We start from the raw sequence: 55,757 nt of genomic DNA on the forward strand, positions 1-55,757 counted from the left end.
ATGTGCGTCTAAAAACTTCTGAAGTCGGTTGTAGGTGTGCCTCTTTAGGGTGCTGTGAAACATTGCTTTGAGTTTTACCCATCTTAAGACCATAGAATCATAGAATCATAGAATCATAGAGTTGGAAGAGACCACAAGGGCCATCCAGTCCAACCCCCTGCCAAGCAGGAAACACCATCAAAGCATTCCTGACAGATGGCTGTCAAGCCTCTGCTTAAAGACCTCCAAAGAAGGAGACTCCACCACACTCCTTGGCAGCAAATTCCACTGCCGAACAGCTCTTACTGTCAGGAAGTTCTTCCTAATGTTTAGGTGGAATTTTCTTTCTTGTAGTTTGAATCCGTTGCTCCGTGTCCGCTTCTCTGGAGCAGCAGAAAACAATCTTTCTCCCTCCTCTATATGACATCCTTTTATATATTTGAACATGGCTATCGTATCACCCCTTAACCTTCTCTTCTCCAGGCTAAACATACCCAGCTCCCTAAGCCGTTCCTCATAAGGCATCGTTTCCAGGCCTTTGACCATTTTGGTTGCCCTCTTCTGGACACGTTCCAGCTTGTCAATATCCTTCTTGAACTGTGGTGCCCAGAACTGGACACAGTACTCCAGGTGAGGTCTGACCAGAGCAGAATACAGTGGTACTATTACTTCCCTTGATCTAGATGCTATACTCCTATTGATGCAGCCCAGAATTGCAAGTAAGACCACTTACTAGTGATTTGTGATTTAAATGTACTCCGTCTTTATTTATTGTTTTCTTTCGTTTCAGTGCTGAAGCCATACCAGACGCAAACTGGCAATCTGAAATTCTGTACTAAATTGCCCTCGTTAGAGAAAAACGAAAAACCAGGGCCGTCTTAAGCCTATCCAGCGCCGTGGTTCAAAGATCCCTCCAGCGCCGCCCCGCCCCGTTCCCCAGAGTTGCTGACCTTTTACACCTCTGCCAGCAGTTTTGTGGGGCTGGAGGAGGCAGGCAGGGGCTGAAGGGCAGCTCCTCCAGCAGGGAAGAGGCGGAGGCGTGGCGCCGCTTCAGCACGGCAGGCGAGGGCGCCGTGTCCAGCCTCCACCTCTTCCCTGGCGCCCATGCTTTGGTGGCCACGGCAGGCGGAGGCTCAGGACGCGGCGCTGCTTCATCGTGGCGGGCGAGGGCACCACGTCCAGCCTCTGCCTCTTCCCATGTTCCCTCCAGAACTTGGCGCGAACTTGGCGCCCTGGTTCCCCGCGCCACTTGTCTCTATGGGCAAGACGTCCCTGCGAAAAACAGAAGCTTGAACACAATTTTTCAGTTGCACTGCTGTCTTAAATTGGATAGAATGTGTCAGAGGTTCTTGCGACTACTCTAGAGTAACGACGCTCCGCATGCTTGTCTTTAAGCAGTTTTTATTAGTGCAGGCTATTTACAGTGAGCTGGGTATGTACAACATGTCCGCTCAGTCCGATGCAGAATCCGGCTCTGCCCCACCATGTGATCTTCTCCAACATAGTAGCCTCGGGACAGTGAATCTCCTCCCTCTCTTTCTCCTGCGTAATTCCGGAACCAGAGGAAGGGGTCTACACTCCAGGCTTTCACTTTCTCCCTTCTCCCCCTCCCTTTCCTCACTCCTGTGTGACCGGGGCTCTCTCATGTTGCTGGAGCCCTGGCCCTCTCTCTCCATTCCCTCACTAGCCTCCTCAGAGCCCTCGCTTCCATCACTACTTGGGGAGGAGCTACTTCTGATGCAAGGGGCAGGTTCTCTGTACTTTCCCCCCCTTACAGAATGGAACAGCAAACTAATTTTCAGCTTTTTGCAGAGCATGCTATACAAGGAAATGATTGGTTAAAATAAATAAATAAATAAATAAATAAATAAATAAATAAATAAATCTAAATAGCACAACCATATGCCAGTGGAAAGTCTGGTACTTCACTGTGGCTGGGATGTATCTGTGAAAATGTGTTTGGAGTAGCCAAAGCAACCCACATCTCTCCAGAGTTTTGATAACACTTTTGAGTGGCCTGCTGGTTAATTCAATGGCTTGTGGTAAAAAGCTAGCACAAATGTTACCACAAAAACTAGCACAAATAAAGTGAAATAACTTTATTGATTGACAACGAAGGAGGGTAATTGGGGAAAGGTACACGCTCTGATAAAATGCTTCAGAGAATAGAAAAACAGAAGGGCCATTTAAGACTGACCCCCCTTGAAAAAGGCTTTTGCAGCAGGTTCCCATGAGGGGGTGAGACAGATCTGAATGATTCTACTTGTCATGATAAGTATGGCAAATCCACACCATGATCAGCTCCCTCCCATCTCCACTGTGGAAGGAAGTGTGGATCCAGAATTGGCCTCCACAGTCACTTACGGACTCATTGTTAAAACCGTGTTTATGGAAGACAATCTTACTCGGCTACGAGTGATCGCCAAAGAAGAAGCAAAACCAGCAATTAAAGCCACTTCCTGATACTTTGAACAAACTGGCAACAGACAATAGCTTTCAAGACAGATGAAAAGCATTATTGCCCTAGGTGTACACACTAATTTTGTTTGTCCAGCTGCCATTTCTGGTGAAACAGGATTTTGGAATTTGTTTACTAATATTAGGATGAATGTTTCCATCAAAGATCATGATGCTGCTCTTACACGGCCTTCAGCAACCTGAAAATACTATTGTTAGTTGCCCATCACCATGTCTCTATAGGGAACCATTTCACTACTATTAAGAAGCCAAAAAAGACATTATTGGGTCAGTTCAGTGTTGCAACAACATACCTTGGTTTGCTATTTCAAGGATCAGTCTGTGTGAGCCTCCTTCACACCTGTACTTCTATATTTTGCCTTTGAACAAAGCACAGTTCTTTGTTACACCCAAATACAGGGGACTGTGGTTTGCCCTAACTGCAGTTCAGATCAATCTGTGGTTTCAGAACTAAGCACAGTTCCATGGGCGTACCCAGGATCAAAACTAGGGGGGGGCAAGGGGAGGGGCCAAGGCACGGAAGGGGAGGGGCCACAAAGTGGGCGGGAACGACGAACTCGCGCTCCGCCGGGCTGTGCCCCTCCCTAGAAGCAGGGCTGGTGGGCGGAGGCGGAGCCCAGCCCAGCGGAGCGCGAGTTCAGCGTTCCCGCCTGCCGCGCCGCGCTCTCTGGTTCCCTGCCACGCTTGGCCTTGCCAGAGGGCGCGACGGGGAGCTGGAGGGAGGGCGCAGCGCGGCGGGTGGGAACGGCGAACTCGCGCTCCGCCGGGCTGTGCCCCTCCCTAGAAGCAGGGCTGGTGGGCGGAGGCAGAGCCCAGCCCAGCGGAGCGCGAGTTCGGCGTTCCCGCCCACCGCGCCACGCTCCCTGGTTCCCCGCCGCGCTTGGCCTTGCCTGAGGGCGCGCCGGGGAGCTGGAGGGAGGGTGCGGCGCGGCGCAGCGGGAATGGCGAACTCGCGCTCCGCCGGGCTGTGCTCCGCCTCTGCCCACCAGCCCTGCTTCTAGAGTAGGGCAGCTGCCCTAACTTGCCCCGTGGTGGGTACGCCCTTGCACAGTTCTCTTAGGTCTGAGCTGGCCCATGGTTTTAACTGACCACTTTAGATTAAAAGCACGATAGAAGCAACAAATTAGAGTAAGCAGTAGCTGCATTCATAAAATTAGTTAATTTCTTTAGTAAGCGAGCACACCATTTGCCACATTTGTATGTTTGCCCTTCCTCTGAGGAATTCAGGACAGCATATATGGGGATATCCTATTTTATACACGCAATAGTTCAGTGAAGTAAAAGACAGCAAACAGCTTGCCCAAGAGGCTACCAATGAACTTTATTTTTTAATTTCTGTACCGCTTCATATATTTAAAATATCTCTAAGCGGTGCCCCCCCAAAAAAAACCCTGAAGCAACAACAGACAACTTAAACAATATGTATTACAAAAATACAGAGTTACATATTAAAATGTTACATTTTTTGGCATGAGAGGGAAAACTTTCTGGTCCAAGTCCAACACCGTATTGTCTACTAGACACTGACTATCATCCCTCAGTTCGCTCAATACAATGAATAAGCTTGGAAAAACATCCATCCATGTATTATTGAATAGAATCGTAGAGTTGGAAGGGACCCTGAGGATCAAACCCCCTGCAATGATGGACTGTGCAGCTGTCACATAATGTAAAGGGATTGAACTTGCAACCTTGGCATTATCAGTGCCAAGCTCTAGTCAACTGAGCTCCCTAGGCTAGTCTGAAGTAAATACGGAGCTCAGTACAGGGGTGTGTGTGTGTGTGACTCTATTAATTCTCCTGGATCTTTTACCCCCATTGACCCATGATCTCTCTCTGCATAGGCTGTCAAGTTGGATGTTTAAAGGCACTGATTTGCAATGGCGTTGCTCCTATTTGGATAGTAAATCCCCCAAACTGGTGCTGGGTGAACTTGTTCTTGGCCCTTGATAGTTTTGCTTTGACACCAACATGAAACCGCTTGGAGACACCATCCATATAGTGTACTGTATTTGACATTCATTTTGCCAGAGGCAGGTAAGGCTGTAGGTGCCCCAATGGACTGGATGAAGGCGAATGAACTGAGACACAATCCAAGCAGCACGTAGTTCTGGATGCGGGTGCATTCCCCCTAAAGGATCTGGTCTGGGTCTGCCTCTTGATCCAGCGCCATCATTAGTGGTTCAAGTGCCCTCTGTGGCTCAAAGCACATTTCACCAGCATCTGCTGATGCACCAGCTGAGACTGTACTTGGGTGGAGGTAAGCTTGGCCACCGTTATTCTTATGCATCTTTCGTAGCCTCTTGCTTAAACCGCTGCAATGCACTGTATGCGGAGTTCCCTTTAAAATGGTCTGGAAACTGTACCTGGTCCAGAACAGGGTGGCGAGACTATTAACTAGAACTGGGCATTTTGCTCATATTAAAAGGTAAAGGTGAAGGGACCCCTGACCATTAGGTCCAGTCATGACCGACTCTGGGGTTGCGCGCTCATCTCGCATTATTGGCCGAGGGAGCCGGCATATAGCTTCCAGGTCATGTGGCCAGCATGACTAAGCCGCTTCTGGCAAACCAGAGCAGCACATGGAAACGCCGTTTACCTTCCCGCTGTAGCAGTTCCTATTTATCTACTTGCATTTTGACGTGCTTTCAAACTGCTAGGTTGGCAGGAGCTGGGACCAAGCAACGGGAGCTCACCCCGTCACAGGGATTCGAACCGCCGACCTTCTGATAAGCAAGCCCTAGGCTCAGTGGTTTAACCCGCAGCGCCACCTGGGTCCCTCCCTTTGCTCACATTATGCCACTGCTTTACCAGCTGGGTCCCTCCCTTTGCTCACATTATGCCACTGCTTTACCAGCTGCTCCCAGTCAGTTTCTAACTTAAGGTTCTGGTTTAAAACAATAAAGTCCCGAATTCCTTGGAACCAACTGCCTTCTCCCATACTTACCTTCTTGAGCCTTACAATCCTCATCAAGGGCCCTGATCCTAGTGCTGCTGCCAGATGAGGCTGTTGGCTTTTAGAGAGAGGTCCTTCACAGTGGTGGCACCCTGGTTGTGGGAGGAGACCGCCTGGGACAATTCTTGCGGTCTTTTTGGCACCAGAGGAAGGCCTTTTTATTTGCTCAGAATGTCTCAATTTATTTTATTTTTTATATACGGCCTGCCATCTGAGGATCACAGGGCAGTTTACAATATAAAAACACAAAAATACATAGCACACAGTAACAAACAAAAGCAATATCCCTGCCCCCTCCAAGTTTAAAAGGCCATAGATGGTTTAATTAGCCAAAGAGTTAGGACACAATTCTTTACATTCACATAAGTGAATTTTCATATAGGTAGCGGGCAGATAGCAGCACTTGCATGGCTTGTTTTTTTTACATTGTATTGTTAAGATTGTATCTTGTCCTTTTCATCTTTGTGAGCTTTCTAGAGAACATGAGTTACTGGGCGGCCAGACAAATGAAGCTAATATTAAACAATAAAATAAAAACAGAACAGACAGCCAAGCCAATTCATTTCCCAAATGTGTCCTTCAGTTGCCTGAAGAATTCATCTAGATTCTGGTTCAAGTGTGCATCTTCACAGGGCCCAATTCATATCCCTTTCAGACCTAACTCAAACCTGAGATGTTCTGGGGCCTGCTTTGAAATAATTATATGTGGCGGGAAGGGAGTTCCCCAAATCATTCCTAGCTTTATCCCAACTACAAGTCCGCTCAGAATTATTGCACCGTAGTAGTAGCTGCTGTAGTTCCGCTCTGTGTAATATATATGGATGCTTCCAGACGGTCACTATTTCGGGGTGGGGTTCAGTCACATGCCAGCAAATTCAGGATGTGCGATGAAAGTGGACTTGGCATTCCTGAACAACAAACCTTCTCCCCCATACCCACCCAAACTGGACTTTTTGCAGTTAGTTGAAATATATTTTTAAAAAATTAAAAATTGTCCAGTAGCACCTTACGAGGAGTGCCTGGTGTGCTCTGGTCCATGGGGTCACGAAGAGTCGGACACGACTAAACAACAACAAGCACCTTAGAGACCAACTAAGTTTGTTCTTGGTATAAGCTTTCGTGTATGTGCACACTTCATCAGATACACTCAGATACATCAGATACTGAGTGTATCTGATGAAGTGTGCATGCACACGAAAGCTTATGCCACGAACAAACTTAGTTGGTTTCTAAGGTGCTACTGGACATTTATTTTTTATTTTTGAATACATTTTGACTGCGTCAGACCAACACGGCTACCTACATGAATCTTTTTGCAGTTAGGAAAGTGATGAGAAAATGCACTGTAAAATGTGGGATAACACTTGCTTGAAAAACTTGCTTGAAAAACGACTCTGCCCCTGTGGAATCGGCAACACGGAAACAGTGGCTCACATCCTTCTGTCATGTCCTTTTTATAAAGACTTGCGGCTCGATCTCATTACACCACCTCTCATAGCTATTGAACAACACAAGTTGCCAGATTCATTGAGGGTGCAATGAGACTAAGGGCTATCTTTTAAACGATCATCATAGTCATAGGACTGATCCTTTTATCCATGTTGTTTTTAATTGTATATTACATGTATTCTGTTGCTATGGCTGTCAACTATGCAAATAAAGCTGATTGATTGATTGATTGATTGACTGACTTGCTTGATGCAAGTGTGCACAACCTCCCTGAAAACCAGGGAAATGGGATGGTTAGCTAACACGGACTAACCTCCCCACAAACTTTGTGGGAACAAATCAGGATGAATGAGAAATAAACTGGTCATCTGGAACCGGCCATATATGTTGGCGTTTCCTCTCACCTCAAGAGGCACCAGCAACATTCCTGACAAAGACAATGAAGCCATGTGCAGTCAGATCAGAAGGACTCCATTGGAAGATCGCATTTGCGACCTATGGCTCTATAACGGGCCTTTTTCTTCTGGCAAGCAACAACGAGAATAAGGATCAGGAGAGCTGCCAATAGAACAAGTCCAGTGATAAAAAGAGCTTTGAGCACCGAGCTGGCTTCTCCTGGGCCCAGAGTTTTCCCCAAGAATTCTATTCCTGCTCTGCCTTTACCTGCTGAAAGAGAAAGGCATTTGTGAGATATGTATTCCTTCCCTTGGGAGGGAAACATCAGCTAAATAATAATAATAAAAACCCACTGTGGGCTGATTCACACATTTTGCTTTTAGTTGTACATCTTCCCCTTTTAGTTGGGGAAGGACTGTAGCTCAGGGGTAGATCTTGCATGCAGAAGGTCCCACGTTCAAACCTCAGCAGGTAGGTCCTTCCTGAAACCCTGAAAAGCTGCTGTCAGTCTGGGCCCATCCACACTTTTGTTTGTCCTGTGATATCAAGTCATGGGTGCAAGAAGGTTTTTTTGGGGGCCCTTTGATTTCTCTGGGAAAACGCACTGTTTACCGCTTGGACCCACGACTTGAAATTACGCGACAAATAAAAGCGTGAATGGGCAACCTTAGTGTTTCTCAAACTTGGATCTCCAGCTGTTGTTGGACTACAATTCCCATCATCCCTAGCTACCAGAACAAGTGGCCAGGGATGATGGGAGTTGTAGTCCAAAAAAAACAGTTGGAGACCCAAGTTTGGGAAACCCTGGTGTAGACAGTACTGAGCTACATAGAGCAATGGTTGGACCTGGGGATGGCCCACACTTCCAATTGTCCTGTGCCTAGAGAGCATGGGTCTGAGCAGTTTTGCCTTTGACTCACTGCTTTAAATGAGGCTGCACTTTAAATTTTAATACTGTATTTTAATCTGTATTTTAATTAATTGTTTTTATGTTTTATTGTGGTTCTGTTGGTGTCAGCCGCCCTGAGCCCGGTTTTTGACTGGGGAGGGCGGGGTATAAATAAAAATTTATTATTATTATTATTATTTCCCACGGAAAACCCACTCTTTAGCGCTAAATCGGAACAAACGGCAATCCGTGAAAATCCCGCTTGCCTTATTCCTATTCAGCGCTCAACCACATGCTTTCCCGTGGGAAAGCAGTGGAGCAAACCGAAGTGTGGATGAGCTCTCAGTATAAGGCAGGGTCCTGTGCTCCCATCCTAAATGTATAATTGAATATGAAAAGCATGAAGAAGAAGTGGGGGCAAATGTGTGCTTCTAAACATGAGCCTCGTACACACACACTCATTATGGAACCCAGTCTGGCCTCTTGAATGCTCTTTTCGTGGCAAACCTGGAAAATGTGAAGCGGTCCAAAGTCATACCTTTTCCAGTCTTCTTCCCATTGACTGTAAATGTATCATATTTTGTGGTTGTGACTCCACGTCCCGCACCACCTGAGCAAAGGAAATAAAAGCAATGTTGGAGTCCTCAATTAACCACAGCTTCTTCCTCTATCCAACCAAGAGCCTGTGATTACTGATGGGAATTGGTAAGAGGATATATTAATTAGGTTTAACCCTCTAGAGACCCACGTGTGTGGGTTAACAACAATAAGAACAGCTGGTTGGCCACTGTGAGATCAAGGTGCTGGACTAGGTTTTTCTCATGTTCTCATGCTCTGTGACTACTTGGGTGCATAAACTACCCAAACCCATGTTACAAAGCAACCTTTACCAAACGTCGTTACCTGATTCAGCAATAGTGTAAGTTGTCTCCATCCCAGCATGGATGTGATCGTGAACGTGGCAGTGCAGAAGCCATGTCCCAGGATTGAACGCTACAAGTTCAACAGTCTGAAACGTCCCAGGGAAGAGGTCATATACATCTCCTCTGTGATTGTGATCCTTCTGTGTCAAAGACAGGAGAGCATTGAGTAAATTCAAAGCTTATCCCTAGGTGGTAAAAGTGGCTCACCCTCTGCTTTTATGAGCTTTTGGGATTTCCTGCTGTAGAAATTCCAAATTACTATAAACATTCCAGTCTGAAAGGTGACTGTGCTGATCAGATGATCAGAGGGCATTCTTACGCAGCTCTTTGGGCAGTTCTGGCCCAAATGGGATATTCTTGCCTCCCAGTCACCATGCAGAAACAGCCATATGGGGACCCTCTGTGATTATTGCAAACAGGGTTTTTTGGGTACATAACTATGAAATCTCTTATTTCAGTGGGGGAAGAGAACCACATGCTTAACACTATGTCTCTCCCCACCTCCCCACCCTTTTAAACAAAGGACATTGAAGTGCTTAGCTTGGCAGAATTATCTGAAAAGATGAAAAAAATAAGAAGCTCCCCTTCCCCCTCATTTGAGGATGGGCAAATATGTCCATTTTTGTTTATCTTATTTTTTCCAATCTCAAAGTCAGTTTTCCACATCTCCACATCAGTCTGCAATTTATTTATTTTTAAAGTTCTCATAAAAATTCAGCTGCATCTTAGCATATTTTTGGCTGCAGTTTTGCCAGCAGCACAAAGTAAACGGTTAGAGAGATGAATTCTCATCTATGTGGAAAATATACATCCACAGCCATATATATAGGCACACACAACTTCTAATCCACCAAAGGGATTTACTTAATAGAAACACCCTCCACTTATGTATCACTCTTCAGGCATTAATGAGATAATCCAAGTGCACTGTGCTTATGGAAAAGTAGCTAATTGTAGCAGCATTACCAAAATGCTTTACATCTCTTTACTAATTTTGACCTACTAATTTCCTGCTGGTATAGGATGTATATGCACATGTGGTTTGTTTGCAATGACATCCCCCCTCTGAGAGCTAATGCTTTCTATTCGTCACAGTGCAAATGGTACTTTTGCTTATACCAACCTTGAACAGAAAGCTCTCTCCGTGGAAATGGACAGTATGAAGGTCAATTTCATTTCCCATTCCAATCAGGTACCAGTTGGTGTTTTCCCCTTCGTTCATCGTTAGCCCATGGAGATTGTCATAGATCTTTCCATTGATCGCTGAAGGGAGAGAGTTGCATAGTTTGCATGCAGAGGCATGCAGGTTTATCAGTGTGCTCCACTGCAGATTAAAATCAGGTATGTACCCTATTTTTACGTGTATAAGACAATGCTTTTTGCTAAAAAAAAAAAAAAGTAGGCAAAAATTGGGTGTTGTCTTATAGACGGATAGTGAATACAGAGGGGGGGATGTGCGATTAATGGCAGCAGCAAGCAGGAGATTGGCAGTGGCGATTGGGCGGGTGATTGGTGGCTGCAGCAAGGCCTGCTGGTGATTGGCTGTGGCTGTGGCAATTGGGCAGCCGATTGGCAGCTGTGGCAAGGCGGACAGGTGATTGGCGGCTGCGGCAAGTCGGTGGGTGGGCTGTTGGTGGTGGCGAGTGGGCAGACAATTGGCTGCGGCGAGGTATGTGATCGGCAGTGGCTGTGGCAAGCGATCGGCAGTGGCGGGCAGGCGGGTGAGCGATTGGCGGAAGTGACCTTCCCCCCCCAAAAAAGCTAAACAAGTTAATTTCTTAATTTTGGGTTTAAAAATATGGGGGTGTCTTATACATGGGGGTGTCTTATCATAGCTGCCAAGTTATCCCTTTTTTAAAGGGATTTTCCCTTATGCTCAATAGGCTTCCTCGCGAGAAAAGGGAAAACTTGGCAGCTATGTGTCTTATACATGGAAAAAACAGTACATTATTCAAAACTTCTGCTCTTACTAGAATGATTGGCTTGGTTCCAGAGAATCCCTCGCCTTTGTGGATTTCCTCTGGTCTCCTTCCTCCTACTTGCAACTCTCTGAACCACATGCTTTTGTTGAAGAAGTATTTCTTTAGATTAAAGCTTTTTATTTCCAAGCTTTTTTTTGTATTAAGGTTTTCATTTCTAAGCCCTGCAAGTAAGATCCCCCCCCTCTTATTTACGGTACCTATTCACCATCCGGTCCTTGTCTGAATGTTTTTCCAACTTGAAAAGCTTGTCACACTCAGAAAGCAAGTACCTCAGGAGGTGCCCTCTTCTTGACACAATACTTTCTTAAATGCAGGGAGCATTTGTGCTGCCTATCCTCCAGCCCCGTCAGTCCTAACAGAGCTGTAACACAGAAGCACTTTGAATGTCTGCATTTATTCCCGCTTAGTGAATGTTGCATTGTGTGACTGCTCAATAGCAAACCTGAATGTTTCACGCAGTAACATCCTATTCTCAACAACGTACCATGCATATTGTTCCCTTCCACAAAGTCATCGCTGTGGCTGAAGGCCTTCGGATCCTCTTGTAGATATTTCTCAATGTTTTCATTCAAATACCAAGACCTGTTTTCATCAAAGACTAGGAACAGAAGGGCAAATTCTCGGTCAATGTCTGTTCTTAAACCCTTTTCATTTAAGACTCCTTTTCTGCAAATTATAAGCGGCCCGATCAAGCCACTGTACATATCCTGGAATTAAAGAGAAATGGAAAACAGGGAATAACATTTCATATATTTATAGATGCATGCAATTATTTTGTTTAAAAACCAACTTTTTAAATGAAAGGCCCCTAAAGCAACTGTGATAACAAAGAGCCATGCCAGAATAACAACTATAATAATGTGGCAAAGTGTTAGAACAGCGGCCCATGGGGAGATTAGGGTAAGATCAGGATCCAGGCTGAATCCTGTCCCCCATCCCTGATTTACATTTGGCTTTGTACAGATGGAGCTCGATAAATTTTAGGCAAATAATCCCCCCCCCCAAGGGTTCTCCCATAAAAGACACACAGGGCAGGGGGACACCTTCGCTACATTTACCTTTACAAAATGCACCGTTGAGTAGTAAACCCAAGTGATACAGTTGGGATCAGAGACTCCAGGTCCTGACCTTTCTGGGACGTTCCATCGGTAAGTGTTTATTTCTCCTGTCCACATACATGTATGTTTATAAAAAGGAATAAAGAACAGTTTGTCAAAATCCATAAATCTGAAAAAGCAGTAGCTTGCTTAGGGTTCTCAAGCTGGTATGGTACAAAACTCAAAAGGTGTCAACACCACCCCCAACCAAAATTAAGGATTTCCAGTCCTTATTATTTTATTTTTAAATTTGAAATACTTATTTCCCACCTTTCTGCTACATATAGGGGACTCTTAAGGCAGCTTACAACGAACAGTACAGACTCAGAATAAAATTAAACACACTAAAGCACCATAGGAGCAATGTGATGATGTTGTACGATGCAAGCAATCCCCGGCCAAAATCTGTTGATTGTACAAATTATAAAAAGGTAAAGGCAAAGGGACCCCTGACCATTAGGTCCAGTCGTGACCGACCCTGGGGTTGCAGTGCTCAGCTCGCTTTATTGGCCAAGGGAGCCGGTGTACAGCTTCTGGGTCATGTGGCCAGCATGACTAAGCTGCTTCTGGCAAACCACAGCAGCACATGGAAACGCTGTTTTACCTTCCTGCCAGAGCGGTACCCATTTATCTACTTGCACTTTGACGTGCTTTCAAACTGCTACCGTAGGTTGGCAGGAGCTGGGACCGAGCAACGGGAGCTCACCCCGTCGCGGGGATTCGGACCACCGACCTTCTGATTGGCAAGCCCTAGGCTCTGTGGCTTAACCCACAGCGCCACCTGCATCCCTGTACTACTTATACAACCACCTTACTTGATATTTTTTAAAAATGTGGTCACACCTATAGGTTAGCCAACATCAAGACATCTCTGTATTTCCCTACTGCGATGAATTCTAGTTTAGTGTGCATTGAAATACCAAACAGAACACATTGTTAACAGAACCTAAAGAAAGCTGCAGGGTAATTCACCTGGCATCGTGGTGCGTGCTTTATTCCCAGCCGCTGTTTCTTCCACGCCATGTGCCGATACTGAATATGGCCGACTAGCTTTGTTCTTAAACACAATTAGTATTGAGTCGCCAACTTCTGCATGGATCAAGGGCCCTAAGGTTGTTTTTTTTTTGAAAAAGCCAAAAAGTAATGGAGAGGCATGCAAAGTTAAAATATAAGAAATGAAAACACAAAACGCACACACAAAAATGCTGAGCATCATAATCTTCCATATCAGGGTTTCCCAAACTTGGGCCTGCAGTTGTTTTTGGACTGGCCCTGCTAGCTGGGGATAATGGGAGTTGTAGTCCAAGCACAGCTGGAGACCCAAGTTGGGAAATCCTGTTCCGTGTTATTGTTGGAAGTTCAACACTCAGTGGAAATCTACTTGGTTTTTCTCTCTAGCTTTTGATGACTACGGTTAGCCTATTTTTGAATCTGTCTTGCTTTATAGCACTGATTTTGCGGTTTTATTATTAACTAGCTGGCCAGGCCATGCGTTGCTGTGGCTCATCCCTGTGATTCTCCCCCACCCTGTTCCAATCCATGACCTATCCCATCCCCTCCTGCTCCCAACCCACACCCAGGTGAGTCCCCACCTCCATTCAGCCTAGTCTGTAAAGGCGAGCCTCCATTTGGCCTAGTAGCTGCAGTACCAGTGTAGCCTCCAATAGAGGGCCAAGGTTTTCTAGCTGTAGTACCAGTATAGCCGCCACTAGAGAGCGCTGTGTTGCAACCTCTTCTGCCTTCTATTTCCCAGCTTCCCTGGCTCTCTGAGTTCAGGGTTCCAAACCAGTGGGTTTTACCTGCTCCAGGTGTAAGATGCGGGCAATCTAAGCACATGGAAACACTCGGATATCCCCATGTGACGCTGTGGCCAAATTTGAACGTGATCGGGCAAGCGGTTTCAGAGAACGTCGCGGCCTAACAAACATGGATCTTCTACATTTTTTTATATATAGATGTTATCAGCACTGATATTGTTGCGGATTCTTATTTTACTCTTTTCTTATTTTCATTCTGCTATTTGTAATTATATGGTTTGTTTATGTTTTATGTAAATACTTTGAGGTCGCTTGTGATGAAAAGCAGTTTATAAGAACATTAAAGCATCTTCTCTTTTATATGTCTGTTGTCTTTGTCACTGGAAGGACAGATCGTGAAGCTGAGGCTCCAATACTTTGGCCACCTCATGAGAAGAGAAGAATCCTTGGAAAAGACCCTGATGTTGGGAAAGATGGAGGGCACTAGGAGAAGGGGACGACAGAGGACGAGATGGTTGGACAGTGTTCTCGAAGCTACGAACATGAGTTTGACCAAACTGCAGGAGGCAGTGCAAGACAGGAGTGCCTGGCGTGCTATGGTCCATGGGGTCATGAAGAGTCGGACACGACTAAACAACTAAACAACAACAAAGCATCTTCTCATTCTAACGCTAGACAAGATTGGAATAGGATATTAACCAGGCCTGTTACTTGATTGGAAAGAGAAAAAAATTAATTGAGTAGCAATGCAACCGTAGGCATGCCAACTTGGAAGTAAATCCCACTGTGTTCAGTGCCATTTAGTTTAGAAGAATGTGCTAGGAGGTTGTTCATATTTTCTCTCAAAATGTCCTAGTAGCTAAAGCAGGCAGCCCCAAACTGCGGCCCTCCAGATGTTTTGGCCTACAATTCCTATGATCCCTAGATAACAGGATGGTCAGGCATGATGGGAATTGTAGTCCAAAACATCTGGAGGGCCAAGGTTTGGGGATGCCTGCATTAAAGGAACCTGTGACCCTCCAGATGCTGTTGAACTTCCAGCTCCCCCTAGTCCCAGCCAGTATGGCCAAATGATGGCAGGTGACGTGTAGTCCAGCAACGGGGGTGGCCTGTCCCATTTTGCCACCTCAGGTACAACGGGAAGGTGTCGCCGTCGTCCCCCCACTGCCACTACAGGCTTGTTTACTGGAGTTGTGTGGCAGCAGCAGCTTCTGGTGAAAACTTGCATGAGTTCCACAAGGTCTCATAAGATCTCCCCGGAACCCACCACTGCTGCTTCTCCTTTGGCAACGGCAGGGGCGGGTGCAGTACCCATGGGGGCGCCGCCCCATGGGCTTCTGCCGCCTGAGGCAGCTGCCTCATGGTTGGACCGGCCTTGTAATCAACACCAGAAGGGCCACAAGTTTCCCATCCCTGCTTTAAACGAAGGCTGCACAAAGCATCTTATTTACTCTGCATGCGTTGCTGAAGTGAAGTTACTCAACTTATCACTATTGAAACATTTTAAAATAAATAATTCAACTTATTAAAAAAAAAAAGCCTGGACACACATTTCTTCCAACCTTAACTCGGACCAATAATTGGGACAGTTCAGGGAAACTCTAATGATGTAGCTCCATCTTCTGGTGAGAAGCTTGATTAGCCTCGCTTCGACTGTGGTTAAATAAAACTCTTGCAAGAGTGGATGCATTCAGATGGCAGCTTTGAAAGGGGGGTAGCTTTCATCCCATGCTGTGTCCTTGCCTTTTCCTCACAAGCTGAACCAAATACCAATACCGAACCAAATACCAAAGCAAGGTGCTTTCAAGAGTCTCAAATGAATTATGTAGTTACATGAATTAGATGACCCTCAGGGGCCCCAAATTTCTCACCTAGAATTTGTAGGTGTCGTTCCTTTGCGCCCCTCCTTTTGTGCTCCACGAAATCTCCACTTTTGTATTCTCTATAAACCGCCTTCTTGTACTTTGAACCAATGAGGCCTTCACCTTGGCTCACAAAGACATGTCCGTAACTTGGAAACATTTTACAAAGCGAGAAAACAGTTTAAAAGCCCCCCAAAATATCTACCCATTCTTAAGCAGAATAATAAAAGTGAGACAATGATAGAAAGATGGCGACAGTTGAAGAGGCAAACTGGGTTCTGACAGTTAAATTTGTTGGCCTTGTTTACCCCAGGATGTGAGAGGGCCGAAACGGAAACAGCTGAAGCAATGCACAGCTGTTTCCTTTGCACGTTTACCTCAGTTGCAAGTCCCACTGTGTTCAATAGGGTTTACTTCAAGAGAAAGGTATCTTGGGTTGCAACTCTGTGCAAAACCTATCTGGAATTAAGCTCCATTGAATAGCAGAGCATACTTCTAAGTAAATAAGCATAAGCTCAGGCTGCAAGTGCCTAATTTTTAAAGACAGAAGGCTAAAATCTGCCAGGAAGCTATGACCTATGACCAGAGAAACAAAGGATGATGCTGCGGATTTTTGTTCGCTTGGGTTGTCCTTCTTCCACATTTAAATCCACCTCCACCTTTCAACGGCAGTTTGTTATTGTCTCTCTTTTTTTAGAAAAATAAATCCTTATGAATACTTGTAAGCATTTTTGTGTGAGTTTCCCTTAATAAATACCTTTTTTTATATGCAGTTTTGACTAATATACACATCTCTGTAAGCAATTTACCCCAGCAACACCTTTCTGCATGCTATCTTCACCAACATATGCATTTTTCTGTGCTTACCCCTAACATAATGCATTTATATACAGTGTTGCCTCGCTTAACGAACGCCCTGTAAGACGAAATTTTCGCTTAAAGAAAGGATTTTTCTAGCGGAGGTTGCCTCGCTAGACAAATTCATTTTATGAAAAATTCGTCTAACGAATCGCGGTTTCCCATAGGAATGCATTGAAATTCAATTAATGCGTTCCTATGGGCAATAAAATAAAATTCAAAAAATTTCAATGCATTCCTATGGGATTCGCTAGACGAATTTTTCGTTATAAGAATAGACCCGTGGAACGAATTAAATTCGTCTAGCGAGGCACCACTGTATATATTTTAAAACACATTGTTGAGATGGAGAACTGTATCACAAAATTCAGAGGACTGTGAATCCCAAAGGACAGCTGGGCTTTGGTTCACAAATTAGACCCAGAAGTGCGAATTTGGTAGTTTATCCTATCAAAATCGAATCTCCTGTACCTTTCCTCTTTGCTTGTTGCCTCCGCCCTCTGCTCTGCTCTGTTCTTATCGGGGGCATAGTCCCACTCCATTTCCTCGGCAGCAATATAATATGTTCTCATGGTTCCATAGTGCCTCCCATCGTGAGGCGTTTTGCCACAGGGCTTAACTTCATAAAGCTCCTTCATCCCTCCTGTAAAGTGATCGAACGTCCTGCAAACCAGCTGGAAAGTCCCTGAAAGGAAATTGTGACATTTATCACCATGCTAGCTGCTCGAGAGATGATTGTTGGTGTTATTGCGCTTCAAATCACCGTACCAAAAGCAGAAATACAGCACCCCTCTGCCTGCTGGCTACAATCTAAACCGAAGAGACAATATATATTAGTGTGGGGGATGAAATAAAAGGGAAGGCTGTTCAGCTGGGGTGGGTGGGAAGTCAAGGTGAATGGATGCGTCTTAAGGAAGCGCTTGGATGTAATAACAGAGGGAGAGCGTCAGTTGTCAGGAGGCATGCGACTGTAGAAAGCTAGAAAAGTAAAAGGGTGTAGGTGGGGAACAGAGAAGGCGAGCAAAGATTTGACAAGAAGATATGGACCAGTAGAGTGAGGGACCATGGGGAGGAGTATATACGGGAAGATTGGATTATTTCACATAGAACCACAGAATTGTAGAGTTGGACAGGACCCCGAGGGTCATCTATCCCAACCCGTCGCAATGCAGGAATATGCAGGCGGCCTATATGGGAATCAAACCTGTCACCATGACGTTATCAGCACCACACTCTAACAGATCGAGCTAATTGGTATTCCATTTACGGTTCAAATGTTTTACTCCCATTGCAAATTGCCCATGGAATGTGACTAAAGGCGGGTATACAAATGCTTTACACACATATATACATATGGATGGGGACACAGGTGGCACTGTGGTCTAAACCACTGAGCCTCTTGGGCTTGCAGATTGGAAGGTCGGCGGTTCGAATCTGCTCGATGGTGGTGAGCTCCCGTTGCTCTGTCCCAGCTTCTGCCAACCTAGCAGTTTGAAAGAATGCCAGTGCAAGTAGATAAACAGGTACCGCTGTGGTGGGAAGGTAAACGGCGTTTCCGTGTGCTCTGGCTTCCATCCCGTTGCTACAGAAGCGGTTTAGTCATGCTGGCCACATGACCCGGAAAGCTGTCTGTGGACAAATGCTGGCTCCCTCGGCCTGAAAAGCAAGATGAGCGCCGCAACCCTATAGTCACCTTTGACTGGACTTAACTGGCCAGGGGTCCTTTACCTTTTTACCTTTCCCTATACATATGGACACAGAAGGAACACGTTCTTTCAGCTGTGTTTTGCCCTTGTATAACTTGATGGATGGAGATGCACACATGAAGAAGGCACTCCCTTACAACATAGCACTGACAATAGTATTATTGCAATGTTGATTATAACATAGCAGTGTCTTGCATTGCATCAAGGCTATGTCCTTCGGCTCAAGCAGTTTATAAATCAGTTGATACACTGATACTTCAAAGTAGAGGCTCAATGAGCGTATGGACGCTACAGCAACATTTACAGTGTTCTAAACATTCATAAGCCAGTGAGCATCCCAATGATTTGATTTATAAATGCACATGGTGACAGCTTTGTGGTCACATGGGGAAAGGATGCTCAGGTCCCACTCCCCAAAACCTACCTACTCGGTCTGGCTGCATCAGGGCTGTTGCCGACGTGTGAGGGAACAAGGCAAGGGTGTCCCTGGTTGTGCCACCCAAGTGAATGGTGTTCCCTTGGAAATGAACACCATGCATGTCTGTTTCCGTGCCTAGTCCAATCATATGCCAAGAAACCTTGTCATCCTTGCACATGGTGAGTCCGGGCAGGTTCCCAAACAGATAGCCATTGACAGCTGAAGGAAGAAAAAACACTCGAGACCTCAGAATACTGTGCATTTGCAAACCCACAACTGATTTTGCTCATATCCATCTGCTTGTTACCCTTGCCTCTCTGGTCCTCTGTTCTCACCTATTGGCAGATTTTAGGGCTCAACTACACATTATACACAAACGTGCAAGAAATGTGCCCTGCCTACCTGTCAAATTTGGCCCACCAGGCATAAGGGAGATTAAGATCTGTTCCAGTGGCCAGAAAGGCTTCCCCTGCCTTAAGGAATAGCTGACCCTGCTAACAAGGGATGAACACTCACCTCTGCCAGAACTGATCATGTCTTGGGAGGCTCTGTGAGGAGAGCAGTGATTGGGCTCTAGGTTTTGGTTCCCTTGGTGAGGGCTACTGGGTGGATTCAATCCACCTCCAGTTGACATATTCAAAGATAAAGCTTCTATTTTCAAGATGACACCACATCCTCTGGGCACAATAAACATGAGTTCATTTACATGTTGTGTAAGTAACTCTGGTTGCATCATTGGGGTAATGCACGATCATTTATGTGTCACTTCGGTTCACATGAACACTCACAAACTCAATGTATAATGAACTCATTCATGTCCTGTGGCACCTATCTTGGCACTTATCTGCCGGAGGCAAAGAAGCTGTCTAGAGAACTTCATTAATGCTTGCCTACTTTATTATTAACAGGACCAAGTCATCTCTGAACTTGTCCTCCAAATAATTCAGATCTTGCAGATAGGATACTAATAGGCAGCAGCGGCTTGAGTCTTCATCCAGACTGCGCTGTAGCACTTAACGCAACCCTACATTTAAGTTTGCAAAAGATAATGGTTCACATTTCTTCCTGGCCTGCCTGTCCTCACATGCAAGTCAGTCCTTTGCGGCCTCCTTGAAAAAAATACTAAACTTTTGCAAAGTTTCCCTAGAAGTGCCTTTTGCTGGTCCTAGGCAGGTAAGCCTGATTTAACACTTTGACTGCAAGCCCGATTGGCTGTGCCTAAGTTCGTATGTTCATGGAGTTTTCTTGGCAGGGATACTGGAGTGGCTTGCCAGTTCCTTCTCCAGGTGGATCACGTTTAGTCAAATCTCTCCACTATGACCTGTCCATCGTGGGTGGCCCTGCACGGCATAGCTCATAGCTTCTCTGAGTTATTCAAGCCCCTTCGCCGCGACAAGGCAATGATCCACGACAAGGCTGTATATTGTCTCCCTGCTTATTTAACCTTTATGCAGAATTCATCATGCGAAAGGCTGGACTGGATGAATCCCAAGCCGGAATTAAGATTGCTGGAAGAGATATCAACAACCTCAGATATACTGATGACACAACAAGTGAAGAGGAATTAAATAACCTCTTAATGAGGGTAAAAGAGGAGAGCGCAAATATGGTCTGAAGCTCAACATAAAAAAAAAAACTAAGATCATGGCCATGTTGCAGCTGTATCTTCCTGGCAGCAGACGACAGAACCATGAGACAGATGTAAAATACTCAAGCAAGAGTTTTATTTACAACCTTACAAACACAAAGCATGTGGGTGCTCTCTTTTGCAGGCAAATTCAAACTGCAACTCCGCCTCCTTTTGTACTCATCACCAGCTGTACCTAATCAGCCTAGAAAACCACACCCAGAACTCACAGAAACAGTTCTTAAAGTTACAATCATCTTTTTTTGTTTCTTTGCAGAATGATTCCTAACAGGCCACTGGTCCCATCACCTCCTGGCAAATAGAAGTGGAAGAAATGAAGGCAGTGAGAGATTTTACTTTCTCGGGTTTCATGATCACTGCAGATGGTGACAGCAATCATGAAATTAAAAGACGCCTGCTTCTTGGGAGAAAAGCAATGACAAACCTAGACAGCATCTTAAAAAGCAGAGACATCACCTTGCCTACAAAGGTCCGTATAGTTAAAGCTGTGGTTTTCCCAGTAGTAATGTATGGAAGTGAGAGCTGGACCATAAAGTAGGTTGATCACCGAAGAATTGATGCTTTTGAATTATGGTGCTGGAGGAGACTCTTGAGAGTCCCATGGACTGCAAGAAGATCAAACCTATCCATTCTGAAGGAAATCAGCCCTGAGTGCTCACTGGAAGGACAGATCGTGAAGCTGAGGCTCCAATACTTTGGCCACCTCATGAGAAGAGAAGACTCCCTAGAAAAGACCCTGATGTTGGGAAAGATGGACGGTACTAGGAGAAGGGGACAACAGAGGATGAGATGGTTGGACAGTGTTCTTGAAGCTGCCAACATGAGCCTGACCAAACTGCGGGAGGCAGTGGAAGACAGGAGTGCCTGCCGTGCTCTGGTCCATGGGGTCACGAAGAGTCGGACACGACTAAACGACCAAACAACAAAAACAACAACAACAAAGTTTGTATGTATTTCATAAAGACGCAATATGTCTGAAAAAAAGTTGGCTGTCAGACATTGCAGCTCACTCTGAAAATTTCAGCCAGACATGGTACCTCCATGGCACCTTTTGTGAGAGGGGTTCAAGTGAATATCGGGAGAATTCATTAAAGTGCTCTGTCACCCTCATGCAACAAATCCACTTAAAAAAGGAAAGAAACTGACTTCAATTAGAAAAGTGATGGGGAAATGCACAAATAGTGTGGAATGAACAAATGACTTATGAAAAGGCATATAAACAAAAGCAAATCAGGCTGGATGCTCATTGCTGTATTATCTCCCACAAAGAAATCATAACGAATGCTCAATAAAGCCAGACATAGTCTAAGCACTGTGTAAGCTTTGTGCAAGCAAATCAGGATGGAAGCTCAATAAACAGGTTGTTTGGAGAAGCCCTGTGCTCTTCCCCTAGTGCCTAATTCTGCCCCCTTTCCGCTTTCATGATGGATACCTCTGCTACAAACCAATACCCAATGGTGCTTTTTTAATAAAAAAAAACACCATACCGTGCATTCTGTTGGATTCCTGGAAATCCTCATCTTCCTTATTAACCTTGGAAGGATCACCAGTGAACGCATTGATGTTTGTGTCAAGATAGAAACTCAAGTTCTCATCAAATACTGTAAGCAGTAGGTAGAATTCTTTGTCCACTCCTTTCTGCAGTCAGAAAACAAATATGCATTAGGAGGGGGGGGGAAACATTTCCACTTTTTTCTTTAAGCAGGAGATCAGAATCATTACTCTAGAATCTTCCATCAATGAAATAACATTCCAGTGCTAAAATTTTGAACTTTCTCTAGAATTAAATCCACAGCTATAAAATACTCTACAGTAGCTTCAGGAATCTCTCCCACTCAACATTAAAGAAAGTTTGTGTGGCTCTCGCAGCCTAGAATGCACTCATGATTCTAATATCTGGATCTTTTGGTTTACAACAACAACAACAACAACAACAACAATTGAATATTTATATGCTGCTCATCTGACTGAGTTTCCCCAGCCACTCTGGGCAGCTTCCAACAAATTAAAACATCACAGTAAAACATCAACTATTAAAACTTCCCTATACAGGGCTGCCTTCAGATGTGTTCTAAAAGTCAGATAGTTGTTTATTTCCTTGACATCTGGTGGGAGGGTGTTTCACAGGGTGGGTGCCACTGCCAAGAAGGCCCTCTGCCTGGTTCCATGTGACCTCACTTCTCGAAATGAGGGAAGCGCCTGAAGACCCTCCAGGCTGAACGATGGGGGTGGAGACGCTCCTTCAGGTATACTCAGTCATTTAGGGTTTTGAAGGTCAGCACCAACATTCTGCTCTTAAAGGGCAAGCTTTTCCCATTATGGATAACCTGTGCTATATATTATACAGAAAATGTACTGCGCTATTTAAAAACAAAACCGCTGACTGCTGGACTGACTGCTGTTTCATAGGTTTAACCAGCTAGAAAATGACATTCATAGAATCATAGAGTTGGAAGAGACCTCAAGGGCCATCCAGTCCAACCCCCTGCCAAGCAGGAAACACCATCAAAGCATTCTTGACATATGCCTGTCAAGCCTCTGCTTAAAGACCTCCAAAGAAGGAGACTCCTTGGTAGCAAATTCCACTGCCGAACAGCTCTTACTGTCAGGAAGTTCTTCCTAATGTTTAGGTGGAATCTTCTTTCTTGAAGTTTGAATCCATTGCTCCATGTCCGCTTCTCTGGAGCAGCAGAAAACAATCTTTCTCCCTCCTCCATATGACATCCTTTCATATATTTGAACATGGCTATCATATCACCCCTTGGCTATCATATCACGTTCTTAAAACAGCTCCTAATTATGCATCCTGAATTAAAAGGAGTAACCAAACTGAAGGAGAAAAATCTCTTTGACGGGATTATGAAACTAGTCCAAGAGGTTTTGGTTAGAAATAAGCATGTCTACAATGATTGGTAGCATCTTTCCAAGGTTTCAGGGAGGCGTCTTTCCCAGTCTAGCTGAAGATCCTAGAGATTGAACCTGGGAGCTTTGTGCACTCCCTCTGAGCTGCAGTGTTTCCTCACCTGATTATGCACCTATGTGGTCATTCCACACTTGGTTTGAATCCCTTCCACCTCAACTATTTTCCAATATGTGGGTGTTCACATCTTACCTGTACATTCAACAAGTGTGAAATCTGTGTACACACAGTCATACATTTATTCACACGTAACATTCAATGTACAAGGTAGTGTACGCAAGTTTGCTGCCACCAAACAGGTGTGTACAGTGGAGGTACTGTACAAGGTAGTGTACGCAAGTTTGCTGCCACCAAACAGGTGTGTACAGTGGAGGGCAACCAAGATGATCAAGGGTCTGGAAACCAAGCCTGATGAGGAACAGTTGAAGGAGCTGGGTATGTTTAGCCTGGAAAAGAGGAGACTGGGAGGAGATAGGATAGCCACCTCCAAATATCTAAAGGGCTTCCACATGGAAGATGGCACAAGCTTGCTTTCTCCTGCTCTGGAGAGTAGGACTCCAACCAATGGATTCAGGTTACAAGAAAGGAGATTCCGGCTAAAAATCAGGAATAAGTTTCTGACAGTAAGACAAGTTTGACAGTGGAAAGCACTCCCTAGGACTCTCTGTCCTTGGAGGTTTTCAAGCAGAGGTTGGATGGTCATCTGCCTTGGATGCTTTAGCAGAGATCCCTGCATTGCAGGAGGTTGGACTAGATAACCCTCAACATCCCTTCCAACTTTACAATTCTATGAGTCTATGATTGTTGAAGCAATTCCCTTTTACTGGTAACAAGACAAGGCTACAGACTGCTTCCTAAAGCACCTGTTATGGGTAGGGAACACATAGCCCTCCAGATGTTGGTTGGCAAAGCCTGCACTATCTCTGACCATTGGCCATGCTGCAGGGTAGGGATATCTGTGACCCCCTCCCAGGTGTTGTTGGACTCAACCTTCCTCCAGTCCCTGTCTACAGGGCCAATAGTCAGGGAGGATGTGAGTCAACAACATCTGGAGGAGCACAGTTCCCCAGCCCTACAACAAGATCTCTTTTTCTTGTTGTGAGCTTCCAAGGGGCATTTGATTAGCTACTCTTGGAGGCCCAAAGCAGAACTAGAAAATGAGTTTTCTGATCATATGTTCTTATGTTGCAAGTAGACCCAATCAATATAACTTGGTTCTGATCTGGATTTGCTTAACATGCTACCCTTTGGCTCAGCGAGCGCTCTCAGCCATTCAAAATGCATGGACCGATCAGAATTAGTACCTGTGTTCCATCTGGTTCCAAAGTATTCTTCTTGCAGATTATTAGAGGCCCCACAAGACCAGACTGGGTGTCCATTACAGGATCATTTGCTGAATAATACAGGTAGGTGAGACACGGTGGATCATCGCCCGTTGGGCCGACACTTTCAGGAACTCTCCATTTGTATTTAAAGGTCTCGCCGGGTTTAACATAAGCCCCCGGCTTCTGGTGCCCTAAAAATAAAATGCGGTGAAAAAGCACCCTCCCAGGCAAAACTCGTGGTAACACACACAGAATAATAAAAGAAGACCATTCAAGTAAATATCCTCATGGAAAGCAATGGGATTTAAATGCATAACTTTAGTTGGATCAGACCAATTTTCCCATGTGACTCCCCGTCCCCTTTTTGGATGACAAGCCGTATCTTCCTCTTCCTCTATTTTGACTGCTAGGTTGTTTAGCCTGTTCTTCATGCAGCTGTGTTACCTAATAAATTTGTACACTGCTTTAGGCATGCTTTTTTCATGAAAAAGGAGTGTAAAAATGTATAAATAAATATTGTTACATGCCACTCTAATCTCTGAGCAGTGAGGGACTCTAGGGTTCCTGCTCTCATCTGGTTTCCTTGGAATGAAGGTGGATGGAGACTGTGGTGTCTTTGGGATATAATATTTTATTTTATGTTAAGATATGCACAATTATGGTGCTGGAGGAGACTCTTGAGAGTCCCATGGGCTGCAAGAAGATCAAATCTATCCATTCTGAAGGAAATCAGCCCTGAGTGCTCACTGGAAGGACAGATCGTGAAGCTGAGGCTCCAATACTTTGGCCACCTCATGAGAAGAGAAGACTCCCTGGAAAAGACCCTGATGTTGGGAAAGATGGAGGGCACTAGGAGAAGGGGACGACAGAGGACGAGATGGTTGGACAGTGTTCTCGAAGCTACGAACATGAGCCTGACCAAACTGCGGGAGGCAGTGCAAGACAGGAGTGCCTGGCGTGCTCTGGTCCATAGGGTCACGAAGAGTCGGACACGACTAAACGACTAAACAACAACAACAACAACATGCACAACCTGACCAAAGGATGGAGGAGGCTCACAGCATGGACACCCCCAAAAGATCTTGCTCCTCCATTCGTCACAGCTTTGGACCCAGCACAGATCAATACCCCTCCCTCTCTGCAGCTTTCGGCCTTCTTTCTCCTTTTCTGCTCAGCTGTCACACACCACTCTGGCAATTGTTCTCTGACCTAGCAGCTAGTTGAGGGCTGGGCAAGGCTCCCCCATTTGTTCCATGGCACAGAGAAACTCTGTTGGTTATGCCAATTGTGGTGCTTAACTAGTCAGCCCAAACCATTACCTAGACAAAGGGACTGGTTGGGCAAGCGTGCTCTTATAGATTCTGCCACTTACAGATACTAGTGTACAGGATCGCAAGAAATGGAAGGAACTCAGGGCATAATCCTCAAATTCATAACAATATAAATAAATGAATAAATAATGTTACCATCTGCATAAGGGGCTCCTTCTGATGATTTGCCGAAAGCTACTCCATGAGGCATCATGCTGTAGTTCTTGTCAGCTTTATTGGCAAAAGTAACCAAAATTGTGTCTCCAACTTCAGCCTTGATAACTGGGCCTGGGGGAGAGCAGGGAGTAGAGATGAGCTGGTTTGGGGGAAGGGGATGCTGAGCTTTAAAAAGTCTCCCTACCTGCCCCATCCCCTTGGTTGGGGGCATTGCTCAGATGGAGAAATGCTCTCAGGGTGCCTGGCCACAACTTCCAGTGTGTGAGACACCGTAGCGGGACTGAAACCCGTGCCACGAAAAAAAAACTCAAAACCGCAAAGCGTACCGAGTATGCCAAGGTGAGTGGCGCCTTCTGCTTGCTTCTTTCTGCGAGTAAACTTTCCATCGGTGTAGGACACATAATGAACTTTCCAATACTGCCCTCCAATTCTATCATCCCCTTGTATGAAGAAAGGTGCTGAGTCGCTGTGAGAGAACAAAGTATTAATACCAGTTCCACACCTGACCACGGATTTGAAATGCTCGATTTAAAGCAAACAGGCAAGATTAGGCACAAAATAGATTTATCAACTTTTTTTTTGGAGAACCACCTTTCTTCCTGGGAGCTCACAGCTTCCGTTTTAGTCTCACAACAACCCTGTGAGGAAGGTTAGACTGAAAGGTAGCCATTAGCCCAAGGCCACTCGGGGAGATAAAGATGATATGAGAGACATGGAACTCCTGCCTAAAGCAGCAGTCTTGCATCACTTTCTTTTCACTCCTAAGAATTCCAGTTCAGAATATAACAACATCATTTTATTTCTCTACAAGTTATCAGGGAAGAGACAAGGAGGAGTCACAAGACTTCTTCTTTCAGCTGCACCCATTATTTGGTTTGTTTTTTGTTCTTATTTTTATTATGTATTTTGTGTTTTTCAGATTGTAATATTATGTTGTGAACTGCCTTGAGATCTACAGATAGAGGGCAGTATACAAATTTTAATAATAAGAGTAATAAGAATAATAATATCAAATTCTACCCTACTGATTTCAAACTCAGGTTTCTAATATTTAAGTCAAACAGTCAATTCCACATGGGTTTTAAAAACAACAGCAAAAACCTGGTGCATATATCTGAATAAGTTAACTCAGTAACCTATTTATTTATTAAACTATTTATAGACTGCAGTTTCATTTAGAAAAAGGTAGCATACAGCATACAAAATTACAACAAGGTAATTAAAGCATCAGTAAAAATGTCAGCTTTCAGCTAAAAGGGGAAAAGAGGAAATAAATAATATCATGACACATACCTGCCAGTAGCATTTAAAGGTTGCCCTGTGAATTTATCAAAGCCACCAGGTCCATAATCCCACAAAATTCTTTCAGCGGCAATGAAGTATCTTCTTTCCTGACCACTCTGTGAAGGCCCGGTAATGTTTTGACCGCAAGCCTTGATGTTGTAGAATCCCATCATACCAGCTACAGTGTAGGAAAGCACACACAAGAATTTGATGTGGTTTCACCATGCAATCAATTGTCCAATGCTGTAATTTCCAAACTGGGTAGTCAGGGGGCACAGTAGTGTGCCAAAAGAGTACCAACATCATGAATCACAAGTTGGGACTAAGGTGGGGTAGAAAACAACAAGCAAGCAAACAAAAGGAGCCAACATTATCAAGGGGTAGGAGCAATTTCCCCTATGAGCAAAGGTTACAATATTGTGAAAGGGGGAAAATTCCATGCTAAGGATTATTATTGGCTGAGAACTGCCAATATCATAATGCTGTTATAGAAATCTGCAGTGTGACTGCATTTGGAACACTGTGCACAGCTCTGGTGGCCTAACCTCAAAAAGGTCCAGAAAGGGGTCAACTAGAATGATCAAGGCTGCGATGGAGCAATGCCCCTATTGATGAAAGGTCGAAGTATTGGAGCCCCTTTCGTTTAGACTAGAGAAAATTTGAGTAAGAGAAGGACATGTTGGAGGAGTCTAAAATGATGTGTGGTGTGAAGAAAGTGGATAGGGAAAGTTTTTCTCCTTCTCTCATAATGTCAGAGTTTGGAGGCATCCAATGAAGCTGAACGTTGGAAGATTCAGGACACAGAAAAGAAGGTCCTTTACAAAGCGCATAGTTAAACTATGGAATTTGCTGCCACAGGAAATACTGATGGCTGTCAACTTGGATGGCTTTAAACGACGCTGGAGCTAGGAATGCTAGCCCTGTGAGAGGTCTTATAAAAACTCTCAGCACCTTTAACATGCTTCAGTAAATCTTTGGGGCAAGCCAGGGCTGTTAAAATGGCATAAGAGTGCTTTAAATGGTGTGAATGCGATCTAATTATTTAAAAGGGGATGAAGCTTAGGAGAGATGGGCTGGAGACAGAGGCTCAGAAAGTATCAGTTCACTGCCATCTTTTGTCTGAACAAGTGGCTCACTGGGAGCTCTCCGTGGTGCTGCAACAACGGACCCGCCTTGCTACGTAGCATGCCTTGCCCCATGGGCTTCTCCTGGGAACCAGAACACGGCATGAGTGCCAAGTCAGGTTGGTTAAAAGCTGGCTTTATTGGTTGTTTCCCTCTACTGTTTAACTTTTGCTTTTACTTATTTGTTTTTATTAAATTTCTATACCACCCTTCATCTGAGGCTCACAGTGCGGTTTTTGGTGTATATATATAAAAAATGCATAACATAGTAACAAACCAACCATCCAACCAAATACCAAAGCCACAGATCATTTAATTAGCCAAAGACCTGGGAGAGGAGGAATGATTTTGCTTGGTGCCTTAAGATATGTAACAAAGGCACCAGGCAAGCCTTCCTGGGGAGAACATTCCATAAACAGGGAGCCACTGCAGAAAAGGTCCATTCTTATATTGCTACCCTCTGGACGTCTTGTGAAGGATGGGAACACAATATCAACTTCTTTGCTTAGAAACCTTTGTTGATATGTCACCTTTTGTGCATTTATTTTATTTTGTTCCCATGTCCTACTGTAATTAATCCTGTACCCTCAGCCTATGCACACTGAAACAATTGCATATCAGTTCCCTGTTTATTCATCCTTCCAGTTCCTTCCCCCTCTTCTTTTTTTGTTTCCTTGGTGTTGAATATGTAATATGTAATATCCTTGGGGCAGAGACCTGTGCTCTGCTCTGTACAGCACTACCCACACTGATGTCGATATATAAAATATTACTAGCAGTAGTTGTTGTTCTGGCCCAACTGCAATGTCTATTGACCTTTCTCGAATGGTACATAGATACCTTGTATGTGATGATCAACTTGACAGGTCAAAAGCCACTTCCCAGCATTCTCTGCCATCATTTCTGCTGTCACAAAAGTGGCCGGAAAGAGGCTGATGACATCCATCCTGTGGCCTCTGTTAAGCAAGGTATGGCCGAAGAACTGTGCAGAGTGAACATCGATCTCGGTCCCCATCCCAAACAAATGCCAGGACACTAATTCACCAGTGCACATCTCCAGGACAGGGAGGTTTCCAAAAACATAACCGTTAATTGCTGGAAACATATAACACAATATAAGAAAAGATAATCCATGAGTTACAGCGATATGAACGACAGGGACATTCATTTTAAAATAGCTAATGTGTGCCACATTTAAGATTTTTCTTCTTGTTCTCTGTTTCAGTAACATGATGGAAGCAAAATGGCTTCAAACAAAGTCATCATCACCCTTTCCTCCTTTGTTTAAAGATAAAGAGTGGCTGGGGAAACATAGCCAGATGGGTGGGGTATAATTTAAAATGATGATGATGATGATTACAACAAGAAAGATATGAAATTTAAAGGTGAAAGCGACAGAAGAAGAGAATAAGAAAAAGAAAGAGCTCAGGGACAACCTTGCTACTCAAGCAAGGCACAGCTGGAACAGGAAGACCTTCAAACTCCTTCCTGCCCAGGGGAATCCTATGGACAGCCTGCCTGATGAGGGTCAGTCCAGGGGCTGAGGATGCTAAACTGCTCAGATAGATGCTGCAACATGCAGTTCAGGGTTTTACCACAAGGAGAAGCTGCACACAAACCCAGAGGCCCTCTATTCAAAGTCCCAGGGGCTCATGATGAAAGGCAGGGCTCAGCAAACTTATTCAGCAGGGGGGGACAAGGTCTGTCCCTCAGACCTTGGGGGGGGGGCGGCGGGGCGGACTATATTTTGAAAAATAAATAAAAATGAACCCATTCTTATGCCCCCACAAATAACCCAGAGATGCATTTTAAATAAAAGGACACATTCTACTCATGTAAAAACACACTGATTCCCGGACCGTCCGTGGGCCGGATTTAGAAGGCGATTGGGCTGGATCTGGTCCCCGGGCCTTAGTCTGCCTACCCATGAAAAGGCATTTCACAATGGGTTGCTTGCCTAACCTCTGCTTTTTTCCCATAGGAGCTGCTGAGATGGCTCAAAGCTGGGGAACCTGCCTCAGGGTAGAACTGAAGGCACCTAGTCCGGCTTGGCCTGCGTTTCAAGTTGTGGGTAGTAGACTAAAGAGGAGGCATTAATATTCTGACACAACCTCAGACTCAGGAAGAGCAGCCGCAGCAATTAGAAGTTGCAACCAAATATGGCGGCAATTGTAAAACAAGCATTGTTCTTCCTGTCCTGCAGCATCAGCTCACCGTGCATCTTATTGCTCAATTGGAAATCCGGGTCCTCTTTATCCACAGTGCTGGGTTCCAAGCAGAAAGTATTTATATTTTCATCCAGGTACCAGCTGAGATTTTCATCTATGATGCTGAACAGCAGAGCAAAGCTCTTTGTGGCATTGGCTGCTGGCACTGAAGCATCATCTAATGTTCCTAAGAAAGCAAACATGCAAAAGTTTTTTTTTTGGTAAACCCTTTAAGTTAATTTATTTGGAGCCACTTCAGATGTTCTAAAAATTCTTGCCTTGAAATCAATCCCTAGTAGGAAATCAGTGTGCAGACTCAAGGCTTAGGTACCAATTATGTATGTGAATGATGTTGTTAGCAATTGCACAGTGTGTTTTTTTAAAATTACAGACCAAGCACATGGGAGAGGCGTTACTCATGAGCAGCACAACAGTACATGGGGAAGGGCCAGGGCCGGCCCACCCATGGAGTAACGTGAGGTGATGCCTCGGGCAGCATAATCTACAGGGGCAGCAAACCCACCTTCAAGGAATGCATAACCTGCTCCTGCATTTATACTCCAGATTTCTTTTTGGAATGCTCTATGCTGTTTTCAGCATTTATAGACTCATAGAATAGTACAGCTGGAAGGGATCCCGCAAAGGTCATCCAGTCATCCTGCAATGCCGGCATCACAGCTAAAGAATTACAACTAATCCAGAATGCGGCAGCTAGACTGGTGACTGGGAGACCATATAACACTGGTCCTGAAAGACCTACATTGGCTCCCAGTACATTTCCAAGCACAATTCAAAGTGTTGGTGCTGACCTTTAAAGCCCTAAATGGCCTCAAAGGCCCAGTATACCTGAAGGAGCATCTTCACCCCAGTCGTTCAGCCTGGACACTGAGGTCCTTCTCACTGTGAGAAGTGAGGTTACAGGGAACCAGGCAGAGGGCCTTCTCGGTAGTGGCGCCCTCCCTGTGGAACGCCCTCCCATCAGATGTCAAGGAAATAAACAACTATCTGACTTTTAGAAGACATCAGAAGGCAGCCCTGTTTAGGGAAGTTTATAATGTCTAATGTTTTGCCATTTGTTACATGCTGTAAGCCGCCCAGAGTGGCTGGGGAAACCCAGCCAGATGGGCGGGGTATGAATAATAAAAATGTTGTTGTTGTTGTTGTTGTTGTTGTTGTTGTTGTTGTTGTTGTTATCAAAGAATCCCTGACAGATGGTCATCCAACCTCTGTGTAAAAGAGGATACCACCTTCTGAAGCGGTCCATTCCCCTGTTGAACATCTCTTTCTGCCAGAAAGTTCTTCCTGATGTTTAGTCAGAATCTCCTTTTCTTGTACTTTTAATTTGAATCAATTCTACTTTCTGGAGCAGCAGAAAGCAGCCCTTCAAATATTTGAAGATGTCTACCCTGTCACCTCTCAGCCTTCTCTTCTACAGGCTGAACATACCCAACTCCCTCAACTGTTCGTATCAACGTCATCTGCAATAATTGCACTTGTGTGTATCTGCTATAGACAGAACCAACTACATAATGCGATGGGTGGGAATGCATTGCTCTCCTGCCTTCCCAACACCATGCTTCGTTGCAGCTTCCCAAGAGGGACAAGGCAGTGGGGATCTTGGCATGGTGTGGGTGCAGTGGCAGAGTCAATCTGATGCTCTCACACTGCCTAACTCCCCACTGCTTTCCCCCTTTCACAGCTAAAGGACAGGAGCACAGCAGGTAAAACAGATATGAATTCTGAGAAGTTAGTTAAAAAATATCTTCAAGTTGGCAGGTCAAGTTGCTGGAAGAGAAAACTCTTTGTAAGGCTGCAATAGAGGCTTTCTGAGAGTCCTCTCTCCTTTCCCCCACTCCCCAGCTATCAATGGGACTTGCTGGGAGGAGATGGTTCTTTAGGTATCTTGGCCCAAAGTTGTTTAGTTGCTTCTTTCAACATAATAACTAGCAGTGTGAATTGGAACCAGAAATGGGCCAGGCTACTCAGACATCATGCATACAGTTACGACTGCTGAACGTATCAGAATTTGTGGGTGCAGACCTGAATGTTTTAGCCAAACCTTGCTGCCACAGAGGAACTTGGCATTCTACGTTCCGTACCTTTCTTACAAACCACCAGTGGCCCGATTAACCCAGTGCTGATATCTTTTGGCGTGTCGATATGCGAATGATAAATCCAAGTCAGGCACCATGGATCTGCCGATGTAGGTGCCATCTCATCCGTAACCAGCCATGTATATGTATAATTGGAACCAGGGAGAACAAAGTCATCGGCTTTGCTTTTGCCACCTGTTCCATCTTGGTAGAGGGCTCCTGAGGTGGAGGGGGAAAAGATTGAAGTTCTTTGTGCCCTTTTAGACATCTTACACATGAGCATTTTAGCTTGTGTTCTCTCTCTCTCTCTCTCTCTCTCTCCCTCTCTCTCTCTCTCCCCCCCCCTCTCGGTTTTATACTTAAAGTTGCTTTGATCACTTTTGCAAAAAGAGAAAAGGAGGAGAAGCAGCTAAATAAATATAGGGTGGCACTCAAGTAGGTTTTATTCAGAATAAACCCACTGAAATTAATGAACGTGGCTGTGATGTGAAGTTAGGCACCATTGCCCTGCCCCACCACCTGATACTGCAGGCATCCCCAAACTTCGGCCCTCCAGATGTTTTGGACTACAATTCCCATCATCTCTGACCACTGGTCCTGTTAGCTAGGGATCATGGGAGTTGTAGGCCAAAACATCTGGAGGGCCGCAGTTTGGGGATGCCTGTGATACTGGTATAAAAATCTTTGGCTTTTGCATAGCCTACTATACGAAGGTGAGAGTCACATTTATTACTCTGCCCACTTTCACTTCCAGCCCCACCCACCACTGGCATATGACAACCCCCACCCCCACCCCCCCGGAAGACTCCCTGTGAGGGAATGTGATTCCCAGGCTAATGAAGTTTCCATACTGCTGGAGTAAATGAACTCTTGGTCTGATCCAGCAAGCCTCTATTACGGGCATCCCCAAACTGCGGCCCTCCAGATGTTTTGGCCTACAACTCCCATGATCCCTAGCTAACAGGACCCAGTGGTCAGGGATGATGGGAATTGTAGTCCAAAACATCTGGAGGGCCGAAGTTTGGGGGTGCCTGCTCTATTACATTCCTCTGCAGACAAACTGATGTGAGCCCCCAGATCTGAATCGAGGTCGCCACTGTCAAATTTCCAACATGCTACCTCAACGACTATACTGGCTCCCAGGAGTAGCAGAGGAAAGAGAAAGAATCTGAAATAGTAGAAGAGAAAAAGCAAATATTTTGTTTTACCTTCAGAATCTTTCTCGTAGAAGACTCCGTGTGGATGTACAGAATAAGGCCGGGAAGCAAAGTTCTTCAAATGAATGATAAAAGTATCTCTTTCTTCAGCTCTCAGAACTGGACCTAGAAAACCTAGCCAAGATGGTTTGGGGATCTCCTGGGAGTACGCGTCGTCTGTGAATTGTTTGAAAATTGCTTTCTTGTAAACGCGGCCTATCCTGTTGGGGCCTCTTCTCACATACACAATTGCTTCTCTGCAGTAAATAAAAGGTGGGGGGGGGAGTTTAAGTAAATTTTCAATTCATGAATCATATGGAACGGATGAGGAAGATGAGATTTGAAACACCAACACAAGCACTCCATGTGCGGGAGCCAATCAACTTATGTAGGGGACAGGTAAACACTGAATGTCATCACGTGTCAGGCTGCTGCCAGCAGCTCCCAGCTAGTTGCCCAGGAACGTACAAGGACAAGGGAATGTTTCTTACCATCCGCTTTTTATTCAGTATTTACAGAGAGAGGCTATAGAACCCAGCCTCTTGGATAATGGCGTTGTCCCAAGTGAATCTCTACCCCTCGTCTCTCCCTCATTCCTCAATCTCATCGTCTCTCCTATGGGTGCTGCTACATGCCCTCTGTCTTTGAGCTCTTTGCTCCCCTACTTTTAAGGCTCGCTGGGTTCTGGGAGACGGGTGTGTGTCTGGAATGTTTTCTAAGGACACTGTGTCCGTCAGCTGTCGCCCCCCTGGTGCTTCCTCCTCCTCCTCCTCCTCCTCCTCCTCCTCCTCCTCCTCCTCCTCCTCCTCCTCCTCCTCCTCTCCCATTATTTCCCAACTTTCCCCCTCATCTGCTCCTGAGCTGTGACCTCCCTTTTGTAAATCTAAACTGTCTTCCTCTTCCTCTTCCCTGGAAGGGTCAAGCTGGGGAGGCAAGTCTCCACCATTCCTCCTCTGCCCAGTCCCTGACACCATGACATCATTTTACTAACAACAACAACAACAACAACAACAACAACAACAACACCATTTCACACATCTACTTCCACTAAACATTGGTAATAAGCAGCACAGAGAAGAGATGTGAAATGCTGGCAACATTGAGTTAGGTCCTGAGAGTGAATTTATGGAGCCGTTTCCCCCATTTCGTGATGACTTTTCCTTCATCGTCCCATAATGTAAACTAGATCTTGGGAAGCAGCAGCCATCTCTTTGTTTGTCTTCTCAGCCCCCCCCCCTCCCAACCTGGCAAGCGTCAATATGTACCTTGCCCTTTGCATGGCACATGCATTTCTTTTGCAACTCCCGGCCCTACAGGGCTCTAACCATACATGGTGTGTAGGAAACAAACACTGGCTAATGGAGCGGAAAAAGAGGCCATTATGAATTACGGTAGTTCACAATTCAATTGAAGAGGCGACTTTGCTGGGAATTTTGGCTTGATGTAATATTTTGACTTCAGCAGCTTAGCTTGCTTAATTAAGGGCCCCTCAATACATCCTTTTTATTGCACATTCACAATGATTTGTGCTCATGATTCGGCCAAGGCACAATCCTACTTTCACAACACTGTGCCTGAAAAGGTTTCAGGGCAGCCTTACTGCTTCATTTCCTTTAACTTCCTCCTGTAATCTTGTAACTTGTCATTCCACAAATTGCCCTCTGGACAGCAATTACGTTGTAGCATGGGGGAAGTGGCACACAACAGCTAATAAAACAGGAAAAAAAAACCCACCTCTAATACACTGTCATTGTGCCTACAATTAGGGTTGCCATATTTCAAAAAGTGAAAATCTGGACACAAAATCTGGACACTTTTTGGCAAAGTTGTTTAGCTATTTTTGCAAAATGTCAAACAAGCAAACAAACAACATCATGAAGTTTCTGAGCTATTTTAAAGGAAATTCGTCAAAATCTACACTTCCGACATGGGTTGCCATACGTCTGGATTTTCATGGACATTCCTGCGATTTCTGCCCGGACACTGTTTCCGACGGCCAAATCCTGTCTATGTCCGGGAAATTCCAGACATATGGCAACCCTAAACATGTTGCAGAATGCACCTACAATAAAACACTAATTTGGATGGGACTGTGAGTAGACTTGTCAGGTCTACATTTGATCTGGGGAATGTCTGCAAAGGACTGGTTAGTGCTTTGGAATTCTAAGAATTTGCTACGTCCAGCACTGCAAACCCTATTGATCATGAAAAACCAGAAGCAAACACTGTGCAACAACATTTTAACATGCAACAAAGAGTTAAAATAAACTTAGAAATTCAACTTTAGATGCCTTTTGAAGAAGAAAAAAAACACTGAAAATTTAGTGCAGATCAATATATTATTATTGCAGAAAAGCTTCTACCATTGTGTATAAGTGTTCCGTTTATCCATCTCAAACCACTCAGATGAAGCCACATTTAATCAGTGCTATAAAGTCTTTTGTTTAAAACCAAAGCCTGTGCCTCACAATGATTTCGTCTCCAAGATTACTTGCAAACACGCAAGCGTATACAGAAATCAAATTTCTCCACAAAGTCTGAAGGTCACACCAGGCTCAAAAAACATCGAAAACACCAGATCCTTGGCATTCAATGAATGTTTCATAAAGCATCCGTCTCCTTTATGCATTGATAATAAGAGATTTTCTTTTTTTTCCCTGCGCAAGCATATACATGCTTACTGACTCACAAGCAAGTCCCATTTACTTTAATGTAGCTTACCAGAAGAGCGCCTGTAGAATGGCAGTATTGGGTGCTTGACTTTAATTCATGTTGCACAACTAAAGTTGACTTGGTGCTCTTGGGCAACAACCGCCCCCCAACCCCAAATCTGACTTTCTGTAATAAGGAAAGTGATGGGGGAAAGGCACTGGGGAGAGTGGGGGTGATGCTTGCTTGTCAGAATGAATGCTTTAAAAGCTCGTATCATCTAAGCTCCCTAACATTCTGCAAACAAATTAGGATACAGTAAATGATTGATACATAGGTTGTCTGGTAGTGACCTTAATATCTCAAAAATGGATCTTTTTCTGTCCCAGAGATTTATGCCTGCAAGGAGAATTCCAAAGAATCGCCATGCAAGTGCCCCCTTCTCTCTGCTTACACCAAAGACCCTTCTCAGAAATCTATATTTGGGGTGTGAATGTGTGTGGGGATCAGCAGGGCCACAGTTCAAGACCCACTTCAACACATTAGTGGCTTGAAAAGCAGCAGAAGGCAAACTCCCCCCCCTCTGCTGTGTTTCAAGTCACATTGCTGCTTAGACCAGAGAGGGGGCAGATATGTCTTCACATTACCTGATTTCTTTCCCCACGTCAAAGTCCAACTCACTGATATTGTTGTCTGCACATGTGCTATCATGTGCGCATGCGCAGCCACTGCCTAAAATGTACATGTCGGTTTGATTATGGCTTCTATCTTCAAATCAAATGGAAGCTGGTTTGAAGAAAAGCAGAGCCGTTGTGAGGACTGAAGCGGTCCCCGCCTTCCCAGTGCTCCTGTCCGAAAATAGTCTGAAAAGCACCACCCTGAGTGGGACTTAATTCTTAGCAAGCGTGTTTAGATTGCAATCTTTACTCCTCCTGATACAAGTACGATAGCTCAACCATAAATACATGATCATCTTGGGATGTATAAGTCAAATGCAGTTGAATGGCAGTTGCACTGTGGCACTGAAGCGTAGGAAACTTTGCATTATTACAAAAGGACCGCAGCACAGGTCTTGACTCCCCTCCAAATCCCTTGGGATTCAATTTAATTTAATTGCTAAGTGTGCAAGCCTGTAGCAGTGCGCCTTAAATGCACATGGCAAACGTGAAACGAGAGGCAGCGTAAAAAAAAACTCCTCACATTGCCGTTTTAACCAGCCTATGTTTCTTTCCGATGCATTTTAAGGTTGCTTCAAAAACTTGTTTCATTGCCCAGACATGCTTCTTTGGAACAAACAAACAAGCAAACAACTTGGAAAGCACTGAGCCAAAGATGCACCATGTGGGCGAGTGTGAATTAACTACTTTAAAAGCGACAGTAGAAACTCGGCGGAGGCGCCAACAGGGACTCCTGCTTTGACTTACTCATCCTCTGTGAGATTTTGTCCTGTGATCAGATTCTCGCCGCTCGGTGCATAGTCCCAGTTCTCCTCCACAATTCCAAGGTAGTATGTTCTGGTAGCCGCTTCTGCTGAAAACAAATGCCAGAAGATTATTAGGCTGGTTAGAATGCAGGCTGCTCGCTTCACAAAAGACATTTGTGTGTTTCTTTGTGTGTGTGTGTGTGTGTGTGTGTGCAACTCAAGCGAGAGGCAGCCAAAATGTGCTCACCTCACCTCAGCCCTGCCCACTCACATTCCAACTAGTCAGACAGGAGGCAATGGACAAAGCCTTGCCCCTCCCAGGCAGCAATTTGGGGCTGATGAGGGGAAAGGCCAGGAAACCTGAGCCAGCTGGCCAAAAAAGGGGCCTGTGGTGTGGGGTTGCCATGGCGATGAGCCTCTTGCCAGGCTTTGAAGGCCCATGTGTGTGAAACTGTGACTTAGTGTTGTTTGTCATCCCTCGAGCTAAATGAAGAGAGCGCTTTATTTGTAAATTTGGGCAGTTTTCCCCCCCTCCTCCAGTCACGAAAAGGACAGTGCAGAAGCGTTATAATGGGGACTTTTTCTTCTTCTTTGACTCCTACGTCTGTCTGTCTGCAGGATGGTACACTGACATGCTCTGACAAGCCTCTCCTCGCTCTGTTTTCCACTAAGCTGTGATCCTAAACTGAACGCAACGGCGCTTGGCTTAGTGTTAATTAGTGAAACGAAGCTTGCTATTTCGCGAGTTTATGGAGAATCTTCCCCTCTCCCAGACTCATAGCAATATTGTGCTGTGACAGACTGCATATAAATTGACATCCTCGATGGGCCATTGGCCTGATCCCCTAGGCTCATATTATGTCCTTATGTTCTCAATGTGATTTCATACATGGAAGCAAACATGGAAGTTCATTCACACATAAATGCTCCTCGATGTACGGCGCATCAGTATATCTTCCAGAGGGGTACCAATGCAAATCTCTTGCAGCAAAAGCAGCAAATAATATCACGGCACTTTATAAAGACTAACAGGTTTATTATGACGTAAGCCATGGGTAGCCAATCATGTGCTTTACAGGCATTGTGGGACTCTGGTTCCCATCAGCCTTAGCCACCATGGCCAATGGTCAGGGTTGATGGGAGTTGTAGTCCAACAGAATCAGTTGGTTACTCCTGAACTAGGCAGTCTGACCCAGTTGTATTAGGCCAGACTTCATGGACCTTGCATCTTCCAGATGTTGTTGGACTACATGTGCTGCCTGGGGCTGATGGGAGTTGTAGTTTAGCAACATCTGCAGAACGTAGTCATTGTGGCTAGTTGCTATTACAGTCATACCTCGGGTTGAGTACGCTGCGGGTTGCGTACTTTCGGGTTAAGAACCATGCGGTTCTCATGCGCAGAAGTGTTCTGCGCACTTCGCACATGCGCAGAAGCGCTTTATCGGCACTTCGCAAGTACGTGGAAGTGCCACTCAGGCTGCCTACTTTTCGGGGTACGAATGCCCCCCCGAAACGGATTGACTACGCAACCCAAGGTACCACTGTAATCAGTCGGTTGGATAGCTCAGTCAGTTAGGCAGTGTTTCCCAACCTTGTGCCTCCAGCTGTTTTGGGACTACAATTCCCATCATTCCTGACCACTGGTCTTGCTAGCTAGGGATGATGGGAGTTGTAGTCCCAAAACATCTGGAGGCACACTGGTTGAGAAACACTGAGTTAGAGCATGGTGCATGGTGCTGATAACACCAAGGTTGCAGGTTCAACCTGCTGGATATGCCTGCATTACAGGGGGTTGGACTAGCCAGGCATGTTCAACTCCCAAGAGACCTAAAGGTAAAGGTAAAGGTAAAGGGACCCCTGTCCATTAGGTCCAGTCGTGACCGACTTTGGGGTTGTGCGCTCATCTCGCATTATTGGCCGAGGGAGCCAGCGTATAGCTGCCAGGTCATGTGGCCAGCATGACAAAGCCGCTTCTGGCAAACCAGAGCAGCACATGGAAACGCTGTTTACCTTCCCGCTGTAGCGGTTCCTATTTATCTACTTGCATTTTGATGTGCTTTCGAACTGCTAGGTTGGCAGGAGCTGGGACCAAGCAACGGGAGCTCACACCGTCACAGGGATTCGAACCGCCGACCTTCTGATCAGCAAGCCCTAGGCTCAGTGGTTTAACCACAGCGCCACCTGGGTCCCCCCAAGAGACCTACTCCCACTATATATATATATATATATATATATATATATATATATATATATATACCGGTATATATATATATATAAACTGGCAATGATCTACCCATTGGATTCACCAAAGTTGTTGAGCTTTTTGGGGGGAGCGTTCACCAAAGTTGTTCAGCTTTTTTTTTTAAGGAAGACCCAAAGTTGTTGAACTTTTTTTGGGGGGGGGGATCAATCAGGAACATGCAATCAATCAGGGTTGCCCCAAAATTGGCTGGTAGATCACAAGCCTTCATGCATGAGTCTGTACATACATTTCAAGTCATTTTACCTATTTATTTCATTTTTATCCCACCCTTCCAAAAAGAACCTCAAGGCAGCATGCATTACTAGAGGGGTGTGTGGGCTTGTATCCAACAATCTGCTCTACTCTAATATATATTATACTACAAGATGTATGCATAATAATTTCATCTGACTCCAGCGCAGGTCCCCTATCAAATATTTTGCTGATGGTGAAAATGAATGCTAATACGATCTCCTACCTCACACTATACTCTTAGTGAGTGACATCAGTGCTATGCTAGCAAAAAACCTTCTGCTAATTCAGCCCTGTTGCCCCAGTCTTATATTTTCTTTCCCCTTTACTTAAGCTAATTGGCCCTTATTGCCTCACAAGGCCTTTGCATATATTCATTAACGTCAATTATCCAGAGGCATAACTCAAATATTTATGCTTATTGCAGCACTCCAGGAAGACACCAACAGATTTGGGAGAACTCCAAAGTTTGCAGAAGTAGGTGGGGGTGGGGGTGGGAGGAGGAAAACATTTCTTGGGGCAAGAAACCCAAATGCTGTCTGAGACTGTATACGCAGTGCACCTTTAAAGCATGTTTGAAGCCAATTCTTTCCCTCAGTGAATTCTGGGAATTGTAACACTGTGAGGGCTAAACTACAATGCCCAGAATTTTTTGAGGGTGTAACCGTGACTGTGATTATCCAAAACTTGGGGTTCCCTTACATGAGAGGCTCAGGAGTATGCAACTAATTTTAACTGTGGCAATAGGAGCATTTTGTTTCCTAGTGTGAGGCTGTCTTTAGGGAATACAGTGGCACCTCGGTTTAAGTACTGTACAGTACACAATTGGTTCCGAAAGTCTGTACTTAACCTGAAGTGTACTTAACCTGAAGCGAACTTTCCCACTGAAAAGAATGGAAAGTGGATTAATCTGTTCCAGACAGTCCGCGGAGTACTTAAACTGAAGCGTACTTAACCTGAAGCGAACTTTCCCATTGAAAGTAATGGAAATGCGGGTTCACCATCATGGTGAGCACGATTTGCGGTGGGGGCTAATCAAACCACTCCTAAGTCCAAAGGTGGGGGCATGAGTGGTCACTCCTGTTGCTGGGTTTAAAAGCAGGGGAAAGAGGTTTCTCTTTGGCTGCGTTTTCGGATCCCCACCCTCCCTCCGCTGTTTTTAGGCCTCTGTGTTGACATTGCTGTGACTTCAGCGCCGCCTGTATTCAGGGGCCGGTAGGAATTTTTTCCATTTGGCTGATTGGCTGGTGCCATCTGGTTTTTCGCCTACTGCACAGCAAATAAGTCACAACTTGTAAGGTTGGCGGTTAGGCATTGGTTATTGGTTGTATTTGGGGTCTGTTGACTTCGTTGGCCCCTTGTGTTCTCTTGCTTGTGGTTCCCGTTTTGTTTTGTTTCGCTTGCTTGCTTACGTGGGTGCCGGCTCACTGGGGCTCTGGCTGTCCAAGCACCAACAAAATTCCCCATGAAGGGGCTGGTCACCCACAAATTTCAACGCCAGGGCCATGCACAAGGCATGGCAACCATGGCTCTGGACACCCCTGGCCGTTGGGCCAAGCTGGTACCCCTGCTTGTTTATGTTACCCTCCAAGGCCTCACTCTGTGTACAATGATGGTGCAGTGACAATAATTAACAATTAGTAACCACAATATTTGGTAAGGTTTTGGTAAGTTATTCATAATACCATAAAAAGGTAAAGGGACCCCTGACCATTAAGTCCAGTCGTGACCGACTCTGGGGTTGCGCGCTCATCTCACATTATTGGCCGAGGGAGCTGGCGTACAGCTTCCAGGTCATGTGGCCAGCATGACAAAGCCGCTTCTGGCGAACCAGAGCAGCACATGGAAACGTCGTTTACCTTCCCGCTGTAGCGGTCCCTATTTATCTACTTGCACTTTGACGTGCTTTCGAACTGCTAGGTTGGCAGGAGCTGGGACCGAGCAACGGGAGCTCACCCTGTTGCCGGGATTCGAACCGCCGACCTTCTGATCAGCAAGCCCTAGGCTCTGCGGTTTAACCCACAGCGCCACCTGCGTCCCCATAATACCATAAGCTATAGAAAATAAATCTAAATTTTAAAAAAAACCAAAAATACAAATAGAATAAGTGGAAGAATAACCATAATTGTAAATAAGATCTTCAAATTAAATGAATTCCAATTGTCAAATAGTGACACAAATTCCTTTAGCCAAGTTTATTTATAGGCAAGTGCCAGACTAAGTAATTTTCCACCAAGGGGAGGAAAAAACCCACACAAGTTTGACTTCCTGAAAGGCATCTTCACATGTTCCAGTGTTTTGGCTTACCTTGTTCCACTGAATGACTACAACGTTTTCGCACTCATAGCTTGTTCAGTCAGGGCTTAAAAAAATGACTCTGAAGCCACAATCTACACTATGTGGAACAGCAGTTCTTCCGCTGGGTGAAGTTTATGCATAACATCGGAGATGTTAAATTAAAGGCTCTGCAGAGCTACCATCCTGGGGAGGTTTGGAGTGAGAAAGCTGGAGCAATTCTCTCCTTATTAAAAAACGAACACATTGTGGTTATTTGTTTATTTCATTTGTGAGTCCCTTGACTCCAAAATGGTCTCCAAGTGACGCGTGTGATAAAAAGACATACAAATGAAAACAAACATCAAAAAATGAAATGAAATCAGGCTTCTTTGGCTGAGCGGATGCAAGCCAGCCTTTCTCCTCCTAACACAATCGAGGCAAACAGATGACCCGGTCATTGAGCATTCATCCTGATCTGCTTGTACAAAGCTTACCGTATATTCTGGCGTATAAGGCGACTGGGTGTATAAGACGACTCCCTACTTTTCCAGTCAAAATATAGAGTTTATCCCAAACTTCCAACACACACCAAATAAAAATTTTCTGTATCTCTTCCTCTCCCCGCTTTTTAAATACCAGTAAATGAAGCCAAAAGAGAGACATCAGTGCTTAAATGCACAGATGTTTAAATGCACTTACTTGCAGGCATGCTAAGAACTACAGGTAGCATTTTGAACTACCGTAGATTTCATTCGGAGGGAGGGGAGGAGAGGTGGAGAGAGGGAGAAGGGGAGGGAGCGCAGCCCAGAGCCGGCTCCACTCGCACTCTATTGTTCCAGGCACGGAGGCGAGTGGGGGGGGGGGAGAGAGAAAGAAAGAAGCTGCTATCTTTCTGTGTTTTTCTTTCCCCTCTTCCTGCAGGGAAATAAAGCGGTAGTTGCTTACACGCGTGTAAAAGGGTGCCGCTTTCTTTCTCTGCACGGAGGAGGGAGGAGGGAGGAGGGAGAGAGAAAGAAAGAAGCTGCTTCTCTTTCCGTGCTTTTCTTTCCCCTCTTCCTGCAGGGAAATAAAGCGGCAGTTGCTTACACGTGCATAAACGGGTGCCGCTTTCTTTCCCAGGAGGGAGGAGGCAGGAGGGAGGAGGGAGGAGGGAAAAAAGCTCCGCGAAGGAAAGCGGTGCCTGCTTGCATGCGAGTAAGCTGCTGCTGCTTTCCCTGCAGGGAAGAGGAAGGAAAGCCCCGTGTCGCGTCCCCTCTCGCTTACACGGTCGCTGCATATGGTGGGGATGCGGCTGTGGCCGTTTTTGAGCTCCCCCCACCGTATGCGGCGACCGCAGAATCTTATTCCCGGCGGATAAGACGGCCCCCCAACTTTTGAAAAGAACTACTAGGTTGGCAGGAGCTGGGACAGAGCAACGGGATCTAACCCCCGTTGTGGGGAATTCAAACCGCCAACCTTCTGATTGGCAAGCCCAAGAGGCTCAGTGGTTTAGACCACAGTGCCACCCGCGTATCCCTAGCTGGTCATGAAATCACATTAAAAAAAACCAAGTGTATGATTCCTTGACTTAATTGAGCTGGTGGGGCTACAATGCATACTCGCTTTTGTTGGGGGGGGGGGGGGAACCTTCCAATCAGCTGTTCAGAAGTGGGAGCAAAGGGTTGTATTCAGTCTTACTCTTCCCTGTTCTTCCACACACTCATACCCCACAGCTGAACTGTGCTTGTCATTGCTTTCTGAGCAAATAAGGCACCAGAAAACTACATATAAAAACGGGAATGAGCTAACCTGTGCCTACAAACCCATTTCTAATCCTATTACGTTTTGTTGTCTCTGCTAGAGTTAAGGCTCCCTCTGATGGACAGAAATGGCCTCAGTTGTCATTTGCTAGTGCTTTCCAAACTGTGCTTGAGCAAAGAGCGCATTCTAATGCTTGCGCTTAAAAGGTGTAGGGAAGGACTTAGGATAATGGGGTGAGTAATGGAGCTTCAAGGATACTTTAAGTTCTCTACTATTTCTTATTCTTGAGGCATTGCTAGGTACAGGACAAATACTCTTCTGGGGAACTTAATGCAAGATCGGCGGCTTTGCTGCCTGTTTCTTTAGCTGCCTCCTTGTGCACAATGCCCTCTGGGACCCTGGTAGCTGCTTTATAGCTGTTCGTACATTTGCCCTTCAAGAGCAGTATTGTCAGCTCTGACGGGCAGCAATTATCCAGGCTTTCAGGCTCCCTCATCACTTTCCCATCAGTATTTCTCATCTCCTTTTACCTGATGCTGAAGATTTTGGCCGACTGGCTCTGCACCATATATGATGTCAAGTGTGGGGCATGCAAAGCACAGGCTTGATCAACCACCCAACAACCACCTGATTGCTGAGCATTTGGGAAGCACAGGACAATTCACTACACTTTGACAGGCGTCAATCACCTGATGTCGTTATGATTGACTGGTGGGTATTCTTCATGTGCACCTGTCTAAGTTGGCTCATTGGGGCTAGGAAAGTTAAAGATCTGGTGTCAGGCTCGACTCCCCACCTCCCTTTGGCCTTAGATAAGCAGGACAAAGCAAAAAGAGTCCCTTACCATTTAAAGAGTCTTTAATGATCACAGCAAAAGACAGTGGCGTAGCAAGGGGGGCGATGGAAGCGGGTCTCCCCAGGTGCCACTCTGGAGGGGGGGTGACACTCGGCACTCCCCACTGGGGAACGTTTTTTTTTCTCTGTTGCATGAGATTTTTCTGCTGTTCTTATATGTTCTTTCAATGCTGATTTCATATCTGAAGTAGGTTTTGTTCTGTAAGCTCTAGGTTTTTTGCAGTTCATGTTTTTCACTTTTCACCAGAGCCAGAGCTGCGTGGGGGGAGTGACAAAAAAAATTCCGCACTGGGTACCACCTGGGCTTGCTACACCTCTGTTCCCAATTAAGGATTCTACCCACTTCCCCCTTAGTCACTTCTGTCTTGCAATCTGATTACATAACCACCTTGCTTTTTGTGTAGCCACCTTACCTGCTCTACATGACCTTGGACTGATAGGCTGGACACTTTCTAGTGAGAGTCTGTTAGCTCTCTCTCTCTCTCTCTCTCTCTCTCTCTCTCTCTCTCTCTCTCTCTCCCTGTTCTTCTTCACTTTGCTGTTCAACCCCCCCCCAGTTCTTCCCAGCTTTTGTCTTCCAAACTATGTCCCTCTGCAAGCCACTGTTCCAAATCAATAATGCTCCTGGGCAGCTTCAGGGTCCTGGTCAGGAGCAGGGGGAGGGGGAGGCTCCCACCATTCCTCTTCAGAGCAGTACTCCTCAACCTGGTCTCTGACATCTGGCCTGCTGAGCCAAAAAGGACCCCAAACCAGGTTAGCAGCAAGCACCAGGTTCTAACTCTAATTCAGCCATGAAGCTCATTGGATTGTGTTGGGCTACTCACTTTCTCTCTCCTTAAAGGTAAAGGGACCCCTGACCATTAGGTCCAGTCGTGACCGACTCTGGGGTTACGGCACTCATCTCGCTCTATTGGCCGAGGGAGCTGGCGTACAGCTTCCAGGTCATGTGGCCAGCATGACTAAGCCGCTTCTGGCGAACCAGAGCAGTGCACGGAAACGCCGTTTACCTTCCCGCCAGAGAGGTACCTATTTATCTACTTGCACTTTGACGTGCTTTCAAACTGCTAGGTGGGCAGGAGCTGGGACAGGACAACAAGAGCTCACCCTGTTGCGGGGATTCAATCCACCAAGCTTCTGATCGGCAAGCCCTAGGCTCTGTGGTTTAACCTACCTCAAAGGGTTCTGGTGAGGATACAAGCATGGGAAAAAGCCATGAGCGCGGCCCAAGGCTTATTCGATGTAGGAAACAACTAATCTGCAATAAATAAATCCAGCTCAGACTTAAGGATATTTAAACGTAATTAACACCAATGTACCTGTGCACCTCTAACTCCGAACTGGTTCATAGCTGGTACACCATGCATTGGTGGGTTTGGGAGAAGCAATTTCTGGGAGTTTGATGTGATGCAACTTTTTAATAATAACAGCACATTAATGGCTGTTAATATTAGAAGTGCACTAACCTGTTCTTTTTAAGTGCCCGGCAACCTCAAAAAGACTGACATAATGGTTAATAGTCTCTCTCTCCAATATTATCAAACCCTTTCATTAAAGGATACTGAGACGCTTCGTACCTCTAGTAATTATACCATTATTGCGAGTTGGTTTAACAAACATAAACCAGTCGATCGACTCTCCCAAAAGATGGGGCAGTAACAGGTTATTACTCTTAACTTTGCTAAGGATGCACAGAAAGGAATTGTAGAATTTGACCACTAATTGGCAAGGTGGAATTTACAGGTTTTAGTGAGAATTAGAGTCTCCATGTCAAATATTAATGCAACCAACTTAAAGACTCATTTTGGAAATTATCTGTGTTTGAAGACAGAAAAAAAGGTTGGTTTATGAATAGTAGAAGAGTTGGATGTTATTCTGGAGCAGGCATAGGCAAACTTGGCCCTCCAGATGTTTTGGGACTACAACTCCCATGATCCCTGGCTAACAGGACCAGTGGTCAGGGATGATGGGAATTGTAGTCCCAAAACACCTGGAGGGCCGAGTTTGCCTATGCCTGTTCTGGAGCAATGCTTTTAATATAAATAAATAAATAAATAAATAAATAAATAGGATTCCTTTTTAGATTGTTCTCTTGAGGCCATAACGTTATATTTTGGTTAGATTTTTTTTTTAAAAAAATATGCGTTTTGGTGTTCTAGCCCTTTATTTTTGCTGTGAGCCAGTTTCTTTAAAAAAACAATAACAATTACATTGGTTTTTAAACAAATACAAATAGCTGAGACAGTAGAGCACGAAACTCTTAATCTCAGGGTTCTGATTTCAAGCCCCACTTTGGGCAAAAGATTCCTGCATTGCACGGGGGTTGGACTAGATGACCCTTGGGGGTCCCTTCCAACTCTATAATTCTATGACTTGAAGTGTTTTGCATATATGTGTCTGTATGGCTGATAGACAAAGAATCAGAAGTATTTCCTTTTCCTTTTCTTCTTTATTTTATCTCCTTCAGTTTTTATATTTTAAAAATTCTTGATGTTAACTTTTGCATATTTTTTCTTTGTTTTTCATTCTTTAATTAAAAAAAACTTTCTGAAAAAGAAGGAAATCAGGCTCTAAATGTAGACAATGGTATATTGTCTCAACCATTTTTGCATATTCCATAACTTTTTGTATCCATTCTTCATTTGCTGAGACTTCTTCTTCTTTCCATTTTTGGGCCAGTAGCATTCTTGCCGCTGTAGCCGCAAACATGAATAAGTTTCTGTACAATGTAGGTAGTTCTGTCCCTATAATTCCCAAGAGAAAGAGAGAGTTTGAGTTTCACATAGGTGTCTGCTTGGCCACTGGGAAAACAGAATGCTGGGCAACTGGCCTGATTCAGCAGGCTGTTCTTATGCTCAATGGTTTGTCTCACCATAAGACATCTTCTAATGTTCCTAAGCACTTTGTCACCAGTATTTTTTTTTTAGCTTTCCCCCCTGCACTATATCCGTGACGGACTTTGCAACAGGTAACAAAATCCATGGCTTTAGAGGCATCCGTTTTACTTCCTTTGTTAGATTTTGCGACGGCGTCTATTGTAGGTAGTCAAGAGAAGCAGACAGCTGCCTGCTCTGATCTCATTAATGCTGGTAAAGGTCTGTAATTGCACGGTTAATTGTTACTGGCAAAAGCTGGACGTAGTGATTAAGACCGGGAGGTATAGCTATTTGGATTTTGTAAACTGTAAAAACAATAATAAGATATGTGGCTCTCTGGGACTCAGGAGGAGGGTGTTGCACAGACCTGAATAGGCTTCCAGATGTCAAAATAGAACTTCATGCTCCCACTGGCCCCGTAATGAAAACAAGACAGTGATTAGACAGAAGAAGAAGAAGAAGAAGAAGAAGAAGAAGAAGAAGAAGAAGAAGAAGAAGAAGAAGAAGAGGAGTTTGGATTTGATATCCCGCTTTATCACTACCCTAAGGAGTCTCAAAGCGGCTAACATTCTCCTTTCTCTTCCTCACCCACAACAAACACTCTGTGATGTGAGTGAGGCTGAGAGACTTCAGAGAAGTGTGACTAGCCCAAGGTCACCCAGCAGCTGCATGTGGAGGAGCAGAGATGCGAACCCGGTTCACCAGATTACGAGTCCACCGCTCTTAAACACTACACCACATTGGCTTCTGTACTCACCCCAATCCAAGATTTAAGTTCATCTATAAAATAATTATATATGCCCATCAGGTACTGACACACCTTTAAGTTTGTTTATTGTATCATTTGTATTTACTGTACATTTTCAATTTAATCTATTATATTATTTGCAGGTATAAGAGGTCAGCCTGCAGGGTGCATACCCTCCAACATTTATCCAATGAAAGTAGGGGCGTCCCATTCCATAATGAAAATTTTACTATTTATAACCCACACATCTTACCGGGTTGCCCCAGCCACTCTGGGTGTCTTCCAACACATATAAAAATAATAATAAAACTTTAAACATTTTAAAAACTTCCCTATGCAGGATTGCATTCAGACCACTCGGGGGGTCGGATAACTCCATACCCTCCAACATTTCTCCAATGAAAATAGGGACGCCCTAAGGAAAAGCGGGACATTCCAGGGTCAAATCAGAAACCAGGACGGCTTCTCTAAATCAGGGACGTCCCTGGGAGATAGGGGCACTTGAAGGTTCTGATTGTGCCCTAAGTCCCTTCCAACTGTTGGGGTTCTGTTAGCAGCAAGGGTTAAACTGCTGGGTATCAAACAAAAAAATAAGGCTGTTGGGATGGTGGATTATGTTCGCAGAAATCAAAGCCCAATGGCACAGAGAGAAATGTGAGAGGCAATATCACAATTTTTGAAGCAGAGGCACTGTTCTGAGGCAGGGATGATAAGAGAGGGAGGAATCTGAGCTCTGCTCTATGTGCATTCAAGAGAGTTTGTGAAACATCTTCTGTCTGCATGTAACAATCATGTGCATAGGCTTATATTTATATGATCTTTGACTCTACTGCAAACCGTAGAGTCCCTGATTACTCATAGAAGTCTGTGACCTTACAGCTTAGATGTGCACACATCCACACACACACACACACACACACACACAGTCTGGTCTACTCATGGTGCATTGTTTTTAATTCCCAAATGTGTCAACTGCCTTGAGACAGCGGTTTAGAAGCCGATTGATAAATCAATGGAAATAATCATAACAATAAAAAGCAGCAGAGTTTACATTCGCTTTCCCGTGATTTGAGCTGTGCAACAACAAGAGAGCTCTGCCTTTTTAAAAAACAAACAAACACGAAAGACAAATGCACAGAAGTAAGGCAGCGTTGATCAATATAACCAGGAGCCATTGATCAGTGGAACAGAGCAATGCCTTCATTGCCTTAAAAATCAATCATGCATAGTGACACACGCAAACACACATAAACAACAGAGTACCGGATATCTCGCAGCCAAATTTTAGGGTATTTTTTTTGTGTGTGTTCCCAAATAGTGTGATAGAAGGAACCGTTTGTTTGTTTGCTTGCTTGCTTGCTCGACTACAGCAACAACGCTCTAACTCCAGAAAGTTTGAAGAGATTTAACAACGGGCTAGCATTTGCACGGGGTCTTCTCAAGGGTGTATTGTTTCGAAGTTCATCCTCGTAACGAAGTTCATGGTAAGTTTGATTGGCACGTTAAGGTAAGTGAATACCTGCTGAAGCTGATCTTTTAGGCAGCCTTGTTAATTGGGCACCATAGATAAAAATGAACCTGCAATGGTAGACTGACTTCAAAGAACCTGCAATGAAGTTGTACATCGTATCAGATTCCGAAGGCACAAGCCACCAGAATGTTCCTTCTGTGCAATAATAATAATAATAATAATAATAATAATAATAATAATAATTTATTTATACCCTGCTCATCCGGCTGGGTTTCCCCAGCCACTCTGGGCAGCTCCCAACAGATTAAAAACAGAATACTGCAAAACATCAAACATTAAAAACAGCACTGAAAAGAATGGGTCCAATTCATGAGCATTGGGCTTAGGCTGTGTTTTTTTCAATGCGGTTTGCACAAAGGACCATCTCACTAGATGGTGCCCCGCGTGCGTTTTCTGCTGCGATTACACAAATTGGACAATCAATGCATATCTGGGCTCCCAGACTTTTGCGCTGGTGGCAGAGGAACAAACTTGCACTGCTCTGAAACGGAAAGCTGGCCTTTATTAGATGTGTTGGTTCCGGAATAGCAGGACACAGCAGTTGAGGCGATAACCTTTTCTGAACCAAAATTTGAGTTGTGATTACTTATTAACACATCCAAGTCACCTCCTTCCCCCCCCCCCTTAATGTGTGTGAAGGACTTGGAGGCAGGTTTATATAGGGCAAAGGTGGGAAAGCTCAGACTTGGGGGCCAAGCACAGCCTTCCAGACCTCTCCATCTCATGCTCGGGACTCTCCCCAGGCCACACACCCTCTCCTGGCATTGCTTCATCCTCTGCAACGGAGTGTTTCTGCCTGGCAAGAATGCGCCCTTGAACTCTGATAAAGACTCTTGCTTAGCTGGATGGAGTCTGAAGTGGGAGAGGGGGGCAGTGATTTGTAGGCCAGGAGGCACGAGTCGGAGGCAGGGGAAGCTTCAGAGCTGGAGGGTAGAGCACAAGATGGGTCAGAAGAAGAGGAGGAAGAGGCAGGCAAGTAAAGGACCAGGTGCTTCCCCATCCTCTCCTGCCCCACTGCCTCCCAGAACCAGGAGGGGGGTGAAAAGGGCCAAGCAGAGGAAGCTTCCACGCAGGCATAGTCTCTGGCTGTGTGCGTGTGTGCAGCCTGTTGGGGAAATGTACCCGGTACATAAACTGGTGGAGGGAGCTGTAGTCTCTTGCCGCTGCAATTGCAATTGCTCCACAGTGCGGACCTTGAAATAGCTGCCTAGAAGCTAGACAGGTGTACGTAGGCAACCAGAGCTATATAAGCGACAGTGTTGTTTTTGACAATAAGGAGTTAGCTATCTGCTGTGTTCATTCATTGGAAATGTGTAGAAACTACCCTACTGTAAAGCTTACAGCCATTGCTCCACCCATTTTCGCCTCTGGCCACACTCACCACCAGCATGTTGCCCCCAAGAGGAAGAAGGTTCGCCACAACAACAGGTCCCTGAAATGGGCCCAGAGGAGAGGTGCGGCCAAAGAAATGGGACCATGCCTAGTGGCCACACCTCCCAACATCCACGAATTCAGTGGAAGCATGAAAGGAACGTCTCCTCCACATGATCAGAAGTTCAGGGTTGCTGATCATGTGGTAGAACCCCATGTAGCTATAACAGCGTGCGCATTACAGCTCCTTTTTATACCAAGGCTGAACATGCAGACGTTGGAAGTGTGGCCAGCACTGCCTTGATTCCTTCTCCAACAGCCATAGCTTCCAAGCACTCAAGGACTTGACTGTGCAAGATTCATCCAGGCATCCATTGAGTATTCATTCTGATTTGCTTGCACAATGCTTACACGGTAGTTATTTAGATTGCACCCGGTCTTTATCGAGCATTTATCCTGATTTGCTTCCTGGATGTTTATGTGTCTTCCCATTAATTGTTTGTTCGTCCCATATTTTTCAATGCCTTTAACCCATTACTTTCCAAACCACAAAAAGTCCATTCCGGGGGGGGGAGTAGATTTGTTGGGTTAGGGCAGTGTTTCTCAACCAGTGTGCCTCCAGATGTTTTGGGACTACAACTCCCATCATCCCTAGCTAGCAAGACCAGTGGTCAGGAATGATGGGAGTTGTAGTCCCAAAACATCTGGAGGCACACTGGTTGAGAAACACTGGGTTAGGGCAACAGAGTACTTTGTTGACTTTAAATGCACAAACCTAAAGTTATGGTATGTATTAGATTCCCCCACCCCTGCAAAATACTGACAGAGCCTCCCACAGTGTTTATCTCTCACCCCGTTATTTGATAGATGACTTCCTCTTGTTTTGTCTCCCTAAACTGTGATGTTGAAAAGCATTTCAAACATAATGACGGTGACGGGTGGAAGCTTTCAAAAAGCTGCAGAAAGTCAATGTGACTTCAAGGTGCCCATTGACCAATGGAACAGTCCCTGGGGAAAAAAATCCATAATGCAGAGTGACACATGGCCTCGGTGCCTGCCAAATGGAAGTTGTTTGGGGTATTTCCTCGTTCTTTGGTGTAGGTTTCACTTATTTGTTTGATGGCAGTTCTACCTCCAGTCCAGAGGGTTTATTTGCCTTCCTAAGGCTGCTATGGAGAATGAGGGGGAAGTATAAAATCTGAAGCCATCAGAAAGACAGATTCCTCACCCCATTCCCAGCTGGAGATTTTACAGTTTGGGGTACATTTGCCTTCCTGTACAATAAATAAGGTAAGGATTGATGCTGTCCTTGCCCTCATATTTCAGGAGGAATCCAAAAGATCTCCTGAAGGAGATGATCTGCCTAATGTCAATTTTGGCTCACAGGTGGGTCAGGATTTGGGCTTGCCAGGTTCCTAGTGAGGCTAGGATTGGCGGAGCTTCCCATTTGTCAATTTGTTATCAGTCTGGTTTTGATTTAGAAGATGCGCAAACTTGTTATTGTTTGGACAATATCTTTGCATTTTTGCTTGAAGTCCGAATCCCTTTTTTCTTGCAATCCAAAGAAAACATTGGTTTGTTTCTTATTGCTCCAGAGGTCAAGCTCCATCATCTAGATAGATATGTGACAGAGGCAATTAAAAAAAAAATAATGGAACTGATTGTTAGACACCTTCCTTATGTCTTCTAATCAGAGCAAAAGCAGATCTCTTCCTTTCCCTAACCCAGCTAAGGATGTGGAAATGTCTTATTTAATTTGTTTGGAGTGGAACACAGAAAAAAGGCTGGAACCAAGAGACAGAGAGCTGAGATTGAGCTAACAACAGCATTGTCAGTCTGTCCCCCAACCCTGATGAATTACTACTGCCATCAGTCCCAGCCAGCTCAAAATACCTGAATATGCTGTACCTCCACCTATGTTCAACCTGTATATCTGTAAACGAACTCAGATATTACATATAACACCTTAACCTTCCATATTTTCCTCCCAAAGGTTATTAAGCTAGGGCAAATACTGCATCCCCAGAACTTCACACTGCTAGGAGAAGCAGGTTGAGCGTAATAATATTGTAATCTACAATTCGATGATTTTATGGTTGTTGGAATGGGATAATCTGTCAAGTTTGGTTTCTCAGTCTCTCATTTCCCCATTCTTAAATTCAGTTCTCCACATTTGCATTTGCAAATCGGTTTGCATTTTTTAAAAAAATCTTCAAGGAAATTCACCAGCTTTTGGGTGCAAATTTCTCCCAATATACCCACTTCCATGTGTACGTTTGCCTAACATACACATTTTTGCAAGGTGATTTCCCCTACTATAATACATTTTTGCATGCTGTTTTCAATAACATGTGATTTTTTAAAGGCATATATACTTGGCTGGAGAACTGCATTGCAGAATTTGGAGAAGTGCAAATTTCAAAGGAGAGCTGAATTTCGATTCACATGTTGTTTCGGAAAGAGCCAGTTAGCTAGGTTTAAATGCAAACAGTATCTGATTTCTCTTCCATCCCAATTTTGAAATGATAAGGAAGGGAAGGCGAAAAAACAGGCTGTTATTTTTACTGGTATACATGTAAACTCCATAATGTCTATTTTCTGCAGCTTTTCCTTTTTGTTTGTTTGTTTGCTTGCTTGCTTTTAAGTCTCCTGCATGTTAAAAGATATTGCAATGCTGTGAAGGAACACCTCTGCCAAGAGATGGTGCTATAGGATTTTCTTGCTGCTACTGGCTCGTCCCCCCCCCCAACTTCTTTCTGAAATATAAGATTATGTACATATTGCTTTGTTTCCCATCCTGCCCTAATGGGGAGAAGTTCCAGGACAGTACTAACTGGGCTTGGCTTCTTTTGGCTCAGAACATACGGGAGACTTAGTGTATCTTTGCAATATTTGTAAAAACACATTTGCAAAGATAGATCTCTTCCCAAATATACTATTGGAGTCTAAACGGAGGCAAACAGCAGGCACTCTTACATGGCAGCAAATATGCTAGTGACAGTAAGAGCTGTTCAACAGTAGAATTTGCTGCCAAGGAGTGTGGTGGAGTCTTCTTCTTTGGAGGTCTTTAAGCAGAGGCTTGACAACCATCTGTCAGGAATGCTTTGATGTTGTTTCCTGCTTGGCAGGGGGTTGGACTGGATGGCCCTTGTGGTCTCTTCCAACTCTATGATTCTATGATTCTAATCTATGCCATACATCTGGAATTTCCCGGCCATAGCTGGGAGAAGCCTAATGCCATCAACCCTCCAGCCACTGTTGTGTCTGCTCTTCCTTCGCTGTCTCTCTCTTCACTTTTAAGCAGCAGTTTCCCTGTGGAATGAATAATCAGACAATAGACATAAGACGGGGGCGGCTGGAGCTCAGTCGTAGAGCCCTTGCTTTGCATTCAGAATGTCCCAGGTTCAATCCCCAGCACCTCCAGATGGGGCTGGCAATGATAATGGTCAGCTTCCACTCAGCGGAGACCAGGAATGGTTGAACTGGCGTCCCTTCAGAAGGCGTTGGCACTCCAGCTTCCATCAGCTCCCACCAGTAGGACCAATGGACAGGGATGATGATCTATTCAATTTCCATCTCACCCTTCCTCCCACAGGAGGAATGATGGGAATTATGGAGCATCGGGGAGTTGGACAGCGACATCTAGAGGTCCATAAGCACCAAGGGACGCAGGTGGCGCTGTGGTCTGAACCACTGAGTGTCTTGGGCTTGCTGATCAGAAGGTTGGCAGTTTGAATCCCTGCGACGGGGTGAGCTCCCATT

General features: G+C 45.0%; 1 protein-coding gene across 3 annotated transcripts; it reads right to left on the minus strand.

The window, feature by feature from the left end:
* Positions 1–3,712: 3,712 nt before the first annotated feature.
* Positions 3,713–38,327, minus strand: HEPHL1 (hephaestin like 1). Of its 3 annotated transcripts, none has more exons than XM_035116234.2 (20): positions 38,108–38,327; positions 34,047–34,291; positions 32,845–33,057; positions 30,753–30,932; positions 29,379–29,633; positions 27,424–27,592; positions 26,457–26,596; positions 26,110–26,241; positions 24,623–24,834; positions 21,886–22,036; positions 18,757–18,969; positions 17,098–17,311; positions 15,778–15,917; positions 13,122–13,256; positions 12,111–12,217; positions 11,537–11,759; positions 10,194–10,333; positions 9,051–9,207; positions 8,686–8,757; positions 3,713–7,528 (listed from the first exon to the last, which is right to left on the minus strand). In XM_035116234.2, exons 1-20 carry the CDS (start codon positions 38,278–38,280, stop codon positions 7,323–7,325), a joined length of 3,477 nt encoding a protein of 1,158 aa, XP_034972125.1. In that variant the 5' UTR covers positions 38,281–38,327; the 3' UTR covers positions 3,713–7,322. The 3 variants fall into 3 exon arrangements, with proteins under 3 accessions (XP_034972125.1, XP_034972124.1, XP_034972123.1); XM_035116233.2 differs by having other exon boundaries at positions 3,713–7,525; positions 9,051–9,210; XM_035116232.2 differs by having other exon boundaries at positions 9,051–9,210.
* Between the last annotated feature and the right edge of the window lie 17,430 nt (positions 38,328–55,757).

Source organism: Zootoca vivipara, chromosome 4 (assembly GCF_963506605.1).
Source record: "Zootoca vivipara chromosome 4, rZooViv1.1, whole genome shotgun sequence".
Taxonomy (NCBI): Eukaryota; Metazoa; Chordata; class Lepidosauria; order Squamata; family Lacertidae; genus Zootoca; species Zootoca vivipara.

Bases quoted from the DNA above. Each gene is read 5' to 3' on its own strand.
- HEPHL1 (XM_035116232.2), bottom strand. From the start codon at position 38,280: ATGTCTTTTGTGAAGCGAGCAGCCTGCATTCTAACCAGCCTAATAATC. The intron at 30,933-32,844 runs GTACGGAACGTA...TTGCTTTCTTAG, and splicing joins ACTGGTGGTTTGTAAGAAAG to GAACATTAGATGATGCTTCA. The intron at 26,597-27,423 runs GTATGTGTCATG...GTTCTCTCACAG, and splicing joins CCTTTAAATGCTACTGGCAG to CGACTCAGCACCTTTCTTCA.